This window comes from Cryptomeria japonica, chromosome 6 (genome assembly GCF_030272615.1).
Source record: "Cryptomeria japonica chromosome 6, Sugi_1.0, whole genome shotgun sequence".
Classification (NCBI taxonomy): Eukaryota; Viridiplantae; Streptophyta; class Pinopsida; order Cupressales; family Cupressaceae; genus Cryptomeria; species Cryptomeria japonica.
This window is the reverse complement of record NC_081410.1, coordinates 122,595,670-122,660,639: the sequence shown is the minus strand read 5'-3', so window position 1 is coordinate 122,660,639 and position 64,970 is coordinate 122,595,670. Positions and strand designations below refer to the sequence as shown.

General features: G+C 33.6%; 1 protein-coding gene across 1 annotated transcript; it reads left to right on the top strand.

Annotated features, from left to right (window-relative positions):
* The first annotated feature begins 11,163 nt into the window (after positions 1–11,163).
* LOC131029833 (probable LRR receptor-like serine/threonine-protein kinase At4g37250) lies at positions 11,164–15,886 on the top strand. Its single transcript, XM_057960485.2, has 2 exons — positions 11,164–13,776; positions 14,647–15,886. The coding sequence occupies exons 1-2, from the start codon at positions 12,222–12,224 to the stop codon at positions 15,333–15,335; spliced, it is 2,244 nt and encodes a 747-aa protein (XP_057816468.2). The 5' UTR covers positions 11,164–12,221; the 3' UTR covers positions 15,336–15,886.
* The last annotated feature ends 49,084 nt before the right edge of the window (positions 15,887–64,970 follow it).

Below are 64,970 nucleotides of genomic sequence, written 5' to 3'. Positions count from 1 at the left end.
ATATTTGCAATTATTTTTATGATGATTTTCTCTTTGAATGTAATCACAAATGTTGTATGTAATGGCATGAAAAACACATGAACATGAAAAACCCTAATCACACACACATGCTTGCATAAGATTGATGTAATTTTACTCCACAATGGTTGAGTTATGAATATGCACCCTTGAAGATCTTTGAAAATTCTTGATGATAAAGGTTTCACAAAAGCACAAACCATAGGATGGAGTCTTGAATCTAAAATGAATTGATATGATGTGTTTATATAGGGTTCCCTAGGTAATTTACCGATTAGGTCGGCCTCCAACGGTCATGTATAGGCACGTGGATCAATTCTAGCTAGGGAGATACAACACTTGAGCCAATTCAAATTTGGGCCCCATTGAGAGGGAGCATGGCATTTTAGGGTGCCATGGTCCAGACGTAGGGTGTTCCATGCCCTAGTCCCTACACCATGGGACACACCAATGGGTGTTCATGGACTCAAAGTTGAAGAATGGGGTGAAATTGGACCTAGAGAGGGGATGAGGGATACAACACACTAAAGTGGGAGCACAAACATGCGATGTAAATTAGATTGGTGACAATTTACGACACTACAACAAAATGCTCAAATAGGATCTTACCAAACTAAAATTATATTGCAGCAATATTAAGAGAACAATTTTTGAAACTATAGAAGAAATTATAAGAGGAATCAAGAGAAAACTTAGAATGAGCAATAAGGAGAAAAATCAATACAGAGAAAAATAGAGTTGATTTAAGAAAAATCAATACAGAGAAAAATAGAGTTGATTTATTTTCCAATTGATTTAACAATAAATAGTTAAAAAATATAATTTAAAAAAAAAAAAAACTAAAAAAATATTTTAAAAAATATATATTTTTAAATTTTATTTAACATTATAAAAAATTTAGTATTTCTTCAACAACTCCATCAACTTTTCCATTTTATGACTTATGTTGAGCCTAATCTAGGGCCTACTAAACATATGTTAAATTAGGGTCCCAAGGTTAAATTAATAATTATACCAAAGGTATAATTTCCTTCTCTAATAAAGTTTGAATAGGGGATTGATACCATTTATATGACCAACTGTTTGTAGACTTTATAAAAGAATATATTTTAGAGTTGCACTTTCCATATAAAACCTAACACCATTAAAATGACATTTGCATGTTGTACCTAATTGACACCCTATCTTGAATTTGGAATCTTATGGAAGAAAAATATACTTGTTATATATAGTTGTAACTTTCTAGATAGCATACATTTACTCATTCTAGGATGGAACTCACCAAGATTTGGAAAAGCCTTAGCACGAGGTATTTATTTTATTTGTTTGTTACAAATTAATTTAACAATTGAACTATATTATAGATTAAATATTTGTGCCTTATGATCATTGTTACCTTTTTTGCGGGGTTAGCTTACGTGTATATGTTAAGCAATGTTGCATCACCTTTTAGATAAATTAAGTTAAATATATTTTATTATATTTAAAGCAATAAAGTAAAGATAAAGTTTTATTTTTTATTTATTTTTTGCTATACAGACTTTGGTATAAAGACAAGACAACGAAAAAACTTTATTAAATAATAAAAAATAATTTTTAAAAGATATTAGTTAACTTTATCTTAAAATTTAATAAAATAAAAATAAGATTTAGATTTATATATTCAATCTTTAAAATATATAAATTTTAATGAAAAAGTTATAATGTTGGTTCATTAGATGCTTTCTTTTATAATTTTTATTTTTATTTTTATTTTGTAGTTTATATGTATGTTTTTGAACTTCATTTACAAGAGGAAGCTTTTTACTGGGCATAATGCAAATGTATCATTTTGATTTTTATAATAATATTAATACAAATATATTCTATATATTTAAAAAATAAAAATTTAAAAAATTAGTTTTTTAATTATAAAATAAAATAATTTTTAAGTAATAATAAATTTTCAAATAAAATAATTAAAAAATATTCGATGTTGGCATAGTGTGATGGTTAAGTTGGAGTCTTCTTGTTCTTGCCATCAAGGTTCAAATCTTGTTGTGGTGTTATTGTTGAATATTTGAACTGGGGATGAAGTCCTTGCTTGTGGCCTCACTAATTCATACCTCCAAGTCGAAATCATTTACTCGAAATAAAAAAGAGTAATTCAAAAATAATTTTAAAGATCCGTATCTTTGAAAAAAATTAGACATATTTTAATATTTTAGTTATTTATAGATAAGTGTAAAACATTTTTTTTCCTTAACTAATTTAGGTTGATTAATTGAATGTAATTAATTTGGTATAAATCAATTTAAATTAAAGTGAATAACAATTGGGGATGATAAAAATGAGTAAACTAATATCATTTTAAGAAATTAAATGTAAGTGATTAGGGTACATATGTGGTTCTATGAAAGATGATATCAATGATTATAATATCACGTTGATATTCACTAGTTTCAATACTAAAAATCTAGATCCTCTTTATTTGCAAAATATCTCAGAATTGTCATCATTTCTCTTTTGATAAATTCAATCCTATGACTAATTAAACCAATTTTATGGTTATAAAAGTGATCAAAGATAGTACTCTTTGATCAAGGAAGCATTCTAAGAGAGATATTGATGCAAGATTTAGGTTTGTTTTAATTCTCCTCATCAAAAGATTCCTAAAATAATGCACCTTGTAATGTGTAGTGTTTTCAATGAATAAATACACATTGATACTTAAAATACTAGTACATAGCAATAAATGACATGAAACGTGTACCAAGTCAACTCATGGTGGAAACAAAATGGTGAGAGCTATCAAAATTTTGAATTTGAAAATTTTGAAAGTTAAGCATCAATTTCACACTATCCAAGATCAATCTCACACTATTTATGATAGATCGAACATAGTGCATTCTAATATGGTACATAACATTGTGCTATATCCTAATGCTCGATCGGTTAAGAAACAAATAGAAATATGCATCCTAAGATCACTTTAATTATTAAAATTGAAATTGAAAATCTTTTAAAATCTAGCTTTATCCATATTATTGACTATTCACCTTGAAAATCAAATACAATTGTTACAAAACTCAATGTTTGCATTCATGTTTGCATCAATTCTTGTGACTTAAACAAATCTTCTCTTAAAGATTATTTTCTTCTCCCTAATATTTATATAATCGTAGACTCGATAATGGGCCATATATTACTCTCTTCTATGGATGGATTCTTAGGTTATAATCAAATCCTTACTAACTCAAAAGATCAATTTAAGACAACCTTCACTACCCCTTTGAGTATGTTTTGTTATGTAGTCACATTTTTTTGGGTTAAAGAATGTTGGTGCAACTTACCAATAGACCATGACTCTTTATCTTTCAAGACTTTATTCATCAAATTCTTTAATATTATGTCCATGATATCTTTGCTAAGTCTATAACTCACCAAGATCACATTAATAGTCTCCATATTATCTTTGAGTGACACCAACTCTACAAAATGAGACCAAATCCTCTTATGTGTATTTTTTATGTTGATAATAGTAAACTTTTGGGATTTATAATCTCTCACCATACAATTAAATTTGATACTCGTAAGATAGATTCTACCATAAACATGCCTCCACCAAAAAACATTTCTCAGCTTTGTAGACTACAAGTGAAGATCCAAGCTATAAAAAGATTCATTTCTCAATTAGTTGATTGTACCCTCCCCTTTACACATATTCTTAAAAAGTATGCATGATTTCATTGGGATGAGGATTTTGTCAAAAATATTTTAATTGAATTAAGATTTATTTGGCTAATCCTCTCATTTTGATGCTAGACTTATAAGGACAACCTTTACTCTATTATAACTCAACCTCATTGTGTGCCTTACTAGCCTTATGGTCTTAACATGATGATGGCAATAAGGAAAGAGTCAAATATTACATCATTTATAGCCTACTTAACTATGAAAGAAGGTATTGTATATTGGAGAAATGGTGTCTTTCTCTCATCTTCACAATAAAAAAGCTATGAAATTACCTTTGTCATGTTGAAACTCATTTCATTGTTAATTTTGGCCTCTTATACATTTATTCTCTAAAACTAATATTTTGAGAAGATTGGCTATGAGATATGTTACTAACATGTATTTGAGTTAAAATTGATCTTCACAAATCATAAGCTGTGTCATTACCTTCTTCACATTGAAACTTATTTCATTATTAGGTTTGACCCTCTTAAACAATTATTCTCTAAAATTGATCAAGTTCAAGAATATTGCCTATGGGTTATATTACTATATCATTTTGACCTTAATTTTATCTCTTAAATAGTAATAAAAGGGTAAGATGTCACTAACTAGCTAGCTGATGCCCCTTCACCATATTCATTTCCTAGTTCAAATTTCATTTGTGATGAGCACATTCTCTCTGTGCATAATGATTATCCATGGAAAATGTATTTTGATGGATCAAGACATCAAACTAGCTTTAGATTGGGTGTAATTGTAATCCCACTGTCTGATATGTCAATTTATCAATGCTTTTGTTTACACTTCCCATGTATAAACAATATAGTTGAGTAAAGTCATTATTACTAGTGTACATGTGTTGCTTTTACATTAAACATAAAACACATTCAAATACATGACGACTCTCAACTAATAGTAAACCAAATTTTAGGCTCCTACCTAGATAAACAATATAAACTCTCCCACTATAATGATTTATACTTATCTTTGCTAAATAACTTCTTTCCATCCACCATTGACACTATCCCCATAACGAAAATCATCATGTAGATGTAATAGAAAGTGAAAATTCCCTTGCACCCTTTGATGATGTAGCAAATGACTTTCACTTTGTGATTGAATTCCTATTTTTGCTTGCTATTGTCAATAGTTCAACTTTAACTAGTCTCCTTTGTGCTAATGTAGACTCTTGAAAATGGTATTACATATTTATAATTATTTAAACGATGGAAAATTTGCTAAAATGCTTGTAAAAACACTCACATTCAAAATTTGGTAGCACATTATATCAGACTTTCTAATATTACTTATCAAAGCTTTTATAATGGCCTTGTACTTCATTGCTTAACTAAGTAAAAAATACCCTTTGCCCTTTAATAATCCCAGCAAGCTTTGGAGGTGGGTATTTTGGTGGTAGATCCTTAGTTTAAAACTTTTTACTTGTGGGATATTACAAGCAAATAATGGTTTAAGATTCATTTTTCGTTCTTCAAGAAATACCCTCAATGCCAATGGCAAAGCAACCTAGTTCAATCTCTAGCAAAGGAACTTCATATCCAAGCCTTTCCTTGTCTATTTTCCATATGGGTGTTGGACATCATTGGTAAAATCTCTCCACCTTCTTCTAAAGGACATAGATTCATTATTACGACTATCAATTATTTTATGAAGTGTGTCAAAGCTATTCTACTTCATTTGTAGATTTCTTCTAGACAATATAATTTGTCCTTTTTTATTTCACTATGATTTTGTTTTTTAATAATGGTACATCATTTAATAACAAAGAGGTGAAGCATTTTTTGTAGAAATGTCATATTCAACATCACTTATCTACTCCTTATTATCCTTTGTCTAATGGTCTAGATGAGAATTTTAAAAACATAATGGAATAGATATACTATCAACGAACACAATAAGGATTGGCATACCCAATTGACATATCCATTATGGGCATATAGGATGAGTATTCATATAGGAAATGATACTACTATGTGCAATCTCGTGTATGATGTAGACGTTATCATACCTTTGTAGTTGGGAATTCCTTCCTCTGAATTTCCCTTAATGACTTATTAATGACAATAGTTATCATGAACAACATCTTCATCAACTTGAATACTTGATTAGAATTGTCTGAATGCTCTTGAACAACTTCAAGATTACCAAAATCTTTATCTTGTCAATACAATCAAACTTTATTTCTTGTTCTTTCAAATTCGGTGATCAAGTGCTTCGTGAGAAACAATAAAATATAAATGCACCCCATGATACTAAAGACAAATTCAACCCTAATTGGTTGGGTCCTTACATGGCCACTTCAATTTATGATGTTAGAGCTTATGACCTCTCCAGAATGGATGATAAGCCCCTCAAAGAACCTATTATTGTTATATCTTTCATTTTCATTTATAGATAATTTTAGTGATAGTTATATAATGATCTATTCCTGAATAATTGTTATTGTTTATCTTATGTCATTCAATCATGAACACAAGTCATATGTGCTATGATTTTTCACGTGTATTGTATATCTAATATGAATCTATATGATCCACCTCTATAAAACATAGTGCATTTTGTATTTTAAATATTCACACTTCTTAAAATGCTTGATGTTTCCATTATTGACAAATTATGTGGTCTCGTATTGTGTTACTAATTTTTACTAGCTTTGAAAATTATAAAATATTTTTATTATTATAAAATAGACTAATTACAATTGCTTGTTTTCATTTTATAGCATTAGTTATTTCATTTGTTGCATTTAATTTTAACATTATTTTTTTAATTTTTGGGATGATTGGTGAATGATGATGATACTTTGTCGGATGTTCACACTACGTATTGGCATTCTGTATAGAGAGCTTCTATGTTCCTTTACATATATAATTTAATTTCTAGTATCATCCACATTTTATCTTGGTATGCTTCTTATAAATTCAAGCTTTGTTTGTTCTTTTAAGGATTGGTAGCTTAATTTAGCAAGTGACAATTTTAGTTTAAATACATTTGTTATTTATGTCCTAGGAATCTTTTGTTTCTATATGTGAACACACAGGTTCTATTTTATTTGTGATGTTGTAAGAATTTGTTTGCAAATAATCACATTTTTGCTACAAAGCATTTTTATTCATTACACTCACCTCCATGATATACATAAGCAAAAATGTTAAAGGAGGATCATGAATGAAGGGAGAAAAAAGATAAAGCTAATACAAATTTATACTTCGTACTACAATTGTAGAAGTACTATGGAGCCCACTAATAACTGCTAAAACAATAGTAAACTCAACTTGCTTTCTTTAACCTAAGAGAGTAATTTGATGAATTGATAGAAGATTAGTTGACAATGGGAACACACAAAGAACATCTTGAAATGTACCATCCTCCACATCAATATACCTTGTCCCACACACTTCAAGAGAGTGACATCATTCATTAAAATAGTAAGCATAGAACAAAGTTCTAAATATGTGAATCTCCTTAAATGAACCCATATGATTGTATTTTTTATTTTATTACTATTTAAAACTAAAAGCTAAACTATATAACTTGAACTTAAAATAAAAATAATTCTTGAATAAATGTTAAAAGAAAGCATCTCCCTTTTCTTCTTTATCTACATACCTATTTAAGTCTTAATGAATATATTGAGTAGTTTAAATAGATATTAAATATGATATTTATATAGAAAATAAAATAAATGCTGAAGGGAATAATTTGTTTTTGTCTAACACTTTGAAAAGTTGGGTGTGCTTTTAATAATTTATTACATGACCATTGAAAGGTAGTTCTGCAATCAAAATAAAATAAATATCATCTAATAGTAGATAAAAGTGAAAACAATAAATTCTGTACAAACATGTCAAGGCTAATACGCTTTATTTCAAATATTTTAATTTTAATAATTATTTCAGTTACGCTAAAAGTTTTCTATAAAGGGATTATTTTTATGGAAACAAGCTGGATCACATAGATGTTGACATCTCTGTCTTTACATAACAAATTACAATAATTTGAGTAACCATACACCTAAACTAGAAATCGTCTTCAACTAAACAGGCACAAATAAGGGGATCCAATTAGAATCATCCAGAAGCCAAACTATCTAAAAGTCGAATCAGCTAAAAATCGACTAGACCTAAACGTACTTTTGAAAATTTGAACCTTAATGAATGACTTTTCCCTTTCATGAAAACCTTTCGCACCTTCCACATGATACCACTAGAGTCAACCAAATTTGTGCAAGAGTGGGTACCAACTTCCCACTTAGTTTATAGACCACATTTTATAGACATTCCACCGTCCCCATCTTTCATTTGCATCCCAAAAATCTATCATGCAAAGTCATAGTAGCATTAAATTAAAGTGCTCATCTATCTACGTCCACCTACTCTAAGGAATGAAATTGTTATTAATTATTTATTAATTATTTTTGTGTCCCATGCGAGCTAATATTATTGTATTCTAGGTGAACAACAATCGTTGACTATTGGTTGGGGGCACGCCCCTTACTTTCCTCAAACTTTGTTAACAACTCCTTTTTTTTTCAACCTTTTTAATTAATAATTAATAATGTCTTCTCTTACTTCCTCAAACTTAGTTAAAAACTCTCCTTTTCTCGTTTTCAATAAATAGTTATTTTTATATATAAAAAGTTAGTGATTTTAGGGGAAATAGTTTTAATTACTTACTTGGATAAGATTGTTGCTATTTTTGGTGCTTATAAATTAGGGTACAATTATAAGTATGAATCTATCATTCCATTCCTTTGTTAATTACCCATAGGTTTGTTTACAGGAGTTTGATTCAAAGACTTAGGTTTTATAGACATCTGATAATTTGTAAAAATTAAATTTATATCATTTCGATGTTTCTAAAGTTTAGATTTATTATTAATGGTGTGATAAATCATGTAATTAATGTAGGGAATATATGATAGAAAATATATTTAATAGGAATGAAGTTATCATAAATGTTACAAATCAATTTGTCATTATGTCAGCAAGATTGGATATTTTAGATAATGATATTAAAATAGTGGAATTTTATATCAACTGCTAGATTTAAGGTTATATTTGTGGATCTAATCTTCATGTTCACATAATTTAATTATGTGTCTATGAAAGCAAATCTAACATGCAAATTTGAACTTAACTTATTAAAATGATATTTTAGAAATATATATATTGAGAATAATTCACTTTGATCTTCTATATTTGCAGAAATTGTTATTATTATTGCAATTTTGTTTAGGCAACAACTTAAGATGGTGTAAAAGTACATAAGTTCATAAAAACGAGAGGATGAAATCCCCTTGAAAATAAATCTAGGCTTGTTCAATTAGTGAAGTTGATTGGTTTTGAATAAAGTCACTAGAGATCAAATAATATTGAGTGTAAGATCCCAACATTATAAGAGATGAGGCTAGGAACATGCCCTAATCAACTATAACAAAATATACACGCCTTAATCCTTACCTCTTATTTAAAGAAATGTATAAAATAACTAAATAATTTTATGAATTTAAAATAAAACATTTAAAAAACTACTTTCACACAATCAAACAATTGTATTAAAATTAATTTAAAATAATGATTAAAAACCCTTATATTCATCCTTTAACCTATAATGATCTTAGTGATTCCTCCATGACTCTTGAAAGTAACATCTTACTTTTGGAACACCCATCACTTCTATGCCATCACCTCAATGTTTATAGAGCACAATTGAGAATTTTTAATAATGATTTGAACATTTAAACTATAATTTGTTTAGAGCTTACTTTCTTGAATGGACACATGAAATTTAACAAACATCCTTATAAATCAAGAATATCAATATGGATGTATGACAAATCAAGAATATCGATATGGATCTATGGCATTTTATTATTATTTCTTATATTTATATTCAAAAAATATTTTTATATTAATTAATTAATTTTTATTTAAGATAATATATATTATATAATTTTTATGTTAATAGAGGTGATGTTAGAAGGGAAATGGTCTTCTTGTTAATATATAATTGAATAATTTTTATGTTAATAGAACTGATGTTGGAAGGAAATGGTCTTCTTATTAACATATAATTGAATATTTTTATATTAATAGAGGTGACACTAGAAGAGAAATGGTCTTCTTGTTAATATATAGGGGAGAGGACCCAGTAGTCTGGCACCCTAACTTCACGCTTCTCAAAATCTTACATGGAAATTTCAAATCACTCCCATTTTTTTACATTAGCTTACTTGACATGTCCCCTGCTTATAACTAAGGTTTCAGGGCCACATCATCAAGTATGGTGCCACATTAACATGCTTTTTGCCAAGGTGTCCAAAACAACCCCAAAAAAAGAGAGACCAATAAGTGTGCAAAAGAGGACCCAATACTTGTGCAGCTGATGTGACATCACATGATTGGTTACTTTTCTTAACTATTGGTACATTTCCTAACAATAACAACTTTAAAGTTACAACTATTGGTGCATAAACACACAAAAATTGATATCTTATGTTTCAAACAATAGTTTTTATTTGTATTATTATTAGAGCAAAAAGTATCAACAACCCTCACAACAATTAGTACATGCTCAACTACTGGTGCTCTTCCCCTAATTGTTTGTATATATATGATATCTCCTTTTCATTAATAGATTAAAAATATTTTTATATGAATTTAAAAAAAAAACACATCTTTATCCTTCTATATAATTCTACTATTTTATTATTCATATTCTCTTAATAAATAAAATTAATTATGGGAAGAGCACCAATTGTTCACTCCTTGTGCACCCTACCCCCTAATTATTAATTTTAAATAAACCCAAAAAATGATAACTAAAAGTCTATTAATAACTGTGACATGTACCAATAGTCGCCCACTTTAACCTTAATAGTTAGCATTTTTGGACCATAATTGATCCATTTGTGTTTATTGGTACCCATAGTGCATGACTACAAAGGCCATTTGTGCGTAAGTATTGGCTATTTTAAATGCATGGTTATTAAGACATTCTTTAAGTAGGTATAGGGTGATAGTTTGAAATGTGTACTTTTTGGCCCTTACGCACATAACATATCCCACAATGTGCATCGTTACTACTCAGAAGCCAGAACAATAGCCATAAGTAGTTACTACCCAGAAGCCACAACAACACCTATAAACAGTTAAATTACATATAAAGACACAAAAAAAGTATCATCGAAATCTGATGTACCATTTAGAATGTGTGGCTTCCCCTAGCTTTCCTAATTGCTTATGCCACTCAAAGCATATCTTATTTTAGAAGTAATAATTATCCATATATATACCCTTTGATAATAAGCGGGAAAAATAAAAAATTAGGTGCAATAATAGATTCTTAAGCTCTGAGGTAAGTGCAGTAAATATTGGGCTGGGCAGTGGGGTCAGAGTGACAGACAACCCATGCTCTGTGTCAAAAATAACAGTCCTCTAAGATAAAAAAGACTATTTATCCACGGATTGCCGACCTTTTTCTGCATTGAATGTTTTCCCGACATTGATCCCTTTCATAAAATCTCACATACCCAACAATTTACAACCGCTTCAATTATCATTGGCATTAGGTGAGCTAATCCTTAAAGCTAGGCTTTATATTTTCATGTTACAAAATCATACAGCTGACCTCAGTACAGGAGTCCATGCAGCATCATATTTCTGGTCAACTTGGAGGGATAACAAAGTCTTTCAAGAAATTCTCTTTATTCTAATAATTCACCCATGTCCTCTGCTCATTTTATAGTGTTGGGAAGTTTCAACATGTTGTGTGCATTGGTAAGAGAGAAAGTTCACATGGATATATCATGGAAACAATGCAGTGGAATGGAAGTTTTCTTGTTTGATTCATGTATGTGTTGTTTTTAGAATTCTACCTAAAGTGGGTATTCAGTGCTTTCGGATCTTTCATGTGTTTTTGTCTTCCATTGCCAGTCCCTTTATTAGCATAAATTTTGCCAAAAAATCAGGTCCTGCACTGGAACATAATTAACGTAGTTTTTTTTGTTTTCATGTTGTTGGCATTGATTCTAAATTCTAGATTCCAACAATGCTGGAGTCCGGTGGAGTTTGTTGGTCTGTCTGCCATGGTGCAGTACCAATCTTTAGACCTCTGCTGTAACTTTTTTGTTAAAATTCCTTGTTGAGGCTAGTTTCTTGGCAGCAAATACTTGATTCCTGATTTTGTACAGAACCCAATTGAACATGGACACAAGTTTACTTGCAGCTTGGGATACTTGGTTGCCAAGAACTGCGGGATACTACCACATTCAGTAAGTGGGTATTTTGATTCTAGTAATTAATGTTCATGATGTTCTGTCTCTGCCATATTAGTCCTTTCACAGCTTTGAAATCTTCCAGTCCTCTGTCCAGTTAAGAAATCTTGGCCTTATGCCAGGAAATATATATAATATGGGAGACTCAATCTGCTACATTTGTTGAGATAGTAGATAAATTGCCGTTGCAATGACTGGCATGTCTCATTTGCCAAATGGTTGTCCCTTTAGACCAGGCCTAGGATGGTGGTGTCTTTGTTTAGTACTAAATTACATATTCTGTTCAGTTTCTGGAGTGAATCAAGAGGGGCTGGTTCTGCTTGCATTCAAATACTCTGTCACGAATGATCCCCTTTCTGCCCTAGGGGACTGGAATATTGATGACTCAACACCCTGTGGTTGGAATGGTGTGACGTGCACGCAGATTCCTGGAAGTAATGAGTCCCGAGTCATCAGTGTTGTTCTACCCCAGAGCCAGCTAGTGGGTTGGATACCACAAGAACTTGGGTGCCTTGAGAACCTTCGTCACCTCGACCTTTCTGGCAATGAGATCAATGGAACAATTCCCGCTGAGCTCTTCAATGCAACGGATATATCGAAGCTTGTCCTCGCCAATAATGCAATATCTGGTGCCCTGCCTTCTGAAGTAAAGCAGCTGAAAGGGTTACAGTATCTTGACCTGTCAAGCAATGCTCTCACAGGAATCATCCCTCAAAGTATCACAGAATTGAAAGAACTGAAAGGCATCTCTCTGAAAAACAACTATTTATCTGGACCCGTTCCTTCAGGTCTTGGATCATTAGGAGCTCTTGAAGCCCTGGATTTCTCTTCAAATCTCCTTAATGAGTCCATCCCACCTGATCTTGGCTACTTATCTAGTCTCCAATATTGTCTCAACCTGTCTGGAAATAGGCTTTCTGGTAATATACCTCTAACTTTAGGGCAACTTCCTACAAATGCAAGTATAGACCTCTCACACAATAATTTGACTGGACAAATTCCACGGGTTGGGTTTTTTTTGAGTCAGAAATCTGGTGCTTTTGTTGGCAATCCTGGTCTCTGTGGTCAGCCGCTTACCAAATTATGTTTTGTTCCTTCTAGTGGCTCTGATCCTCCAAAAATCAGCTCACCGTCTGCAGTTGCAGCTATGCCTGTCCTTGAAAAACACAAAACCTTAAGCAAAGGCACAATAATTGCTATTGTGCTTGGCGACCTTGCTGGAATAAGCCTTGTTTGTGCAGTTGTCATGTATCGATACTGGAGCACAAAACAGAAGAAGGAAGCAAAGGATGAACCTAATTGCAGGAGTGTTCAAATGGATGATAATGGAGATTATTCTTCTAGCTCTGGTAGAGTTGGTTGGCTCTGCCTTAGAAAGGTTGAAGAGACTTCGGAAGGGAGTAGCTCGGAAAATGGAGATCAACAGCAAGGAAATTTGGTGTCACTAGATGGCGATCTAGACTTGGACCTTGATAAACTACTTCGCGCTTCTGCTTATATATTGGGTGCCACTGGATACACTATATTATACAAGGCAGTTCTAGAAGATGGCATGACATTTGCAGTGAGAAGGCTTGGTGAGGGTGGTTTGGGAAGTTTCAGGGATTTTGAAGTAGAAGCTAAAGCAATTGGTAGAATTAAACATCCAAACATTGTTCGCCTCAGAGGCTACTACTGGGGCATAGAGGAGAAGCTGCTGATTTATGACTACATTCCAAATGGAAGCTTGGCAAATGCCTATTATGGTGGGTGCTCTACTCTTCTGCTTTTTTTATTATGTGTCTTTTTGTTTATTGAGTTATGCTAATAGGAGATTTGGTCCATGTAGCATCTTACGTTACTTATGGATAGCTTTTGGGATGTCTGATATGATGTTGAGTTTCCATTTCCCATTAATCCAAGGAGTCCATAGGCTCTTAAAATATCAAGTTAGGAAAATTTAAGCCATCACCAGAGTCGTAGGGTTAGTAATTCGCGTTCTGGATTGAATTTCTTATGAATGTCTTGTTGAAATTCAATAGTAGGTATTCTAAGGAAGAAAAATGGAAGAGACGAGAAAAAAGAAAAGAAACTTGAAGCTCTTTAACAATGTCTATAGGATCATCTGGTTGAAGATCTAGACCCCAGGCAACCTAAAAAAAAAATTCAGCAAATGAATAGATCATCTTTGATATGAAAAAATGTAATGGAGATCCTAATTGACTGTCATTTGGCTAGTTAAATATTCAGTTGTAGGACATCTGTATTGAACAAACCTGCACATGATCATGTAAATTGTTTTTACCATCTGGAAAAGGTGTGAATCGTCTTCTTCAGGTTCTAATCTCTGTCTCGGGTTTTCTAGTTCCTTTCAATTTTTAAGCAGAATGATATTGATCACCCTGAATACAGAATTCTTTGCAGTCTATTATAAATCTCATTTTGTTTTACTGACAAGTATTGCTTTTGTTTTCTTTGATTTGTAGAAGAGTACAACATTCGGTAGTCTTGGGTTTTGGTTTCTAGTTTGGTATGGTAGCAGGACAATAATCACCTTGTTCTGTTTCTGAGTTTGCTGTAGCCTATCCTTTCTTCAATCCTCTTTAAATAATAAAACTGTATCTTCACTCTTGCAGGAAGATCATCAGCCTCTCCCTTTTATCTGCCATGGGCTGCAAGGATAAAAATTGCTAAGGGAGTGGCTAGAGGCCTGGCTTACTTGCATGAAAAGAAGCATGTTCATGCAAATCTCAAGCCCAGCAACATCCTTCTGGGGTTTGACATGGAACCATTCATTGCAGATTTCGGGTTGTACAGGGTATTAGACACGGCCAATGTCAAATATAGTAGCTCAGCTATTTATCTAAGAAACTTTGAAGGTGCACTTTCAGGAAGCAAGCGGTCAACAGGCTCAAGAGATAGCTTGCAGACAACACCTGAAATGCTGGGCAGTCCAAGCACATCAAGAAATTTTGTATCTCCATACCAAGCTCCCGAGGCATTGAAAACTCTTAAACCCAATCAGAAGTGGGATGTTTATTCTTTTGGGGTTATTTTTCTGGAAATGCTCACAGGGAAACCACCTTCTGAGAAAGATTTTGCAACATGGGGTCAAAGTTTTCTTGATGAGAAGCAGCGGATTTTGCGTATTATTGATCCAACTCTTCGATCAGAGGTGGAAGGGAAGGAAGAAATATCAACCTCTCTAAGGATTGCATTCAATTGTTGTTCACCTTCCCCACAGAAGAGACCAGCAATGAAGGAGGTATTGCAGTTTCTAGAAAAAATACCTTCACTATCTTCATCAACAATTTCATCAGATTAACCAATTCTTTCTGACTTTGTACCATCCTTGTATTAACATAAGTGAAGAATCTGATGAGGGCACACTCTGGATTCCACCTTCAACAACTTTACTCGAGTATAAGTAGCATAGAGTTACACACCAGTATTATTGGCTGTTGGCAAACATTTATGATGGATTAAGATGATCTGCTTCTCAAGGAAAGGCCAGAACATGAACTAACATTTCAATATTTTTGCTCTGGAGGCAAGTTCTCAGTTTTCTGGGGAAAATAATAGATGGGGGTAAATTGCTGTTGCAGGCGGCGGACTAATCACAGAGTTACTGAAGTTGAACCAGCTTGATCTCTTGAGTACAACTGATGGACATTATTGCCCGTGATTAGTCACATGGAAATAAGTGACATGAAAATAAGTGACATTATAATTGTATAATTATCCAGCAGAATGTCTAATTATTTGATTTGAAAGCATTTGAATGCTGTTTTTATCTTGACATACAGTAAGTTATTTCTTACTGCTTGGACATTAGAACAGAGTGGATTACAATATGTAGAAAATGTGTGAAGTCAATATTGCAAAGCCATTTAGTTATTAGAAGTTTTTTGTCACTGACAGCCTGTCCTTGGCAAAACTATTCAAGGATTGTTAAGAAATATATACTCATTGTGCTTTAATTTTCTACTCTACTGTTGATATGATTTAGTCATAGACGCTGAACATCCTTGAAACGCCTATTTTTCCATCATGATGCATAGATACTGCAGATTTGAAAAGGAAAGGCATATGCTACAAAAGAAAAGTTGATGTAATCTTTCTTTTCGGAATCTTGATCATGTTGCAATTAGTGATAGCAAGATTATAATATATTCATAAAATTAATATAACCTAAAATATTATCAAAAGTCAAAACATCTATCATATCATACTTTTGGGGGTGCGGTAATTGATTTTACTGGATGTAGTACACAAGTTATCGATTGCAAGATTATGTAGAAAAAGGATGTAAATGGCACATAAAATTTGACTAGTTGTTATTCTATGGTGGTTTTGACATAAGATATGGAAGAAGGATGAAAATTGGTGTAATTGTTATTGTATTGGGTTTTTACCTAGTTTACGGCTTGTAGACATTTTCATAATCTAGAATTATTCTTAATTGCCCATGGACTGTTATGTTGTTGATAATGTGGATCTATGCCCATATGCCTCTGTGAATCTGCGAGCACAAGGCCTCTAGTACTGTACTCTAGAGGATTCTCTGAGGATGCTTGTTGGTTGGTTGGCCAATTCTATGAGGGAGTTCTTAGATTCCAATTTGTAGCCAGCATTCCAAGTTTCTTATGTTGGACTATGTTAAAAAAGATAAATAAACTTATCCTAGGGACTTCATTTACAGTGACATAAAGATAGATAAATTGGGTAAGGTACTGGTTGCAGTATTCCTAGACTAAGCCTCAAGAGGCCCTTGTTCCCCTAAATTTGATTAAAATTTTACAAAAGATTTGGAGGCTCTACACCACGAATGGCCAGCCCATAATTATCATCAGTGACATTGCATTTAAGGTAGGTTTGATTAATATTGGGTGGATGAAGAATAACACATTGGCATGATTCAATGGCCTTGGAATTGATCATCAATGTTTTGGATCGCTCAACAGTAACCATAATCACCATGAGAAGTAAACTAGAATGCAGATAAATTCTCTTTATATGATCTAATTAGGTTCATTTTATTTTGTCGGCTGTTATCTATCCTAAAAGTCAATGTATAACTACAAATTCAAAGTTAAATACAATTAATTGAGTGATTCACTAGAGGGAGTTATATGATTTGATTGACAGGTCTTTAGGAGTGGCTCAAGCAAAGGTTCACACCCCTATACAAAGTTGCCAGAATGTTTGCAAATTTCAATGGTTTATAGAAATGGTCCACCCTTGCAGCGACTTCAGTATTCTCAATGCAAATGCCATGCTTAGCTACTTTCGTTCTGCTAATGCAAACTTTTTCACTTAGTTGAGGCAGATGTCAGCTATATGATCTTTAATGTTCTGGATGTCTCCCCAATAAATTACCAGCCACAAGAGCATATGATGAAAATAGGCACCACTTTTTAAATTCAGATCTAACTGAACAACTGGATCTTGTTTTGCAAAATGAAAGTTGATAACCTGTTGCTTCAAAATTCTCAATGTCAATTATGGATTCTCCTTGTTTTTAGGAAAGGAAAACTTTAGAAGGCTTGTGGGATCTAAAGTACCCTGTTGATCTCTCCTTGTTTTAAAATCCATATTATCTGTTGTCCCATCTACCCATTTTTCTTGGAAGCCATACTCAAATTCCTTCTTGCTTCCTCTAGATGTTCTTCATTTGAAATCCAGAAAGCTCCAGATGCAATGCGAAGTCTTAATGACCCCAAGGTTTAGCATTGGGTAGTGATGAGAAGCCTGCAAACAGAGTTCGGTTGAGTTGATGAGTTAGCAAGCCATATGCTTTTTAAGGAGAACATCTCAAGAGGGAAGCCAACCATGAGATACTGAAATCTATTGAATGCAATCCACCATTCAACCCCTAACAAGAACTAAAACTTATGCTACTTTTTCTTCTATTTGAGAAATAAGGAAAAATGTTTACTATGAGTTGTAGTGATTGGCCATAGCACAACACTCTGCATGGAACAAGCAGAGAGCAAAATGTAATTTATATTGGCAATGATATGTGGCCTCACCATACTTGGCAGTGGTACAATAGCAATGCTTTATTTGATATGAGACCTCTGGCAAAATCAATAAGAAAGCATAAAATCAACAGTATTTTAGTTTTCAACATTGCTAAGATAGGATGAATTTTTGACAGAATGAATGTCTTTCAATGTTATGATGATTTATGCCTTTTCACAAAACATTGAGTCTAAGTATAAAAGTTTTGGTTTAAAAAGAGATAAAAATCATGATTCCATAATTAAAATATCTAAATATAAAAACAAAACCAAAATATATATTCGATTATTTCAAATTACCTATAAAACAGATTTATGAAAGTTACTTAAATATACTAACCATTTGCTAATAAAAAGACCTTAATAATTTTTATTTTTAAAAATATTGTTAGACTCTGCTCTCTTTCTTATTTATAAAAAAAAATAATCTTAAAACTTTTAATATGAAGAAAAACTGTTTTTGGATTCAATTGCGTTCACAATTTTTACATCAACATTTTAGATCACAAATTCCCTAATTCAAATGAAAAGAGCCCAAAAGAATTAATATACTTTTTAAAACAATATTGTTCAGCCTAAAAAAGACATTGATACCATATTTGTCATTTACCTTCTCAAATCATTAATCTAATGGAAATCTATTCAGTTAGAGTGAACGTCACAATACACAAGTTCAAAAAATATAGATAATTTATTTATCACTATTGATTAGAGAAAATAAATTAAGTTTTTTAATATGGGAACTTCAGTCACTTTCAGCAGAACATAAGGCAATAAATTCATATTTAAGTCAACAATGCTATCATAAGTTGTGATCAGTCAAGCACGAGGAGTAGAATATCATTGGATTTGATTAAGACAATCACTCTTTTACTTCGAATCAAATTATTCATAGAGAAAGAATTTGTATGTAAAGGCATTCGTTATAGTGTTCTTATTAATGGACAAAATTTTAAATTTGGATCAATCTTGTGTAACTTGAGATTGAACCTAGATTTCATATGATTGATTTAGGATCTCATGGTCAAGAATTGATGTGTGGAAATACGAATAAATGGGGCTATGATAGGATCAATTATATCGAACATTTGCAAATAATAACATATAGGCATTAGGAAAGGAGTCAAACTTAGTACAAGATTGAGCCACTTGTCATTATATAATTGTATTAAAATATTTCATCAAAGTGGACCCAAAATAAATGTAAATTTGCATTGGTATCTAGATTTGATTATTACATTTTCCCCACTTTGAGGTGAATGTGGAACCTAAAGTGAGAATGTATTTCAAAGTATATGAATATTCTCAGCTATGCATGAAAAGTAAATATTTAAAGTCCATGTAAAGTAACGGATCCATATCAGTTTCTTCATATGTTCCTTTCCTTGGTCCAAGCACTCGATATGAATCTACAAAACATAAAGCATATATATAATGAATATCTTTTGTCACACAAGTGAAATACATACAAATAATGAGTTTGCTTGATTGTCTAGAAAAATGTGTAATAGGAAAAGATTAAGGATTAAGAATTCCACCTATACAAAAAGTAATACTAATTTTTTTTTGTCTAGAATGACAATATTGATGTGCTATGACACTTTAGGCATGAGCATGTAATGTGAGAGGGATTCTTTTAAGAATGATGACGAGTCTCTATCTAGCATAATGTGTTGTCTAAAATCTCAACACATGACTATTGGTGACATTATATGCCACCTTCACTAGATTGCATAAAATGTGTTTAATGAATTAGAGGAGGGAAAATACAATGCATGAAAAATTAAATGTAATGAAAGGAAATATAAGCATGTAAACACATAGTTCATGCAAAGGTATGGAATAATGATCATATATAATATTGCATGACAAGAAAGTTAGACATATTCAAATAATAAGCACAATAAATAAGGATTGGAGATGATCAATAAGGCATGTAAATTTGTTTCCTATTATAGGCAAATGAAAGAGGTAAGATTGTCTTAGATGCACAATATATGTGGACATGGGGAAGCCATAGTGTCCCTATCGTGGTTCTTAGGTACATGATAAGCCATGTAAGCATACAATGGCCAAAGGAAATCATGATGCCATTAGTGTGAAAATATAGCTCTAGGGACATGGAAAGGCATGTGAGTACAATAAATGGTATACAAAGTACAATGCCCCTTGTGTAAGAAGATAACTCTAACATCATGATAACAGTGATTTTTTTAGTGGCTAATATTCGTCAATTGACTATTTTTTGAAATTTGGGAATCAAAATTTGGCTAGTAAGTTCAACTTTTAAGGTGACCCAAATCACCACATTTTTATAAATTTTTATTTTAATGTTATTTAAATCGCCAGAGAATTTATTTTATTAATTTTTTTAACTCAAATATTCGCCACAATATTCGATATGTGATTGGATCAGATTCTCCAACATTTTATAGTTTATTGTAGAAATCTAAATTAATTTGCCAATAGTTTATCATAATTATCAATTACTTTAAGGTTATATCAACAATCTTTAGTTGCCACCATTGATTTAAATTATAATCTAATGACCTTCATTGTATCCCATGAGGTAAGTTGTACCTACAAGTTGTAATGCTTGTGGGGGTTGAAATTGCTTTTGAATTGTTGACCTTAATGAAAATCAATGGTCTAAAATCAATTTTGGCCCCATGAGTATTTACAAATTGTTGGTACATTTTATTTCACAAAATACAAAGAGGGCTATTAGATTATTTTAAATTAATGGTAGAAACTAAATAAATTAGAGTCTACCCCTTAAACTGATTAATGATTTCCACCTTAAGGCCTCTACTTTTCTATAAAAAACTATTTTTACAAATGAAAGGATTTGCAATAGTATTTAATGCATACTCTTATTATTTTCCAAGAATCGCTAATATTTTCTACCAAAAAATATTGATATATATTTTTTTGCCAATAATATTAATATTTTTCTTTAAAAAAAAGAAAGATTCGCCAATAAAAAATATTATTTTAAAAAAAAATAGTCACCAAGATTTTACAATTTTTTGAGAGGGGGTTTCTTAAAGTTATCACTGCATGATACTGAAACATAAGCACATTATATCATGAGGAAAGGCATGGTGGCATGTCCAATGTAGTGAGGTAACTCTTGAAGCATGACAAAGAGATAAAAGCCTTGCCTAATGTAGAATGGGGAAGGTATGATGGTCTTAGTCTAGTAGGATAGCTATAGAAACATTATAAAGAAATATTATTACATTGTAGAATGGAGAAAGCATGATGCCTCACAATATAGTATAATAGCTATAGAAACATTATAAAAAATGAGAGAACAATGTAGAATGGGGAAGGCATGATCTGCCCCCCAATCTAGTAAGATAACTATAAAAACATGACAAAGAAATGAGAGTATCATGTAGAATGGGGAAGGCATGGTGCCTCCAATCTAGTAGAATAGTTATAGAAACATGATAGGACAATAAAAGGACAATGGAATGATAATATGATAACAAGTTCAAATTAGGCCTAGGATTGTGGCATGATAGGGATCATATGCATGTAGTCTAAATATGGCATGGATTGTAAGGTATGGATCATAGAAGCATAGGTAGACCTAAGTATGAGAAGAATAAGTAGGAAAGTATGAGAAACATATGCAAATAAGATCATAGTAAAGACAAAGCATATAACAATAGTGAACAATAATAAAATGTTCAAAGTGAGTAATCACAAAATGTAAAATAAGTGATGCAAGAGCATGGTGATAGGTGATGACCATGTAAACAAGCATAATAGAAATTATTTCAAGTAAGAAAGAAGTAACCCTTTCCCAAAGTGTGAAAAAAAAATGAAGCATAATATAAAGTAAAAATGATCATGCAAAACAAAACAAACAAGGAAAAATCCAACATAGAAACTAGAAATATAAGTATATAGATAAATAGTATCTAACAGTGGTCATGAATCATTACACACTAGGAGTATCATCATCATCCTCCAAAATGTTATCTTAATCCAAATATATATCATCATAATGTCCCAATTTGATTTTTTCAATTTGTTCCTAATGACTTTGTTTTCCTATAACACATGTTTATTCTCCCTACTTGAATCACTCAAGTGCTTCTTTTCATATGACACCTCATAGGGAGTGGCACTCAAAACACACAAAGAGTAAAGAAGGAAAATTGTTCCTTGGTGATAATAGCTTCTTGAAGATAGTTGGTCAAGGAAAAGTAAGGGTTGGCTTCATGGATGGTAGAACTCTTATGTTTATGAAAAAAATGGCTAACTTGGGAATATATCCAACACCACATGTGATTGTAAAGGAACTTATATGTTGGTAATAGGTAATTTGGTGCTTGCTAAGGGAGTGTGGCATGGTACTCTATGTTGCTTGGAAGCATCAATATTATTTGGATGTGCCAATTTAGCTACGTTTGAAATAAGTTTACTATTGCATCTGAGGTTGGGTCACTTGAGTGAAAAAGGTTTAAAATCTTGACAATTAAAGATATTGTAGAAGGTCTTGTTGATTATTTTATAGGTATGAAATGTGAGAATTTTCTGGTAGTAAAATATAATATAGTCCATTTTAACCTCATAAATACTATAGTAGAGGATATTTTGTAATCAATTTAAATTGATGTGTTTGTTCTTGTAGATATCTAACCCATTGGTAAGTCTTTATACCATGCTTCAATCACTAATGATTATTCTAGGTACTCAAGTGTAATTTGTTAGGATAAATTTTGAGACGTCTATCAAGTTTAAGGAGTTTGGCACTCTTATTTATAGTTATATTAGTAACAAGACCAAAGTACTAAGGATAGATAATGACACCAATTTTTTCTCTAAGGATTTTGACATATTCTATAAGCATAGTAGGATTGTGAAGAAATGGAAAACTCCATATGCACCACAACATAATGAAGTGGTTGAGAGGTTGAATAGAATTTTGCTAGATAAGGCTCGAAATATCTTGAGTAGTGCAATTCTAGGATAAGAGTTCTATGGTGAGATAGTTAGTACCACATGCTACTTTAAGAAGAGATCTCCCACTTGTCTGCTACAAGAAAACCATTTATGATACATTTGAGAATCTTTTGATGTGAGACAATTGTGTAGGTGCCAAAGGAGAGGATGTCTAAGTTGGATTTTATGGAAATAATGTATATTTTCATCAATTATGGCAAGAATATTAAATCCTACAAGATCTAGAATCCATAAACCTTAAAGGGTAGCTACTCAAAAAAAGTTACATTTAAGAAAATTAGTCTTTTAATAGTAAAAAGACTCAAAGGTAAGTGAGAGGGATAAGTTGCATTTTGTTCAAAACAAAATTGGAGCAAAATAATGTATTTGGAACTAAAAAACAAAGTGTACATTATATTTAGGAGAAGATGAGGCAAGACCATCTAGTGCAAACTCTAAAGAAGAATAAAGTGGAGATATATGAGAAATTCCTTCACTAATAGTGATAAGAAGGTCTACTAGATAATAGAGATTGCGTAATAGGCATAGTCAATTAGATTTTGATTATGTTTGTTCTCTTACTTGTACCAATAGTGAACCAAGTTTTTTGGAAGATGATCTCAATTCTAAAGAGAAAAATTCTTGGAAGAATTCCATGGATAAGGACATGATGTTATTGAAGTAGTGTACCAATTGAGATTTGGATGATCTACTTGAGGATAAGAAATCCATTAGGTGCAATTAGGTATTCAAGAAAATGTTTAGAGAAGATAGACCACTTTAGTACAAAGTATAGTTGGTGGCCAAGGGATGTTCCTAGATTGAGGAAATATGATTTAGTATCAATATATTTTATTATATTTATGAGTTGATTTCTTATTAGGATTTTATTATCTATGTTGTGGTGCTTGATATGAAGATTACACAAATGGATGGTAAGAGAAAACTCTTGCATAAAGACTTAGATGATGAAATATGAATGGAACAACTTAGAGCATTCAAGGTGATTTATTCACATAAACACACACACACATATCGAAAAATGATTTATTCTTCCTTATATATCCCCTGCAACATCCTAATACATCAACTGGGTCAGATAAAATAAGACCTAATAGATGAAACGTGTGAGGGGTTCACCCCTAGCCCAAATGGTTGGTAATGTTGTTCTTAGGCTTTGGATTCTTCTCATATAGGTCCAAGGTTCAACTCTTGTTGGTTGGGTTTGTCTGATGGGTGTGCATTGTAAGTTTTTGCGCCCATCCCTAAGGGACTAGTCTTGCCTCATCCCACCTCATTGGTTTTCCAACTTGGAAATAAATAAGTAAGTCCAAGGTAAGGTCTAGTGGGATGTCAAGATGAGTCACGAGGATAACCCTAGCCAATTAAAAAAAATATGAAATGTGTGACCTAGAATAGGTTGGCCTCAAATGCATTCATAATAATAAAAAATAGGTTGCAAATCATCCCAAGGCTTAAGTAAACACCAAACATGTCATACCATATCATTCAAAGCCAATGAAATAGGCCAGGATCAACCGCAATTGAAGGAATATACTCAATCGGCTCAAATATCAGCACAATTGTCAAAATTGCTATCTATTAGCCACAATACCACTAGGGAGAAGAAAAAACACCATGCAAATCATCATGAAAGATATGAGGATCATCAAACACATTTCTACAATCATCTCCTAAAGAAATCAATCATCAAGTGCTAGTGCAGAAGAATACCATTATTGAACTAGTAAACACTATGCAAACCAGACAAACTGTGTGACATAAATATGAGGAATACTATGCACTGGAGAACCAACACACCTAAAACTCAAATCAATGATCCAATACACCATCCTTAACATCTTCCCAAAATCACATAGCCATACTAGTCACTGCGGTAGAATGTGGAGCATTCTAGTGAGCCAACAAGAACACTTTGCATTGATAGCCTATCCTTCAAACTTTATAAAATATTAGGACTTGAAAAATTGACATAGGCATCTGATACACTCCAAACATTAAATTATAAACTACACAACCATAAAATGTAATGTGATTTGAAAAATTGACATAGGCACCTGATACACTCCAAACATTAAATTCTAAACTACACAACCAAAAAATGTAATGTGATGAAATGAGGAGCAAAATACTAGCTAATAGTTATAAGAAACCAACACTGGCTCAACACTTAGACAATTTTCTTCAACCACCAAATATGAGGAATGAATTCCAACATCATTCTATAGACTTTCTAATCATGTAGACATCAACCAAGGTAACTAATAACCCCTATTGAATCAATGAGATAAAATTTATTATCTACATTGATGATATTTCTCCCACTTTTTATTATATTTAGAATAAATTCATTTAACACACTTCTCAACCATGTCTCATATGGATAGCCTATGGATAGTAATAGTATTATTACCCCGATCTCTTAAATCCTTTTGTAATTGAGTTAACTCATAATAGATTCACCAAAAAAATTATTAGCCTCAAAATTGTATTCTACTAAGTGGGCTACAATAATAACATCTTCTAGATGCTATAAAATAATCATTTTCACCTACAAATAAATTTATATTTTCAACCTAAAATGAAATATACTTTAAGAGTAGTATTTCATAACCCCAATATCAAGCTTGAGCCTCGTCAAAATTATAAATATAGTCAATAATAGTTTTCATCTAGATAAATCTAAAGAGATTTCCTTTTGGTTTCTCATACAAATATTTAAAATTGATTATATTTTTTTAATAATCTAGGCCATTTGGACATTCTTATGCAAGACCTTGTACACTAGAGATACAATTACTTTTCTATTTTAAAAGAAAATATAGCTAGATTGACATTTAGTTTTTGAAACCTAGTAAATATTAAGGTATCATTATATCATTCCTAACCATGTGCTAGCTCTAGCCCATGAAATATTGGCATGTTATCATTTGGGATATTTGGGAGACCCTAGAGTTACCTTTTGAATTTTGTTGACTAGATTATCTATAATGGGTTTGGAAATTAGAATCTCCGGCTAAGTAATTGAGATTATTACTCAACTAGGCGAGATCTAATTGGAGAATACTTTGATTGAGTTTATCAAATTGTTTTTGCATTTTAGAAATTAAAATTTAGATGTTGGTTATCTCTAAGTTTTACCCTTAAAATTTACTTTGGGAGCTATGATTTTCCTTCTAGATAAGTATTTGATGTATTACTAAATTATTATAGACCGATACAACCAACTTGATGGGATAACTTCAATAAGATAATTTATCTAAAAGGGTTAAAACTGAATAATAAAGTAGGGGTAAATTATTTTAAGAAGACTTTTAAAAACAACTTTTTAAGGATATTTTAGCATCTAAAGTTCCACATAGCCAAATTATATAAGAGTTGTTTAGGAATCATGATATGGAATCAAGAAGAGAAATAGTTAGAGATCAAATTCAACATAAAGGAGATATTAATTTCTACAAAACAAAATACAAACTTAATTCCAAACTTTGATTAATTTCATGAGGAAAACATACATTATTATGTAAGTATGAATATGAAAAAATATAGGATTTAGGAATGTCTTCCAAATCTCAATGTAAGTGATAGAAAAAAAAGAAGAAGCTAAATAAAGATAACTTCCTAAGAACTAGGAAACTAGATTTGACTTAACCTTTTCCCTTGATATTAAACTAATGAAGTTAGTAACTTATAATATATTCCTTGAATCCTCATTATTCCTTCTTATAATAGAATCACTCGACCCCAATGTACTTAAAAGAGAAGGCAAAGCCTAAAAAAAATGATGTTGAGATATCCATTGAATTATATGTGATAATCAACCTTGTTTGTCAGCAAGGTAGGTAGTGGTGGAAAGTTAACAAGTTTTATGAGTCTTTGTATAAGAAATTTAGCTATAATCTAGTTAAATATATAAATTATGAATAATTTTGGTCTAATGGATAACTAGAAGTTAAGATTCCATTGTTGATTCAAGGTAATACTTGAGGAGATCAACATTAACAACATCATAGATACTCAATTGTGTAGGCACATAAAGTCTAAAAGTATTATCAAACATTTTCCAAAGAATGGTGTAAGGTCCAAGGAACATTGTCTTGAGTTTACTAGGAGATTGCTCTTGGAAATTATATTTATATCCAAGCATGGCCAAAATCTATTCCCAACCCAAAAATCATGAGGGATACAATGACTATGTATATGTAATTTATTATTCTTTTTAAGTCTTTTGAAGAATTCAAATTACTTTAGATTGAAGACTATGAGTTTTTGATAAAAGACTGGGCCTTGCTCTTTTTAAATGTGCATAGTTGCAAGAGAAAGAACAAATAAGGGAAAATCATAGAGATCCAAAGGATGAAAACCAAGATAAACCTCAAAAGGAGAGTGACATGTAGAAGAGTGAAATATTAAAAAATGAACATTTTTTATGAGGGTTAGGCTAAAATTGTTGCTTGGTAGGAGAACTATTGTGGTAAACCTCAAAATTTTTATAAGAGTATAATTCACAACATTAGTTTAACCATCAGATTTAGGATGGAAAGTAGCAAAGAGAGGAAAGGTCTCAAAATATTCCAAAAAGGATACTAAAAATGGCCCATAAAATGTGAATCATGATATGAAATAATATTGATAGGTAGAACAAGGGATGCTAAAAATGTAGAACAATAGCTAAGACAAATCATTTATAATTTTTTTCTTGCAATATGAAATAAACAACCATTTTTTGTATCTATCAATAACACAACCATCATGGTTACAATTCAATGGAAATCTACTAACCAAATCCATGGAAATTATTTTTTTGGACAATCATGAATAGGCAAATGGACACTTAATTTTTTTTATATGTTAGTTTGGAATGGACATAGACTACATATCACTTGAGGAAATATAACTATTTTCATTGCATTTGAGGCTAATAGAAGGAACTCTATAAAAATGATGAAGCATTTTTTATTTACAAAATTACCATCATAGAGAGTAGATCATGCCTCCTTGGGAAGAGATATATAGTGATCAAGAGGGATACATGCTTTATCCAACTTGTAGAGAAACCCTTCCTTGATTTGAAAAACTTGGAAATGCATTAAATTGGAAGATTTGGGATTCTAAAGATTTTTGTAGGTAGGGGCAAAATCAAGATCTTAAGCATACTGATAAGGTGATCTCTAAAATCTCAAATGAGAAGTGGTTACGACAATTAAACCATTTTTAATAGGAGGACAAATAAAAAAATATGAAATAGTGTTTTTGATCTCCGTCTCGTACTTGATGGCCAAGTGATTTTTTTTTTAATATGAGGCACACTTTATGTGCCTATCTTGATCAATTTTTTGTTTTGAAATTAAAGAAAATATAAAGGTAAGTGCTCAATATGTATAAATGTTTCTTTCTCCAAAAGATAATGCCTCCACTACTTCATGGTTTATATTGATGCATATAACTCTTTATCATACATGGAGTAGTTCCTTTTAGTAATAGAGATTGTTTTTGAATGGTAGGTCACAAGATTTCGTTTTAATAATAAAAGTACACTATGCAAAAACTATGAGGCATATAATTTTATCTCAAAAGGTTACAAGAGATTTGGTACTATTGGAGCATGTGTAGAACATAATTTGTCTTTTTATGTATTGGTGTCATGAAAATGGTTCTCAATCCATCAAAATATAATTTTGATTTTTTCCAATTGATACAAAGCCATGCCAATGCTTGAGTAATAAAGGATGAACTTGTGAAATAATCTTGTAAGACCAAGAAAATTTCTCAATTTAGTGAGAGTTGAAGGAGTGTGCCACTTAAGAAGAACTTCCACTTTTGTGAGATCTACCTAAATTCCATGTGCATCAATGCCAAATCTAAGATAGGAGATGGATGTCTAACAAAAGGAATAATTAGAAAAGTTTGTGTACGAAATTTTCTTCTATAGTGAAAAATAGATGTTCCAAATGCTAAAGATGTAATTTCCTAGTGTGAGAAAATACAAGGAAATCACCTTGGTAGATTATAATATTTTTCTAGAGAATCTGTAAATAACTCATTCACCAATAACATGAAAGTGGCAGGAACATTATTGAGATCAAATGACATCACAATCCACTCAAAAAGACCTATTTTGGTCTCAAATATTGTCTTCCATATGTATATTTCCTATAGATAACTTGATGATATCTATTTTTTTAGATTAATTATAGAGAATAATTTGGCACCTTGAAGTTGATCCATAATCTTGTCATTGTGAGGGAGATGTATTGATTCTTGATGATAATTTTGTTCAAAGGCCTAAAAATCAAGACAAATATTCCAACTTCCATCCTTCTTGAGAACAACATTTTTTTGATGAAGCACGAGGAGATGTACTCGATTTGATGAAACCTTTGTATAAAAATCATACATTTTCCTTTCTATTTCATCATTCTAGATAATTGTTTGTCGATACTGTAAAGCGGAAAAATCGCGAACCCTAGTTGCTCTCCCCCCCTTCCAACTCCAAGGAGAGAGAAGGGAGGTCACTAGGGTTGACGGTTTTCACTTAGAGGAGACTTTACATTCAAAAGAGGGGTTGAAACCCACAAGATCCAATCCCACACAATGCAAGATTGGATTCTAGATGAGTTTCAAGGGTTAAGACAGCAAGGCTACCCTCTTTTGTAAAGATTGTGGATAAAATGATTAAGCTAGGAATGCATAGAAAAGTGAGAAAGATTCACTTATAAACTGAGATAGGGATATAGGATGAAGCTGCGGACCTGGAATTAGCAGTAAAATGTCGAGACGGCGCTGTCCTGCAAATTTGAGCGAAAGTTGACGGGACGATGGCGCCCGGCGTGCACACGGTCCTCCGAAAAGTCCGCGAAACGAAGGGGGATCTGTTCGTCTCTGCACAAGGATTCCAGATCTTCAATTACAGCCGCGTACCTGCAACCTACTCACAGAAAAGCGAAGACGATTGGGGGGTTAGGGATTAGGGGTTTGCCCTTAGGTCAAACCCCGGTTTTGGAATTAACCAAGAAATGAGAAATGCTGTAAATGTAATGTAAAACAAGTACTAATACCTTGTTGTAAGGATGTTTGTATCCTTATATGCGAAGGTATAGATGTTGTTGTATGTTGTATGTTGTATGTTGCAGTATGTGATCTCCTCTTCAATGGTTGAATCCTTGTCTTGAATGCAACACTTAGCCTTGAATGGAGACTTAGAATGATCAATTGCTTAAAGGAATGCTTGAATGCTTGAATGCTTGAATGTTTGAATGCTTGAATGTTTGAATGTTTGAATATCGTTTCCACGCCTTTTTCATCTTACCAAAATGAGAGAGGAAAAGTAGTTTATATACTTGTCAATTAGGGCTGATAGACTGATTTTCCCGACCTTAGGCCGACCAGGAAATGTTATTTTCCAATTTGCAAACAAAAAGACCCGAAGTCCCATAGGAGACCGGGCCCAAAATAGGGCCAGGGACCAGGGCGCTGGGCGCTCTGGTTCCACCTCCCGAGACAGCAGGGTGCAAGGAGGATCAGGCCAGGGTGCTGGAAAAATGCAGTTTTTGATGTCGTGGACAAGTTTTGGGGTCTCCATTTAGGTTCAGTGTTGCGTCGCCATCGTGAAGACCCAAATGCAGTTGAAATTGCAAGTGTCGCAATTTTAGGACGCTACATTTAGCCCCCACTTTAGCGGGAGTATAAGCGTACGCTCATACTTCCGGTAAAGTACAAGGAAACAACATTGAAAAACTTTCACCACGTCAAGGAGGCAAGACACACCAAGCCCCCAGTGGACTAAGGATCTTACGACTTTGATTGACAAAGTAAAAGGGAAGATCACGAGGGAGAACCATGACTGTCAGTAGTAAGGCTCCCTCACTATGAGTCATGCAAGAGAAATACCCAAAATTTTCAAGGCAAAGCTAAGTTCGCCAAGAAATTTTCAAGTATCCTGAAGGGATAGACAGGATGTATGCCCCCCTACATTAAAGCGATCGCACACGCCTCAATGGGGGTGATTGCTCTAACGTAGTGATACATATAAGAAATGAGAAGGAAAGGAGCATGTTATCACAAATATTTAGCCCCCAAGTGTGAGATAAACCCAAGGATAATAGACACAAATCACAAAGCACGAGGTGAATTCGCTTTCCTCGGGGTCAGTATGTTGTATGATAAGTCATGTATATCATATGTATGTATGCATAATTGTTCTTCATTCCCCAATCAAGGAAGGTCACCTAGAAGAAGGGAACACATGTGTCTTTTGAGTCAACATGAGAGAGACCAAAAGAGATCTCAATGTTTTGCATCGTCCTCAAGTAGACAACACTAAGGACAACAAATAGAAGAATGAGAATAACACATAGAAGAAGTAACAAAAGAAAGAGAGGAGGAGAAAATCTGCTATGCTAATGAAACTTGTCTAGCACGTCATCTACCCCCCGATCTTGCTGATCAGTGTTTCGGGAAGGCAGGGAACACGCTAGAGGAGGAACATCCAACACAGCAGATGGAGCTATCACAAGATCCAAACAAGGGCTATGTTCATGTTCCAAGCCACGTTGTTCTTGTCTAGGAGCTAGGATAAGTGCTTTAGAAAATTCGTTAGATAGATGGTTATCAATATCAACAAGTTCATATTCACTATCAGAAGCAAGAGAAGTAACATTTTCATCTATATCATCATCAAGATTTATAAAAATAGGGTCTTTAACTCGCACAGGATCAAGACCATCATGCATCTTATGTTTAGGAGATTTTGGAGAAAATGGAATAATGCTTGTTGAAGGTGTTTTTGGGGATTGCAAAGTTCGAGAAGCAGCTGCCTGAGCTCTAAGACGACGCTTTCATCGACGTTCACGTGCAGAACGATTTCGTCTAGTCTTAGTAGGAAGTGGAGAAGATTGAGGAGGAGGAATATTCTCATCCTTATTACTTGGGTGTTTAGGTTGTGGTCTCTTAGGCTAGATAATAGGAGAAGAGGAAGGTCTCTTCTCTTTATAAAAGGAAGGAGGAGGAACTGCTCCATAAAAAGGAGGAATATTTGGTTTAGGAAGGAGACCAAGTCCATCATGACGAGGAGGTATAGGTCTACTTTTAGAAGGTTTATTAGGGATAGACATAGTCACATCCATGGGGATGGGTTGGGAATCTTCTTGAGGAAAGACATTAGTTTTATCTTTCAAAGGAAGAACTTCCTTCTCAAGAACGATAGGAATATCAAGTTTGGGTGTTCTAGGTTCACTTAGAGATAGGATCATATCTGTTTTCCACTTTTGATAAGATTTGAAAAGATGATCACTTCGCGGAGGAAGAGATTGGAATTGTTTAGGCCAAAAATAATCAATAGGAACGCTAGAAGTTCTTTCAGCTGGTTTAAAGAGACTATGATTGACAGTAACAACTTCACCATTATGGGGAAATTTCAAACACTTGTGAATAGGAGAAGCAATAGCTTTCATGGAAGATAGCCAAGGATAGCCAAGCTTCACACGAAATTGTTCGGAAGATGGAATAATAGCAAAGTTCACATCAAGGGATTTGTTATGGACCTCAATAGGTAATGTAATAGAACCAATTGCAGGAGAAGAAAATGCATCAAATAATTTCACAATCACATCTGTTTTGTCATAGATCACTTGATTCAATTGCAAAGTAAAAAGAAATTCTTCAGTAATAACATTAGCCATGCACGAAGGATCAATAAGCACTCCACGGCAAGGTGTATTCTTGACTTTTGCAACTATGTATAAAGGACCATTAGGTGCCCTGATAGTTTCACTAGAATCAAATGTGATGGAAGGTTCTTTAGGGTTTTCTTGCTGCTCTACAAAGTTAATCACATTCGGAGTCATAGACACAAGACCATCAGATGAGAAAGAGGAATCATTAGTCTCAATCGCATTAGAGGTATGAGAAGGTAATGGATCAGTAAAAATCTGAATATTTTGGTTAGGAGGAGCTACAGATGTATTGCCTTTATCATTCACTCCAGAAACAGAGATAGTATTATTATCAATCAAATCTTGAATTTTACCCTTTAAAGCAAAACATTTTTCAGTATCATGCCCAGGTTGACGATGAAATTGACAAAAAGATTTGTTATCAAAATAAGGTGAAGTAATCTTTGCAGGATCAATTTGCCTTATAGGAGGAAGAGTAAGCACATTTTGTTCCAATAACTTATTCATAATACTATGCAATGATTCATTCAAAGGAGTAAACTTTCTTTCTTTCTTGAAAAACTTAGAAATAGGAGGCACACCTGATGCTGCATTCACATTGTTGTTGATGATGTTTTCATTGAATTTGATGGAATCTCTGTTCGGTTTAAACTTTCCAAATGGTTGTTGACTACTATCACCCTTATCACTCGGAGCCATAGGGTGTGATTGTTCCATTTGACTCACAGTCAGTTGATAATTGTGAAGAGTTGCACACAACTGTTGGAAAGAAGTAAACTCAGAAAATAGAAGTTTGTCTCGAATATCTTTTTGTAAATTAGAAATAAAGATTCTTTGAATATCATTGTCACGCACTGGAAAAGAAATTTGAGCATACAAATGCTTATATCTACCAATGAAATCAGTCACTTTTTCTTTAACACCTTGTTTACAATGCATTAAATCAATCAAAGTAACTTTAGGACTTATATTGTTTTGAAATTGTTGAATGAAAGCATTTGCAAGTTGTTCGAAAGAAGTAATAGAATAAGAAGGCAACGAGCAATACCATTGTAGGGCTCTGTCTCTTAATGTTCTAGTAAACAGTTTTGCAAGCAACCTTTGGTCATAAGCAAAATCAGTACATATTGTTTGAAAAGTCCTAACATGTGTTAGAGGATCACCTTTACCATTATAAAGCTCCAAATGCGGAATTTCAACATGTTTAGGGGGAATAGCTCGAACAATGTCAAGAGAAAGTGGGCCCGCAACATCAAATGTGGGCACACTAAACTTATATTGATTCATAGAGGCAATTTGTTGCTGTAAAGAAGAGACAGTTTGTGCAAGATTGTTAATGGTCGCTTCAGTCGAAGAATTCATATTAGATGTGTTAGATTGAGATGGAGGTGTTATGTTATTGAAAGAAGGTAGAGAGTAAGGTGGCGGGACATTATGATAATTAGTCATAGGAGAGGATTGGAATGGAGGAACACTACAAGGAGGAATGGAATGGTTAAATGAATTGCCCCCTTGCGCCATGTTCATTTGTGAAGATGTAATAGGGACACTCATTGAAGGAATGAATGAAGAAGTCGGATTGAATGAAGGAATAGGGTTAATTGAAGAGGAAGGATTGCCCCCATGACTGGTGATCATAGGCGGAATGTCTTGTATTGAAGTAGTCATTATGTTTGATGTAAAGGTAGGTACGCTAGCAATAGGAGTTGTCAAAGGAATAGAATGATTGACTTGTGTAGGAGGTTGTGTATAACCTAAAGTTTCGGCACAACTCTTCATAGGCATCACATTCGAATCCACAATGTGTGCAATACCACGCAAAATATCAATTCCATTCTTATCACTTTGAAGCATACGTTTTAGACCCTCAATTAAAGGAAGAGCTTGACTATCGGGGTATTCTTGAGACATCCATTGTCGAAAATCGTCAAATTGGTTATCCAATTTCGAAAGTTGTTCTTCAGAAACCTCATGGAGAGCTTCTTCATCATTAAGAGGATTAGAGGAATTACCCATGTCCTCGTTAAAAAGGCCATTCAAATTAGGTTCCATCTCCTCGGTAATTACACCTTGGAAAGACTTAATTCTAAGGCTTCGCTTAACGGGAATAGTGTAAGTAGGGCTTATTGTTGTAAAACTCATGCACTAAAGAGAGAGAGAAGATTTTGAATTTTAGAGGTAGCAAATTTCAGCAAAATCAGCCAATCTCCTAGATTTAAGCTGTTAAATGCAATCAGGACAATCTCCCAAAATTTCGGAAAAAATGTCCGGGACTGTGGCGAACGAAGTGCACACAGTCCTCGCAACTTTTTTCGAAATTTTCAAGGATGAAAGTTATGATGATTTTAAAGCTAACCTGAAAAAATTGAGTGATTTTATGATCTGTAGATAGGCCAAATTAAAGTTGCAATCTCGAAATTGAACCCTACCAAGATTGTCGAAAAATGCAAAATTTGAATTTTGAAAAAGAGAGGGAAACTGAAATTTTGAATTTTATGATTTTAGAAGGAATATCAAAAGCAATGCAAGTTTTGAAATTTAAAAGTTGACTCAATTTCACGCAAAATTCAATTTTGAAAGCGGAAATCAAAGTTGTTGTAATTAGGCACTTAATTTCAAAAGTCACAAATTGCAAGAATTTGAATAAAGCACTGAAATTTCGAATGAATGCCAACACACTTTTCAGGTTTAGGACAGTAAGAAACACAATTTTGACATGAATTTCAGTTTCGACAATTTTTGAATGTTTAGAAGCCTTAATCCAAGCAACCACAAGACCAACTTTGACTTTAATTTTGAAAGTGTTATAATTGATAAAATCAGCCAAAATTCTAGATTTTAGTAGGAAAATACAGTAAGATCTAGCTCCCAAAATTTCGGAAAAAATGTCGGGGACGATGGCGCTCAGAGTGCACACGGTCCTCGCAACTTTTTTCCAAATTTTCAGGGATGAAAGATATTATGATTTTATTGCGGAATCCAAAGTTACAGCTGATTTGGAAATGTTTTGATCAGTGAAATTGTCGGACAAAGGTTGAATCAAGAGGGTTTTGACACTTAACCACTAAATTTTCAGAATTAAAGCACAAATATGGATTGACAACTTGCAATAGAAGGGTAGATCTGAAACAAGCATTAACATTTAGACATTTCGCAAGTTCAATTACTAAAAAGAAAATTTAGGGTTTTTTATGCAATTAACCTCTAAAATTTTCAAAAGATCAAACATGGAAATGTAATCAAGGCATCCAAATTTTTCAGATCTAACCATGAATAATCAGAAAGGATGTTCACGTCGGGTTCACCAAAATGTAAAGCGGAAAAATCGCGAACCCTAGTTGCTCTCCCCCCCTTCCAACTCCAAGGAGAGAGAAGGGAGGTCACTAGGGTTGACGATTTTCACTTAGAGGAGACTTTACATTCAAAAGAGGGGTTGAAACCCACAAGATCCAATCCCACACAATGCAAGATTAGATTCTAGATGAGTTTCAAGGTTAAGACAGCAAGGCTACCCTCTTTTGTAAAGATTGTGGATAAAATGATTAAGCTAGGAATGCATAGAAAAGTGAGAAAGATTCACTTATAAACTGAGATAGGGATATAGGATGAAGCTGCGGACCTGGAATTAGCAGTAAAATGTCGAGACGGCGCTGTCCTGCAAATTTGAGCAAAAGTTGACGGGACGATGGCTCCCGACGTGCACACGGTCCTCTGAAAAGTCCGCGAAACGAAGGGGGATCTGTTCGTCTCTGCGCAAGGATTCCAGATCTTCAATTACAGCCGCGTACCTGCAACCTACTCACAGAAAAGCGAAGACGATTGGGGGGTTAGGGATTAGGGGTTTGCCCTTAGGTCAAACCCCGGTTTTGGAATTAACCAAGAAATGAGAAATGCTGTAAATGTAATGTAAAACAAGTACTAATACCTTGTTGTAAGGATGTTTGTATCCTTATATGCGAAGGCATAGATGTTGTTGTATGTTGTATGTTGTAGTATGTGATCTCCTCTTCAATGGTTGAATCCTTGTCTTGAATGCAACACTTAGCCTTGAATGGAGACTTAGAATGATCAATTGCTTGAAGGAATGCTTGAATGCTTGAATGCTTGAATGCTTGAATGTTTGAATGTTTGAATATCGTTTCCACGCCTTTTTCATCTTACCAAAATGAGAGAGGAAAAGTAGTTTATATACTTGTCAATTAGGGCTGATAGACTGATTTTCCCGACCTTAGGCCAACCAGGAAATGTTATTTTCCAATTTGCAAACAAAAAGACCCGAAGTCCCATAGGAGACCGGGCCCAAAATAGGGCCAGGGACCAAGGCGCTGGGCGCCATGGTCCTGGGGGACCAGGGCGCTGGGCGCCCTGGTCCTGAAGGACCAGGGCACTGGGCGCTCTGGTCCCACCTCCCGAGACAGCAGGGTGCAAGGAGGATCAGGCCAGGGTGCTGGAAAAATGCAGTTTTTGATGTCGTGGACAAGTTTCGGGGTCTCCATTCAGGTTCAGTGTTGCGTCGCCATCGTGAAGACCCAAATGCAGTCGAAATTGCAAGTGTCGCAATTTTAGGACGCTACAGATACAATAGGGGATTACAAAGAGGTGTAGTAGAATGGATGTCAATAGTGGATTGATTTCTTGCTTTGGGAGAAGTTTACTAGGCTTCCCTATAATTATATTTCAAGAGTAGTATGTGATTTGAATGTAGTGATCTTTGTTTTAGAATCATCAAATTGCAACCTTATGAAAATTGGTACAAGTTCTTGTGCGTACTTGATAACTTTACATGCTTACCTACAACTAAGTACAAAATTTATTGTGATCTATTTGTAGATTTGATTAATAATGTTTTATTATCATATTGTAGGGTGTATGCACTATTGCATCACAATGATAATTTTTAATAATATTGGTAGGGTTTACCTATAAAAAAACCATTAAAATCATAGTGGTTAAATCACAGGTGACCTTGTCAACAAAGGTAGGTCCCAAATTCAAAAGTCATAGTGCATGTGTATGTGATATGTGATGATGGACCACTATCCTTCCATCCCACTGAATACAAATGATTATTGGGATCCATCAACAAATATAGTTTGTTGAAAATGAAACTCATGGTCAAATTTTTCAAACAATCATTAATAATGACATGATCCATAGATTAATCATGTGTTAGGTGAATTCATGTGAATTTCCTTTTCATGTTATATTGAAGTAGAATGATGATTCATCAAGCTAAGCTTATTGAGACTACCTTTCAACTCACAATTGCCTTATCATCATTTAAAGTCTTGATGGGGACATTCTTATTTTCTCATTGAGAGACTATACAATTAGACTCTTTGTCAATTTAAAACACTAAAATTTTTCATGAACTTTCTTCTTATAATAAGTAAAAAATTTACCATAATTCCTAATATTAGAAGGAGAATGAATATCATGAGAAAGAGGAGATTGTTTTTCTCTTTCAAAGAATGGTACTATGGCTACAAGCTTGAGGGTTTGATAGGACCTATAGAAAAGGAAGGTTGGGGTGCTCAAGATTGGGCAATTTTTTATATATTTTGCCAATTATGCTTGGTTGAATGCAAAATTTAGTGTTGCAAGGGTAGTGTACTTCAACTTACTAAATTAGTGTTTGTGTAGTCTACTCAAAATTTAGAATTAGAGCGAGAGTTGGATTTGACACTTAAAGTAATACCCTCAATTAATTTAATTGGTAGATGTATTCATGCATATAAACTTGATGTTGTTGTTCTAGGTGAAACCATTTGATATGTAGATCTTGATCATAGTTGGAAGGAGAGAATGCATCCTTCAAAACTGTGACAAGTAGATCCCATGTATCAATATGATTCAAGGCATCTAGTGACCGAGACCTTAGCAACACCATATAGCTTCAATTTTAGAAAGGGAACCTGGATGTTTTTAAATCAAGTCTCCTTATCAAGAATCCAACTAAACATGAGTTTAGGATCTTGAGATCCATCATAGATCTTTACCTTGCATTTGATTGTAGAGTGTTATCCCTTGGGGATAGAAAGATTTTGAATATATATGTAATTGACATTATTAGTCAACGTAGAGACCACACTAATAAGTTCAACAGTGTTTTGAGCCAAATTGTCAATCACTCTATTATAAGTTACACCTAGTGACAAATATTTTATGCCTCTCAACAATAAAATGAGCAAAAGAAAATATTTCTTTGTATATAGAATAATACAATTTTGATGCTAGATCTAAATTATTCTCAAAATATTGATCACTTTAAAAGAAAAATTCACCCGAAATATTAGCATATAAGTGAGAAATGTGCCTATAAAGTTTCAATATCTAGAATCAAATGAAGACTCAAAGAGCCTTTTAAAATATCTTGAGTTGGAAGCATGATGACACAAAATTGATTTTACCAATTTGTTCGCTTGAAAAAATGGGTAAAATTAAAAAAAATGCACCTCATTTTGACTTCAATTGAAGGAGAACATAATCATTAAAGTTGAACTCAAAAATCATAATGCAAATTTGTGAGGTCTCCTCAAACATATAATGAAGTCATCATGACTTTAGCAAAATAAGAAAAATAAAAAATTCACTCGAAGATTCCTTAGTCTCCTTAAATGGAAAAAAGCTTTATTCCATTATTATTAAAATTTTCAAAATAGTACGTAATCTTCACCTCACATGCTTAGAAAATTTGAGCTTTTTTTTAATTAAATACCAATTGCTTTACTCAATGCAAATTAATAAATTTCATTGGTTTGAAAACATTGATAAAAGTGGAATGAACACAAAACTTTAATGCTCTCAAATGTAGTGGAGTTACGGTGTCCATTAGAAAGCACGAATCAAGGGTTCTATTGACCCTTAATGAAGTTTTATTAATTTTTGTAAAATAATTTTTTTATTGATTTTCGTGCACATAACTCAATCTTGCAATTTGCAAATTAAGATATATATTTATTTTTAAAGTTGGTCTTAGAATATTGGATTTTTTATCATACAAAAGGAGATTTTGACTTTCTCAACAACTATGAATATAATTGTGATATTAGACACTATCTTGTTGATGAGAGCTTCAAAAATTCAAGACACACATAAAATAGATTGGAAACAAATCTAAACAAAAGCAAATGAACAAATTAGATTAAAGCCAACTTCCTAACAACTAGAAACTAACTTTATCTTTTTATCTTTTTATCTTTTTACATATGATGAAAGAGAGTATATTAAACTAGTAAAATAAATTATGAACATAAATTATTGTTTTGAAGATGTAGTACCCCTCCATGCTTTGCTTCAAATACTTATTACTTTGACTTTTTAGTCTATGTTTGACTCACTATGTTCGGTTTATTTTGTTGATGTGTGTGTGGATACGATCATGTGATCCATGCTATTGGACTATTTTATGACGCTTATATGTTTCAGGACATGATTACTGTCATACTCTTTTTGAGATGGACATATTGATGTTAGTGATGGTATACTTATGACTTGGATAATATATTGGTGATTTATTATGATGCTTTATGAGATGTTAATCTATGATTAGATTTTATTATTTGGATTTGATGATGTTGATGCTTATGGGTTTTATGAGTAGAATAGATCTTTATTGTATTATTTGCTTGGGGATTAGGGTGAAAGGAATGATTTCATATTACTCATTCATGATCTTCATATGACGTCATGATTTCCTTTCACTAAATGGGAGTGTGTGTGTGTGTGTGTGTGTGTGTCCAACACATTTTGTGTAGGTTGCAAGTACCAAACATCGACTCCACTTGGTCCCACAAGTCTAAGCGTGTCTTTAAATCCCAGTGGTGGTAAAGGAGATAGTGCAAGACCCAAAATGTATGTAACCATAGCCATTGTTCTAACCTAGGGACAATTATATAGTCTTTATTTTTATCTAGTCAGATTTGTCATCTAGACAATGTCTGATAACCTTATTGTCAATGGTAAGTCTTGTTTTGATATTGGCATTATTTTATGATTTATTTGATTGTGTGAAATTTTATGTTATTTTAATTGTCATGCTTGTGAAGTGTACTTGTACCTGCAAACACAAAACACTCAATAAATCATTACAAGCAATGGTTATAAAATTAATCAACGAAAGATAAAACTATAGCTAATCGAACTATTGCCTCCTAGTAAATGCGAGTATGAATTTTGCTCTCAGATCTGGTTATGCAAATTCCAGTGACTTGACTACACTTAAATGGAGGATTTAAATGATGAAGATGCATGATCTAGCAATGATAGTATGATTAAGCTACATGATTTCATGATTATTCTAGAAAATAAGCTAGAATGAAGATGCAATTAAGCTAGAAATAAGCTAGATTTAAGCTAGAATTGATCATGATAACAATGCTCAAATGATAAACTAAGAGCTATATGACTATAGTAAAAATGCTTGAATGCAAATGAGATGGGATCATTATTGCTCCAAAATGGGGTCTATTTATAGGATTTCCAAGGCTAGGGGTGAGGTGGCAGGAATCAACGATCAAGATTAAGTCTAAAGATATCAATGGTTAAATTGGAGGAGGTTGGCAAAGAGGTTGGATTAAAGGGAACATTTGGAGGTTGGTAGGAGAAGGGGTTGGATGAAAGGGAACAATGTCATCTCCATGGTGACAAGTGTCAAGAGGCTTCTAGAAGAGGTTAGATGAAAGGGAACACTTAGTGACAAGTGTCACAAAGCTTTGCTCATGAGAGGGCAAAGTGTTCAAGGAAATGGGACATGGTGGTTAGGATGTGCAAGCTAGGATGGAGTTAGTTAAAATCAAGGTTAGATGGAATGGGTTAGGTTTAGAAGAGGTTAGGTTAGGTGGTTAGAAGTTAGGAGAATTTGAATTTAAAAATTCAAATAATAGGAAAAGGCTAATTAATCTCAACAAAGCATTATTGATTTGTTTTAATTAATTAGGGGATTTAGAAGAAATGAATTTGATGGGGAAGAATTAATTAATTTGAATTAATTAATTAAAGGGGATTATTGAAATGAACCTATTAAATAAATCCTTAGATTTATTAATAAGTAGATGAAAGGGGGAATTTAATCAAATTGCTTAGTGAATTCAATTAAATTAGGAAGGGAGATTAATTAAATAATTGCTTATTTAATTAATTATCTTCAGACCATTTTTAGGTGTATATATTTTGCCCCTCTTTGAAGCGAGGTGTGATGACGCGTTGATTCAAAGAATAATCTCATTTTGATGATGATTTGGTTTGATAGAATGCCCCCTCGAGAGATCAATTGAGATAATTGATCTTTGGAGTTTTTTTTTGAATTTTTGCAAAATCAATATCCCGATTAGAAATGATTTGATGTCTGCAACTGTGGTTGATGAAAATGCAAGTTCTTTGATCACGATGATGTGGTTCTTGACTATTGATAAAGCTTGATTGATTTGATTGATAAGTTCGAGATTCAGTCTAGTTTCAAGAATGACACCTCCTGTATAAGACAAAGATGATCAAAGCGTCTGGTTTCAGGAACGATATATCTTGTATAAGACCTTATCATAACGTTTGGTTTCAAGAAAGATACATCCTGTATAAGACATGAGAGAATCGATTTAGATTTGATTGATTGATATAATTGATAAGATTGATTGGATAAAGAACCGACAGTTTGTTGATATCAAGTTGCAGTGATATTTGGATATGTTGATGTTGGTTCTGTTGAGAGGGTAGGATAAGATTTTCACTGGGTCGACAATATCTGGAGAGATATGAGTCATCATTCTGATTGTGTATACACTTGTGATGATACCTTGATGATTCCTGCAATACATTGAACCTTGGATAATAGGAGCATGTGGGATCCCATGCAAGAATGAAATGCAAGTTAAAATGCAATGAAATGCAAAGCTACGACCGGACCAGTCACTGGATTATTGCGTTTTGTCATCATTGAGCTTTTTAAATATGGGAAGTGAGTGCAAACATCGATGGTATAATTAACCATGATGACCTGAGCACTACTTCCCTGGATTTTGATATGGCAAGATAGCACAAGCATCGAGGTATAATTGAACCAAGATGACCTAAGTGTTGCTTGCGTAAAACAGGCAATATTAATCATTTCCATACACAAATCGGAAATGTCTTCAACGATACTCCGATGATCATGTCCCGAGACAAATTTGCACATATTAATGATCAATTTTCAGACAACAGATAAGAAAAATATCATGTTTCTTCCTTGTTCCTCTAGTCAAAGACATCCTGGAGTCACTCAGAAATCATGATAGCGAAAATCAATATAGAAAAGTTGAACAATCATGTTAAAATCATTATCCAAAAATATATTATCCACTGAAAAGTGTATGATGTGCTTAGATTGACTTTGTGATAGTTTAATGGTTGATAATTTGATCTCGTGTTCAATGTTGGATATGTTGTAGTGTTTTCGCTTGATAAGTGTTGTCTAACTGTTTGTTCTACTTGTTTAAGCTCAAAATTGATCCAAAGTTTTGCCCCCAGCTAAGTGCAGGATTTTGCCCCCAGCTAAGTGCAGGATTTTGCCCCAAGCCTAGAAACAAATTCAGTATGATATACCCAATGATCCAAACCATGGTGAGAGAGCAGCTGCGATGCCTACATATGTACAAAGGCCTCATGATGGATATGAACAGTGCTGATAGAAAATGAATGCAAGCGAAAAGATGCATGAACTAATAGATGGAAGAGTTAGCCGACAGATAGCGCCTGTTTGCTAGGTTTTCACCATCTGTTTTTATTGCACTTTTTTTGATTTTTTTGATTTTTCACTATTTTTTTTATTTTTATTTTATTTTTTAGACATAGAATTTCTTCAGGTGCATGCTATTGATGGGTTCTTCAAGTTAATCTTCATCCTGTGTTGATAGTTGATATGCTCCTAATCCAAATACTGTTGTGATCACAAATGGACCTAACCAGTTTGGTTCAAATTTGCCTTTCTTTTCTCGATCTACTTGGTTGTGTGGATTTTCTTTAAGTACTAGTTCCCCCACTTGAAAGATTTGTGGTTTGACCCTGTGATTATAACTTTGACACATTCTTTGTTGATATACCTTTAGGTGATCAAAGGCATTTTGTCTTCGTTCCTGGATCAGTTCTAACTCTTGCAGTCTAGATACTCGTTGTTCTTCATCTAGGATGAGACCTTTTAATGATACACGTAGAGAGGGTATCTCTACTTTGATTGGCAGTATTGCTTCTGATCCATATACAAGAGATAAAGGTGTGGCACCTGTTGGTGTGTGGATACTGGTACGGTAAGCCCATAGAGCAGGATTCAATTGAATATGTCAATCTCTTCCAGCATCATTCACTGTCTTTTTGAGGATTTTTCAGAATAGTTTTGTTAGATGCTTTTGCCTGCCCATTTCCCTATGGATAATAGGGTGTGGAGAATCTATGTTGGATCTTGAATTTATCACATAGTTCTTGTACATCCTGATTCTTGAATGGTCGCCCATTATCAATGATAATGGTCATTGGTATTCCATAGCTACAGATGCTATAATTCAATATAAATGCAGCAATTTGTTTTCCTGTGATGTTTGTGAGAGGTACAACCTCAATCCATTTTGTAAAATGTTCTGTAGCTACTAGGATGAATTTGTGACCATTAGATGAAGAAGGATTTATCTTTCCTACTAGATCAAGACCCCATTGGCAAAAAGGGCAAGATGTTGCTAAAGCATGAAATTCTTGTGCTGGTGCATTAATCAAATTCCCATGGATCTGACATTGATTGCATGTTCTAGCTATCTGAAAAGAATCTCGTTCCATAGTCGGCCAATAATAGCCCAAGCATATGAGTTTTTTTGAAAGGGTAAGACCACTTGAATGAGTGCCACAAATGTCGTTATGGACTTCATGTAAGGCCTTCTCATATTATTCTTGTTTGAGACATCTTAAAAGAGTGCCATCTAGACCTCATTTAAACAGGGCATCCATGACAAGAGTAAAATGGAGGATTGGCGAATAAAGTTTCTCTTTTGATTTTTTGATAAGTCACGAGGTAAGATGTTATCTTTCAGGTATGTGTAAGTTTGGCCATAGCAGGAAGAATCATGTCCAATAAATTGATAGATGGTTTGGGAATCAAGATAATTATAGGCGGGATAAAACAACTCTTCCACCAAGAATTCATAACGCTGTTGATTTTCCTGTGTTTGAAGGAGAGAAGCAAATGTAGCCATGGCATCTGCTACTTTGTTGTCATTTCTTGGGATCTGTTGGAAAGTTATTTCTATAAAGTATTTCTTGATATCATCAACCATCTTTTTATAAGGCATTAGTTTTTCGTCCTTTGTTTGATAGTCATCATGGATTTGATTAATGACGAGTTGAGAGTCTCCAAAGACTTGAAGTTGTGTAATATTCCATTCTATAGCCATTTTGATACCTGTAACCAAATCTTCATACTCTACTATGTTATTGGTGCATGGAAAGCTTAATTTGTATGCTTTTGAGATTGTATGACCTTGTGGTGTGATGAATAGAATACCTGCTCCCGATCTGTGTTGTGCTCCATTATTGATGCTTGCTCTTGGATTGATATTCAGATGATGTATTGTAAGATATGGATCGAACCCTGGAATGTCTGTATATGACCAGGTAAAATTGATTTGCCATCTTTTGAAAGATTCTAGATGTTTCTATACTTCATGTTTTGATAGAGAGATTGCTAGATGTAGATTAGTTGTGTCAATGATAACTGCCTCTGCTGGTTCTATTAGGATAGATGACCTCTTTTGATAGGATTCAGGTAAGATGTCAAATCTCCCATCTTCTGGCGCCTTGAGGAGGTTTTCACTATTAGATGCGTCCTTTATTTTTACTTTTTCCTAGTCTAATGTTGCCAATAAATGGTTTTCAGCATTAGACCTGATAGTGTTTTCTTGATTTTCACTTTTGCGACTAGGAGATTTAACACCCACTTGACTGGAAGATGCGTTGCTGAGATTCCTAGTGGAAGTTGTTACGGGTTTGATTTCATTAAGATATAAGGATATGGCATGGTCATTAGGTAAGGTATCAATGGCAGTATGTCCTTCACTTTCCCAGTCCATAGGTTCAGGATAGCTTAAGGATAAAGGATCTTCAGGTTGAATTATGTCAAAGATATTAGGGATCATGATAGAGATATCAGAGCTTTCAATGTGTATTTCCATGTCTAGAACAATACTCTCATCAGAATGACCTCACATAAGAAACTCCTGATCGTCCTCGGTTAAGTCCATGTCAATCGAATGTGATTCTGATTCAAGTAGGCTAGTTCCTAACGTTTGTCCTGCATACGTGTGAACTACATCGACTTCTACATCTTCTTCTTCCCTTTCAATTTCAAGTTGCTCTTGTTTGTTTTCCCATGATAGCAAGTATTCTTCGGTCCCTTGATCTCTTAGCTGTATTTGTTTTTCCATGTTTGACAAAATTGATGCAAATGATTGTTCCTTGGATTGTGTGCTTGAAGATGCTGCCTCTCTGTTATGTGAACCAATGACCTCTTGAGCTGATTTCTGATTATTACCACACTGCAATGGATTTGAGTTTGCTGATATTGTGATTTCATGTCCATTGTATGGAAATTGTAAGCACTGATGACCTATTGATGGAATAGCTTGTATGTCCTGTATCCATTGTCTCCCCAGGAGTATATTGTATGGTAGGTCCACGTCTAGAACTTGGCATGTTGTGTCTTTCTGTAAAGGTCCCACTCTGATGGGTAGTATCACAATTCCCTTGGAGGAACGTTCTTCTTCATCATAGGCTTTTATGGTGATTCTTTTCTGAGGATCAATTGCATCTTATGAATATCCTAGAGCACAGACAAGACTCAAAGAGAAAATGTTTAAGCTAGCTCCCTCATCTATTAGAACACATTTAACAAGTGTTCTATTAATGAGGACTTCAATTTGCAAGAGAGCATTATGGGGATGCTGCAATGAATTAATGCTTGGATATGAAGGAGATGAGCTTTGCATAGGATCCTCTGAAATAGGTTTGATGGCAATTATGGATATCCCTTGGGGACTTCATCTTTGGATGTATTCTTTGGTGATGATGCTATGGAAGGTTCTTCCAAGCTTTCAAGAGGTGTATGGATAGATGCCTTTGGAGAATCAATTTGTTTATGGGGGGATGAGCCATTGCTAGACATAGGTGTACGATTTTGATCTTCTTTAGCCAAATCCTTTAGGGATCTTTTTAAGAGTTGCATAAAAGAGCCACTTTTCTTTTGAGATGTGTTTGAGTCCTTGTGAGGTTTTAACATAGTTGGATTTTGATTTTGAACTTGTTTGATTTCTCTGATATGTTGGCTTGTTACTTGTATTTTGTTTTGGTATGTCATGTTGATATGATTTTTCAGCTATTTCAAATGTTTATGTTTTTGTTTCAAGGGTTTGATTGTCTAAAAGTTGTTTTGATAAGTGATCAAGTGTCAAGGTAGATACGCTAGAATGATATGACATGCAAAGATAATTCAAGTGTTTAAATGTTTGCAAGTTTTTCGATCTTTGATTTAGGAATGCAATGATGATGATTTGATAAGAACCAAGTCCAGTAGGAACAATATATCCTACGATGTGGGACAAGGTTATCTTGACCAAACGTTTCAGTTTCATGATAAAGGATGATTGATCCTGATGAGAAACTCTATTTGAGTGATTAGTTTATCAAAAAGGGTGATAATGCACTTTGAGATGTTTAGATCTTGAACTTGTTGAGGGTGAGCCCTTGAAAATCTTAAGGTGTTTATCTTCTAGAGTCTGATTTTGACGGATGATAACTTGACCAAGCAAACCAAGAAGACAATTTAAGCACAGAATGACAGATAACAAATGTTTATGAATATTCCAAATTGATCAAGCAAAATGACAGACCTGAAAAAGTCATGCAAAACAATAGTTCTGGACTGGTAAACACAGAGACTCGTACAACAATAGTTCATGAACCATACGACAAAAGATACAATACCAGACGACAAATTAGAAATTTCTTTTGAAAGAGCAGAGACTCGTACAACAAAACTTTTTAAACCATACGACAAAACATATATCTCGTACGAAAGATCACTTGAATCGTATGACAGAGAACAGGACAATGAAAAATATGTTTGTTTTTGCCTAATTTGATTAGTGAATTTTGGTGTTTTGCTTATGTTTTCTAGATTTAGATGTCTGATTTTTCAATTTAGGGATGAATACACAACAAACACATGATGTGATAAGTGACTCCAAGCATGCTAAACCCTAAGGAAATTGGCTGAGAATGAAAACCTTTGCTTGCAAGCTTAGGTACACACCCAATAGCTAATCAGAATACGATTGCTGAGTCTCACGCAATGGATTCTCAATGCCGTATTATCCAACTCCAAATGCTAATGGGGGCACGATATGGCAAGTATCTTGGGAGAGTTACTATCTCTCTTGCACAAAGATTATCACCCTTTTGGAGGTGAATCAGGTAGCTTCTATTTTAACTAGCACTAGTAAGGGATCCGTTCGACGCGTCGGGGTATAAACTCAATTAAGAGGTCTCCCAGCCTTGAAAACCAAGGTTTGCTATACCCAAAGGTACAGAGGAGATCTATTCCCGAACACTGCCGTTGACTTGATGTTCATCAATTCATGTTTATTTTATAGTGGGTTGGATTACTTGGCGTTAGCCATTCCCACTTAGGTCATTCCCCTCACACCGATCGTAATGACTTTAAGAGTTTTTAAGCTCCTTGGGAGGGCAGGCCTGCTAAAGATATGCACTAATAAAAGTAGAAGATGAGTCTAGCTTTCTGATTACCTAAGAAAGGTGAGAGCATACTCGCCTATCATCAAAATCACATAAGACATGATAGTTCATTTCCTTTATCAAAATTGAAGTGTGCTTAGAAAACTTTAAGGAATACACAAAGTTTAGTCGAATTTTCTTAGGCAATCTACAAAATAAATCCGTTAGTAGTCATTGATTGTTTTTTGAATTTAGTCTTTGACAAGCGTATCTTTGACAACATCCTGCAAAACTTGTTAGGCTGCCAAAAATCTTATAAACAGAACAAAGTTAGCATTAGTAAATGATCAAATTCCAAATGAAAAACCCTAAAAATTGCAGTCTGTTTGAAGACACAGATGCAGAGATTCGTACGACAGAGATTATCAACCAAAACGAGAAAGATTTAAATCTCAGATAGAAGCCAAAATAGACTCGTACGATATAGAATTTACTAGCCAGAAATTCGTACGACATGAATTTGGATCTAGTACAACAAGGTAAATGAGCTCGTACGACACAGGATTGAGCTAATACAAGTTAGGGATTTACCAGCCAGAAATTCATACGACATGAATTTAACTCTCGTACGACAAGGCAAATGAGCTCGCACAACACAGGATTAGGATTCGTCGCAGCCTAAAAGGAAGTTCATACGAGACAAATAATGAACTCGTACGACACTCTGAATCAGACCCGACAGAGATGAAGTCTTGTTGAAGCTTGAGAGGCCAAAAAAGATGATTTCGGCCCCATGGTGGGCGCCAAAATGTCGTGCCTATGAAGTGTACCTATACTTGCAAACACAAAACACTCAATAAATCATTACAAGCAATGGTTAGAAAATTAATGAACGAAAGATAAAACTATAGCTAATCGATCTATTGCCTCCTAGTAAATGCGAGTATGAATTTTGCTCTCAAATCTGGTTATGCAAATTCCAGTGACTTGACTACACTTAAATGGAGGATTTAAATGATGAAGATGCATGATCTAGCAATGATAGCATGATTAAGCTACATGATTTCATAATTATTCTAGAAAATAAGCTAGAATGAAGATGCAATTAAGCTAGAAATAAGCTAGATTTAAGCTGGAATTGATCATGATAACAATGCTAAAATGATAAACTAAGAGCTATATGACTATAGTAAAAATGCTTGAATGAAAATGAGATGGGATCATTATTGCTCCAAAATGGGGTCTATTTATAGGATTTCCAAGGCTAGGGGTGAGGTGGCAGGAGTCAACAATCAAGATTAAGTCTGAAGATATCAATGGTTAAATTGGAGGAGGTTGGCAAAGAAGTTTGATTAAAGGGAACATTTGGAGGTTGGTAGGAGAAGGGGTTGGATGAAAGGGGACAATGTCATCTCCATGGTGACAAGTGTCAAGAGGCTTCTAGAAGAGGTTAGATGAAAGAGAACACTTAGTGACAAGTGTCACAAAGCTTTTCTCATGAGAGGGCAAAGTGTTCAAGGAAAGGGGACATGGTGGTTAGGATGTGCAAACTAGGATGGAGTTAGTTAAACTCAAGGTTATATGGAATGGGTTAGGTTTAGAAGAGGTTAGGTTAGGTGGTTAGAAGTTAGGAGAATTTGAATTTAAAAATTCAGATAATAGGAAAAGGCTAATTAATCTCAACAACTCATTATTGATTTGTTTTAATTAATTAGGGGATTTAGAAGAAATGAATTTGATGGGGAAGAATTAATTAATTAAAGGGGATTATTGAAATGAACCTATTAAATAAATCCTTAGATTTATTAATAAGTAGATGAAAGGGGGAATTTAATCAAATTGCTTAGTGAATTCAATTAAATTAGGAAGGGGGATTAATTAAATAATCGCTTATTTAATTAATTATCTTCAGACCATTTTTAGGTGTATACATTAATTTATTTGTATTAATTATAAATTGAGTGTTATAAATTAATTAATAATTAATTATTGTTTATTATTGTTTTAATTATATTTTCGATTTAATACTTATATTCCTATTACTGGATATTATTTATTAAGTGACTTATTATTGTGCATGTGACTATTTTTATTGCGAGAATTATTTTATTGTAGAAATTATGTTTTGTTATGAAACTAATTGCTCTCTTTTTGTGGAACTAGTTGTCCTATTTTTATGGATAATTATATTTTTATTTGGGATTAATTATTTATTCTTTGCTTGGTTGTCAAGAGGGAGTTAACTATTTTTAGGGGTTTTTTCATTGGTGATTTAATATTTAATTATTATTGTTTAATTGTTCTATGGGGGATTCTTATTGAGAAATTAATTTAATATTATTGATTTAATGTTATTTTTATGGTTTTTGAATTAGGGTTTTTGTGCATGATTTTATGAGTATTGTTTTTTATTTATTATTCTTTATAAGATTTTATTTTGGATGTGAATTTTTATGAAGTTTTAGAGTGAAGAATTATTATTGCAAATTGTGGAGAATTTTGGAGAAGGGTTTGCAGTTTTTCTATGTTGACTAAAGGATTGTTTTTTGAGTTTGCTTGGAGTTTGGATTGAATTTCTTAGGGCTTTTTTGTCGGAATTTTTTTTTCTGATTTGAAGAGGGTTCGTGTTTAGAGTTTCATTTACAAATTTTCTCTTTCTCTCCTATTTTTCTTCACAGGTTTCCAAGTAGGTTTCTATCTCTCAGTTTTGATTTTAGTTTTATTTGCAATTTGATTTAAATTGCTTATTAGGGGGATTTGGGTGTGTTTTTTTAATTACATCTACTGTATATAATCATTCCTTTATTCGTGTTTTAAAAAGATCACAATATGCTTAAATTGGGTATGAGGATTGATTATTTCAATTGATCAACTTTGCAATTTTTGGTTCAACTTGGTTTCTCAGTCAATTCCAAAGGCTATATGTGACTATATACCCTATCAATTTTGGATTTTGTTTCTAATTGGACTTAATTTGGTTGGATTGGTGTTCATGTGCTCTTTCCTGATCTAGCTTGTGAAAGGAATAGTGATTTTGAGGTTATGATTCAGTTTCATGACTTGGCCTTGTGATTGGTCTTTATTTGGAAGTCCTATTTGTAGATTGTGCAATCTATTCATGTATATGAATCTTGATGTTCATATCTGTATATCATTTATTTCATGATGCTTATTATGAGCCATAAAGGATAGGTTATCTAGGTGCATTAAGGGGGAGTGACTCTCTATGGGGGATGAGGCCCAAAGTGGTAGCCAAGATAACCCATAGGAGAGTAGTTTAATAAGTGATAACATTAATAAAACTTTGACTTGGGTTTACAAACTAATAAGATAATGTTTTGTGCCACACTCATGGCCTCATGTGCTTGTATAGATAGAGAATGAGACTGGGAAGGCCTATTCATCTAGAGAGATGTTTAGAATTGTCATGATTGTGTAATACCCTTTCTTCATGAAAGGATTGTATGGTTCCACATGGGACATCAAATGGGGGCTGAATTCTAGAGAGTCTGCTAGGATAACCCATGCCGAGGTTATGTGATAACACTCTCTCCTTATGTATCCTAGTTCCTATTGTGCCAACTTTTATGTGGAAGCCTTTGGGAGTCCTTTGGTTTCTTTTGGGAGTCATTTGGAAGTTATTTGGATGTTCTTTTAAAGTCTTTGGGTTGTTATCCTTTCTTTCTTATCTTGTGCAATGGTGTTTTGTGTATCTTGGTTGCGGTGTTTGTTTATTTTTTTCATCCCTATCTTCTTGTTCATTGTTTAGGGCCTTGTGTCTATCTCCATTATGGGGGGTGGACCTTCAGGTTCCACAAGGTTGGGTGGTAGTGTTTACTATCCATTGGGGTTTTGGAGTCCTTGTTCGTGAGCAGTTGGATGGATCTCACCTTATATTACATTGTTATCACATTTAGATGCATATTGTTCTACCTTTGTTATGTATTTTCTAGAAGTGATGTACAAGAATATGTAATTGTATATATTTGTACTTATAATTGAGAGGATATTTGGAAATGGATCTTCCAATAGGAAAGGATTGTAATAGGACTATTATGATAGATGCATTTGTATTAATGGATGACTTGTAAGTGAATGTACTCATGTGGATTATATGTATGTTCTTATTCTTGATGAAGGTTATCATAAGAATCTTTCATTTGGTGCTTTAAAATAAACTTAGTGTAGGCCTTTGTATGATGAGTTTTGTGATTAATGTATGTTAGTGAGTGTTTCTTAGTGGCGACATTAGGGAACCCTTAGAGGATTGTAAGGAGATGTGATTAAGTCTTTTTCTCAACTTTGTTGTGATTCATCTAGGTTATGCAATAAATTTACTTAGTGTTGTATTGAATAAAGATGGTTGATGTATTATGTTTCCTTTAAAAAAATAATATTATTTGCTATGTGTTTTGTGTTATTAGTTGTTATTTATCTAGGGTTCCTTGGCAGAGCATTATAGAAGAGGTGGGCCTCACAATATTATGGATTACATAGGGTTTAAAGGAAAATTTCATTGTGGGTATCAAAAGTTCCCCATTGAGGTAATTGTTAATATTCTAGCTAAAAATTGTATCGTAACAAAAACTCTCTAATACACTTAGGGCAAAATAACTACTAAAAATATGAGGTGTGGATCTGTTGACAATTTTCAATAGAAAACTAGCGCTTAGATTCTGATTACTTGGATGTTCTTGGGTAACTCCTCCTAATGAGATTTTGGATTATTTTTAAGTTAAGTATTTCTCCTAATTAATCAATTGTGACTTACACTTGACCTTACAAGTGTTTGCTAACCTATCATAGATATTTCTATACAATATGTCATGAAAAAAGAGATTATATTTCACTAAGGAGCCAACAAAAGAGCTCTACTATCACTTCTAGAAATGCACAAATATAAAAAGGAGCACAAAGACTCTAAGGTTCAATAATAAATAACACTCAAAGAATTAAAATGCATAGATATAACTAAAACTAGAATATATTAATGTTTATGGTGCCACAAGGAGGGTGATACACTATAAAGTTCATTAACCCCAAAGTTAATTTATTTAATATGTTTTACAGTTGCTAGGTCATTACAACAACTATCACACCATACATGTAGGATAAATATAATAGATGGGGTCTAACTAAAGACAATTACTACCACCCTACACATGTGAAATAAATAATTTAATTCTATTATAATCATGAGCAACTTGCACATCATATGTTCCCAAAAATAACTAATACCTAATACATATTTTGGAATGAAAGTTCTCAACATATGAAATTAAATTCCTTATGAGTTTATATGACATTATCTAGAATCAAGATTATCTTTTAAAATCTTATGATGCTTATCAAGCCCACTAATTTGAAGATAAATCATAGATTGGTTATTTATAAACCTTGCTTCTCATATGTTTTATGAACTACAATGAATAACACAAAAAATGTTTAATGGATCAAACATTAAATAATATTTCATGTTTACAATTATGTATGATATCATGTGTGATATTTTTGTGGGATGTGCACATATACACTTATTCATTTTTAGATATAAGTATTGAGCAACTTTAGTTAGTATAGTTGAGGGTGAGGCATGATTGATAAAGTAAATTTCTCGACACTTATAATATAATTTTTAATTTTTTTTTTCTTCTATCAATTAGAAAATAAAAAGGTTATCATTGCAATCACATTATAAGTGGAAATGACTTCTTATTCTTCGATATTTTTCATCTATAATCAAATTTAGGCTTATTTGTACTATAATTTGTGAATATTTATGTCAATGATGAGTGGCAAGTAGCTTGACATCAAATACTTGTTTTGTATTAAAAAAGATAGATTACAATAAAAAAGAATTGCAATTCAAAGGCGAATTACAAAGAAAATAAGAAAAAATATTACAATAACAACTCCAAGAGCATTGCAATAGAAACTAGCAAAGAATCACCAAGTACAAGCTAAGAAATTTTGCACAACAATACAAAGTAAAACCCCTAGCAACAATCAAATGTAGAAATATAACATATTGATAGGTAGGTAGCACATAATAAATATAATAGCATGTGGAACAATTATATTTGGAATCTTTTAGAGACACTGAAGTTCACTTGAATAACATATATCCCCTTTTTGGAGCTATAAGATCTGAAGTTTATTCATCTCTAGGCGCTTCTTGTACTTTGCATCATATTTACTATCACGCTTTATCTAAAAACATAAGGAGATAAACTATAGAATGATGTCAGAATAAAAAATTAGCATTTCTACCTCTTGATGAACAATATGATTAGAAAACATTAATGAACATCTATGTTTCCAGAATCAACAACCAAATTCTTATGAAGATGAATACCCAAAACAACTTTTTCCAAGTATAACACATTACCAAAAATAGTAGGGGAGTGACCATGGATAGCATTCCATTTTTTTGTCCCTAAACAATCCCCAAAAATATGTTCCAATTGTCATTATGTTGACAATTAGGACATTTTCTGGACCTTCAAAAAATTTCAATTTGTCACCTATAAGAAGCTTATGATGCAAGATTTTGCATGCTAAAATTTGAGCATTAGTTTTAGCTTAAGATTTCCAAATTTTAGCACCCAAATTCTTTCACTTCTTTTCATGGAATTTGCAATTCAATTTTTATTGAGTCTTGGGTTTAATGTCATATTTGGAAGTAATTTTAAATAGATACTTTTTCAAAAGAAAATAGTAGAATTGATATTTATCAAGCCATTGTCAATATGTGAAAAAACTACTTTGTAAAGGCATGCAAAGCTTCATGAGTAATTCCATAGGAACTAATGACTTCACAAAAATCATAAATCCTTGAGATCTATAAAATAAATTAAAATAATTTTTAGTACTTTTTTATTTAATCCATTTAAGAGAGTTGAAATCTCAAATATCGCCACACTGCTACATTACCCTTTTTGAAAAAATAATTGGCTCATTTTGGGAAGGTAACAACTAATGGTTGACTGTGATATTGGAAAAGTTTATTCTACCAAGTAGAAGAAGTTGCAAAACTAAAACTATGTTAAAAGGAATAATTCTTCTAGTTCAAAAATTTGCGGACTCATTGTTAGGCCTTCCAAATGGATTCAAGGGGGAACAATGCCTTAATGAGAAAGAAAGGGGCAAGAAATACTTTATCCAACCATCTAAATCCTTATCATTTTTCAAATATAGTAGTATGAATAATTTAGTGATGAAATAAGATTTTACATTGTTCTTCTCCTAACACAACCCATATAATCCATTTTATTGATAAACAAATCCCTTGCGTCTTGGGGTCTAAAAGGCCTAATCCACCTTTGTCTTTATGTTGTATACAATGAAGCCAAGAAGTGGATATGAAACCAATCTTTCCATCCCAATTAGCCCACAAGAATTGCTAAATAATTTTAGTTAAGTCCACATATCCTTTTTTGGATGACATCTAAGATGAAGAGTAGTATACATATGAAGCCAAGAATATTTGATTTACTACTTAGATTTTGCCAACTAATGAAAAAAAATTGTTTCTCCAAGTAAAGATTTTGTTTTTCAACTTGGTTACAAACCAATTGCACATATAAGGTAGAGTAACACCTAGTACAAATGGAATACCCAAGTATTGATTAATCTACTCATGCTTAATTTGCTTCCACTCTTTAAGAACCCATTAAGGAGAAATTAGATTACATCATAAGAAATCCAATTTTATGATAAGTGACCTTTGATCCCAAAATAACACAATATAAGTTTAGAACCTCTAATATATTAGTAATTTATGATTTCATAATTTTGGATAAAGAGAATACTATCATTGATTTTTATTTAACTAATAACAACAATATTATTTGGGATAGATATGCCTTTAATCAAATTCCTTTGCTTAGAATTTTGTAGTAGATAACCTAGTGCATCAATAAGAAAAACATAGATGAATGGAGATAAAGGGAAGAACATTGCAGGGAAAGGATCACTCAATAAATTATTCACAATATTTGAACATTCTTACATATTTTAGGACCAAACCATAACCATTGCAACATCTTAATGATAAATATCCTGCTCATTTTGTCACAGGCTTTGTCAAAATCTAAATAAACAAGAAGAACATTTTTTCCTAATTGTTGTGCCCATTCACTAATTTCCTAGGCCACTATCAAGTTATCAATAATATATATTTGCCACCTAGGAACCTAGTTTATTCAAGTCAAACTATACCTTTTTCCACTAGTTTAATCCTTGGAGCTAAGGATTTAGCAATAATTTTATAGGACGTGTTAAGAAAAGTAAGCCATCCTTTTTAGGGTTTAGGTAGATCCAGAGCAAATACATATTAATAATTATATGCAGATACAAACACAAAAGATGAAGAAAAATGCATCACAAATAACACAGAGATTTAACGTGGTTCACCGAAGATGGGGTACATTCACAAAACACAGTCGTCCAACCTTTTCTTATTATCCAATAAATTAGTACAACACCATTATAATGCCTTTTTACATTCCAACCGCTTATAAAAAGCAATTTTTAGGGCAACACTCAAAGTCAGTTATTTTAGGGTTTCTTTCAATGTCGTTTTTTCAACAAAAAATGACAATTATTTTTCCCTCAGGGGCTGCGCCCTTGAACCCTCACTTAGGGCCCAACCCCAAACCTCGACGATGATACATAAAGAGTGTACAATACTTGCATGATCAGTTGCCACATATCAACAATCTCCCACTTGGAGACTAATCAGGCTCCACACCAGACAATCTCCCACTTGGAGACTGAGCCTGGATGAAACTGTTGAACTTGCAAATCCCATTGGATAAAACTCCTGGACATAAATGTTCCTTAATTCCACGATTTTCAGTCAAGAAGGCCGAGAGAAACTAAGGAGGAAATCAACTTCTCCCGTGGGACTACCTTCATGAACATATCTACAAGATTGTGATCACTTGTGTGAATCTTCTCAAGCCGTAACTGGCCATCCTCCAAAATAGATTGTATGAAGTGGTACTTGAGCTAAATGTGTTTTGTCCTTGTAAGAAGAGAGAAATTATTTGCAAGATGAATGACACTCTAGCTATCAGTATACCATGGGCTATCCTCCTGCATTTGGCCCAATTCCTCTAGAAAATGTTGTAACCAAATCATCTCCTTGCTAGCTTCAGTAGCAACTACATACTCATCTTTAGTGGTTGAAAGCACAACCACCTTTTGTAGTCTAGAAATCCAACTAACTACAGTTCCCCCTATAGTAAAAACATACCCTATAGCACTCCTTGTATCAATATCACCTTCTAGATCAGAGTCAACATATCCTCGTAGAACAACATTTGATCCTTTGAAACATAATGCCTTGGTGGAAGTACCTCTCAAATACCTGAGAATCCATTTGACAACATTCCAATGTTCCATTCCCAGATTTCTCATATACCTGCTCATAACTCCCACTGCATGTGCAATATCTAGCCGTGTGCATAGCATCACATACATAAGACTACCAACAACTGATGAATACAGGATGTTTGACATTTTATTTACCTCTTCCTATGTCTTTGGACACATCTCCTTAGTCAATTTGAAATGAATAGCCAAAGGTGTACCAATTTCTTTTGCATTCTACATGTTAACTCTTTTCAACACCTTCTTTATATACTCACTTTGGGACAAAGTTAATGTTCTATTTTTTCTGTCCCGTGAAATCCTCATACCAAGGATTTACTGAGCTGCACCCAAATCCTTCATAGCAAATGACTTTGCTAATTTATTTTTAAGTTCATTTATATGCTGCAGGTTAGACCCAACAACAAGCATGCCATCAACACAAAGTAATAGGATAATATAACTGCCATTATCCAATCTCTTGAAATAAACACAATGATTAGAATGACATCTGTGGTAACCCTGTTCAGCCATGAAACTATCAAACTTCGAATACCATTGTTGGGATGATTTCTTTAGGCTATACAAACTTTTCTTCAACTTGCACACTAACTCCTCCTTACCTTTGACCTCATATCCCTATGGTTGCTGCATGTAGATTTCCTTCTCCAAATCCCCATGGAGAAAAGTTGTTTTAACATCTAGCTATTCAAGATGCAAGTCTTCTACAACCACAGGACTTAGAACAGTTCTAATTGAAGTCATTTTTTACAACTAGAGAAAATATTTCATCAAAATCTATACCTTTTTTTTGTGCAAAACCTTTAACCACGAGTTTGACCTTATATATTTTATGTCCTCCATCCTCCTCCTTTAGCCTAAAAACCTATTTATTTGGCAAGACTCTTTTTCTTGCAAGTAATGGGACTAAGTCCCAAGTCTGATTCTTCATCAAGGAATCCATTTCCATTTTCATGCCTAGCTCCCACTGTTTTTTGCCATCCACTTGAATTGCTTCTTCATATCCTTCTAGTTCACCATAATTAGTTAATAAAATAGAATACAAAGAAGGAGACAATCTTTCTGGAGGCCTGCTTAGCCTTGTAGAACGTCTAACACTTGCAGGAGTTTGTTGGATATTTTGTTGTTGCTGAGCATCAGGTACCAATTGCATTTTATTTTCAGAAATGTCATCCAACACCACATATTCCTTTTTGATCTTTTCATTCTTCTTTTCCTACATCTATTCTTTGTACATGACCTTCTCATTGAATATAACATCTCTACTTCTAATTATTTTTTTATTTTTAAAATCCCATAACGGATAACCAAAGTCACGAATTCCATATCCAATGAAGGTACATTTTTGAGATTTAACATCAACCTTGGTTCTATTTTCTTTATCAACATGGACAAAAGTTTCACAACCAAAGGTTTTTAGAAAATAATAGTTTACCTTTTTACTAGTCCTTGCCTCCTTTGGGATGCCACCATCCAAAGGATTTGAAGGTCCTGTAGTACCCCTACCCTAGTCTATTTCTAACCTTGGCTTAATCTTGATTAGTTAATCGTAATGTTATGTTATAGTCAAATGTTGATTTTACGCATAGCTATTGATGTGGTTCTCACACTAGTTGTATGTAGGTTATTCAGTGTACCTATTTCGTGATTTTAGTATCGGACTAACGCTTTCATTAGATTTTATAAATGTATGCATGTATGATCTTTTGTTGCAGGAGATTCCAGGTACGAAGTCGCATGAGTGCGAGGTTCGTCGTCACCTGGTTTTGCAGGTTTGAGTGTACCCTTGTTAATCCCTAGAGTCGGATTAGGTGGTCGTGAGACCCTAGTTGACCTTAGTCGTGCTCTAGTGAGCATCGCCAGTCGTCGTCGGTAATCCCTTGTTGGTTTGGGTTGCGAGTCGTCTGTTTGGTTGACTTTCTCGATTTGCATGCCTGGTGTGTTTGGTTAATTGATGAATTAGTCCGTAGCATTATTTTGAGTATTTATGCGTTTGTGCAGTGAAGATTAATGGATTAAATTGATTGAGAATTCGTTATGCGTTTTTCGTTGTTAATGAATTGCTCATTTTAGATTGGAAGTAAATTTGAATTTAATGGCTGATTTCGATTATTAAATGCATTATTTATATATGCTGATGAAAAAGAAGGATTTGTATTTAATTGCAAGAGGTTTAATTGCTTTCTGTTGGATTCTGGTATTTGAAAGGTTAAATTGATCTGATATGAGAAATCGATTGGAAAACTGAAAAGCTAGTTGTATTGTTGATATTGTTGAAAAGAAATAAATTTTGAGGAATTAATTGTAAATAAAAGTTTTTATTCCAAAAAAATGGAATTTTTGGGTAAACTCCTCCATATTACCCAATTTGGGAAATTTGGAGAGGAGGGAGATTTTTGGAGGAATTTTGGTTGGAAAAGATTTTGGAGATAAAACTGGAGGATTTGGGAGGAAGAAACGGCTGCTGGATCTGGAGGTGGGCTCTCCCTTCAGCCATACCAGGATTGCGAATCGAGGTAGGATTCTGGACTGGTTATTGAAAATCAATTTGGATGTCCATTTGAATTTGGTTGGAGATTTTAATTTGTGATGTGTTCTCATCTTTGCTATTTGGGGGTTTGAATCCCTTTTGTTATTGGGAAGGAGGAAAATCCCCAAGAAATTGTTCCAAACCAGTCCCTTTAATATTCGAATTGATTTTAAATCGAATTTTTTTTTTATCAATTTCGTGATGGGCGTGGTGGTATTTACCGAACTGTGTGTTCCTATTTTTTTTAAATTTTAACGTTTTATTTATTATGCCGAGCTGGGCGTGCATTTTAGGCGAACTGTGGTTTTTAATTAGCAAATTAATATTAAAATTTCGAACTGTGTGTTCGAACCTGGGCGTCATTGTTTTGTGCTCGGACTGTGTTTTGGGGATGGGAGGCGGGGAGCGGAGCTCCACCCGCTCCCTCCCCTCTCCACCGCTCGCACCCCCCTTCATTTCCAGCTCGTCCCCCTGGTTCCTCCCCCCACCATTCGCAGGAGTTAAGGCCTTCGGCCGCGGCTCGCTACGGTGGCCGCAGGGCGCCGCGGGCCTGCGGGCACCGCAGCGGCGCCGCCGCCTGGGCAATGCCCTGCGGCTAGGGTTAGGGCATAGCCCGCCCTCGCCGTTAGGTTAAAGGCATTCTTTTTCGTTTTTTAAAATGTAGTTTCAAAAAAAAAAACGTAGTTTGTTTCAACGATATTTTAAATGCGTTTTTTTTGTTATATTTTAAATTAGTTATAAAATGATTTTCTTTAGAATGTATTTTCTTCTTACATTCAAAAAAAAAGAAAACTTATGATACTTTATATCATTTTAGTGAAAGTTATTTAATGATTAGCTTTATTTAAATTTTTAATTATGAATGAGGTAGCATTAACCTGATAAGAGTGGATTGGATATTGATTCACCTTATAAGGGAGTTTTAGGCTAATTGTTACTTAACGTCATTTTGTGACATATGCCCTCTTCCTAATTAAGTTTACAACTGTTATTTTGCAATTGAATTTTGCTGTTTATATTCTGATTGATCTTGGAGTAATAAGTCCAGATCTTACCTTCTAGCTAATTAGAGCATGTGACTGTTTGATGTAGTAATGTTTAAAAATAATAGAGGATAATATTTTATTGGAATACGATGTGAATTCCACTTGATGATGTTTGTTGGAGATTAAATATCTTATTTTAATTGTTTAATGGTTGTCTGAATTTGATTAATATGAATTGGTTAAAAACTCATTACGGCTTAAATTGCCTGTTCAATGCTTGAACCCTAGGAGTTAGAAAACCAAGAACGACTTATCCCTTGACAAGGTAGATAACTGTAATATGTTTTAGATCATGTAGAAAACTTGATCGTTTTTAATGTTTAAATCAACTTGAGGGAATAATGTCTTTTCTGATTATTGCATTGCGAGTTTAATTACTGTATTCGCTTTAATTTATGAAATGGCATGTTTTGCTTTGTTTAAAAGGACCCTGTCGTATGGATGATTTGGTGTTCCTGTTTCAGTCCTCGAATTTTGAGTTGACTTTGGATTGTGATGTTGACTTAGTTGGTTATATCCTCTTTGAGTGAGTCGAATAATGATTCGTGGTTAACCTTAGTTGTCAGGTCTCTAGTTAGAGCACCGTCAGTAAGTGATTACCCTTGAGTCGTGTTTGACCTGATGATTGTATCTTCTTGAACTCCGTTCGTCTTACCATGTGTATTCCGTGGTTTGAGTCCGTCTGAGTTAGTCTAGTGTCGTATGGGAAAGTGGCTTTCGATTGGGGGCCGCGCCCAAAGTGGCTGCTGGATAACCCGTCGAAAGTGAGTCTAATAAGTGATAACCTAAGTAGATTAGAATATAATCTTTAATTAAGATAATTGTGCCTCACACATGAGACGAGTGCTATCATAGATTCGACATGCTGTGAGAAGGCCTGAAATGGCAAACTACCTTCCTTGTCATCACGAGAGGATGTGTGGGTCCACATGAGGCTTGGATGGGCCGGAAGTTCGGATTAGGTTGCCAGGGTTACCAGTGTATGGGCCGGGACCTATGAAGACTTGCCATGGTATCCATACCAGGTCATGTGATGACACTTGTCCCTACGTTCGCTAGTGTGTTGTCGTTTTGTCCTGCTTTGAGTACCTTTGAGAGTCGTCCTTTTGGTCTCTGCCCTTGTGAGTGTCGGTTTCATGTTAGACCCTTGGGTGGTGATGGTTCAGTTTTATGGATGCTCTCATGGACTCTTATGTTATTAGCTTTGATTATGTTCAGCTGGATCCTGTTCCTTGTAAGGATCGTTTATGTATTATTGACCGTTGTGGTCGTTGTATATTGCTTATGTATCGCCTTGATGGCTGGATTGTATAGTGTAACCTCTTGTACTCTTAACCTTATTATTTATCCGAGGGGGGTCTTGCAGTTGCGCAGACCCGGAGATGTAGCCCTTTAAGGGTGAACTCCGAGATCATTACGGTGTTATGTGATGTATTCTCTTGTGTTTCTTTTATTCAGCTTTATCATGTATGATTAATTTATGTTGAATGGTTAAGTGGATAATTGGAAATAACTATAGATGCTTATATTCAGTTCTTTCTTGAATGCCATGTTGATTGAATGCCTAAGTGGTTCAGAGGATACGATTTATCGTAAATGTATGTGTGTAATCGTCTTTTAAATGCATTAAGTTGGAATATGGAAAGAATGGAACTTAGAGTAATGAATTATACTTGTTGTTGTTAAGGAATTTAGATATGCTTGGAAAGATCTCATATGTTATGATGAAATCCTTGTGAATTAGAATGATGATGTATGGTTGTAATTTTAAATGAAAAGATTGAATGAAGTTCATGAATGGATCTTAATGATGAATTCTTGCTTGTGATTTATATTTCCATCTTTGAAAGAAATTATCCTGTTATGAATTATCTCCTTATTAAGATATTTAGCGTAATGGATTGATTGTGTGAGTTAAGTGAACTGTGAAAATTAAGTAATCTCGTTGGGAAACTCGTTAGGAGATTAGTTGATGTCTTCCGCTATGTAATCTGAATCTTTGGTATCATGTTGCATCTTATGTGTTGTATCTTTTAAAAAAAAAAAATTATTGCACTCCATTCTTGTGTTATTTTGGCTTATCCCTTCGGGGTTTCCTGGCGGGGCATTACAGGTCCTGTATTTATCAAATAAATAGTAGTATGTACAACATCTGCCCAAAATTGTAGGGGTAGTTCAACATGCAATCTCATGCTCCTCACATGCCTCATGATGGTTCTATTCATTCTCTCAAACACACCATTTTCTTGTGGGGTTCCTAAAACTGTTTTCTGCCTTCAGATTCCATTAAAAGAATAGTAATCTTCAAATGCTTTGCTGCAATATTTTCCTTCATTATCAGATTTGAGACACTAATTTTTTTTTCATGTCTCATTCTCAACCTAAGCTTTCCATTTCTTAAAAGTTTCAAAAACATCTAATTTCTGTTTTAGGAAATATACCCATGTTTTCCTAGTTGCATCATCTAGTAAAATAACATAATAACAAGAGCCACCAAGAGATGATACTTGAGCCGGTCCCCATAAATCTAAATGCACAAGTTCTAATTTCTCACTCTTGTTCTCTTTCCCAACCTTGAGAAATCTCACTCTTCTTTGTTTACCATAAACACAATATCACAAAATTCTAAATCAATCTGCTTCAATCCTGGCAACAAATTTTTAGAGTGAAGGATTTTCACGCCTTTCTCACTCATGTGCCCAAGTCTATGGTGTGACAATTTTGAATTTGTCCTTGCAAGATCTATTGTAGTTGTCCCTACAACAACTTTTTCTGTAGCAGCTAAGGTAGAATAAGTATTACTAGTACATAAATACAATTTGCCTACCTTTGCACCTTTAGCTACTACTAATGCACCTTTAGTGACCTTCCGGACATTGTCTATAAAGGTAACTATGCAACCTTCACTATCCAGTTGTCCTGTAGAAATTAAATTTATTCTTAAATTAGGAATATGCCTTACCTCTTGTAACAACCAGTCATTTCTATTCTGCAACTTGATCTGTATCTTTCCTTTTCCAACAATCTGGCAGGGCTCATCATCACCCAAATATACCTATCCAAAATCATCTTGAACATAATCTAGAATTTTTTTTTATGGGGTGTGGTATGAAATGAAGCCCTTGAATCTACTACCCAAGAATTATTAACATTATCTAAACATAGAATCAAGGCATCTTGTAAAGTATTACTTGCAACATTAGCTTCCTTACTGTCATCTTCATTTCCATCTCCTTGTTTGTTTTTTCGAGACCAACAATCTTTCTTTAAATGTCTTGGCTTTCTGCAATACCAACAATCCTTTCTTCCTCTAGATTGAGAGCGTCCTTTCTTTGACTTCCCTCATGACTTCTCATGCCCAGGGCCTTTTCCTCTTTCCTTTGATCTTTCCCTGTTCTCTACATTCAAAATAGTACCTAATGATGTTGAAGTCTCACCTATGATTTTCCATCACATTTCCTTGCTTAGGATAACACCAACAACATCATCAACTTTCAAAGTGTTTGTACTAGAGACAAAGTTACTTATAGCCATAACCAAGCTATTCCAACTTTCTGGAAAAGAACA

Coding starts and splice junctions, on each gene's coding strand:
- LOC131029833 (XM_057960485.2), top strand. CDS start 12,222: ATGACTGGCATGTCTCATTTGCCAAATGGTTGTCCCTTTAGACCAGGC. Junction 13,777..14,646: donor CTTGGCAAATGCCTATTATG/GTGGGTGCTCTA, acceptor TCACTCTTGCAG/GAAGATCATCAGCCTCTCCC.